The sequence below is a fragment of the Aristolochia californica genome, unplaced genomic scaffold (genome assembly GCF_029961685.1).
Source record: "Aristolochia californica isolate CCGP_79_NKW_82.1479 unplaced genomic scaffold, dmAriCali1.0.hap1 SCAF_2, whole genome shotgun sequence".
Classification (NCBI taxonomy): domain Eukaryota; kingdom Viridiplantae; phylum Streptophyta; class Magnoliopsida; order Piperales; family Aristolochiaceae; genus Aristolochia; species Aristolochia californica.
The window spans coordinates 9,104,543-9,176,631 of NW_027181881.1; the positions used below are offsets into that span (position 1 = coordinate 9,104,543).

The 72,089-nt window shown below is 37.2% G+C and overlaps 2 protein-coding genes across 6 annotated transcripts; both read left to right on the plus strand.

The window, feature by feature from the left end:
- The first annotated feature begins 16,546 nt into the window (after window positions 1-16,546).
- LOC137956434 (probable NAD kinase 1) lies at window positions 16,547-43,761 on the plus strand. Of its 5 annotated transcripts, XM_068803932.1 has the most exons (13): window positions 16,547-16,632; window positions 16,708-17,059; window positions 19,557-19,728; window positions 20,095-20,214; window positions 21,153-21,337; window positions 21,562-21,675; window positions 21,872-21,966; window positions 40,504-40,610; window positions 41,334-41,407; window positions 41,561-41,639; window positions 42,129-42,436; window positions 42,792-43,366; window positions 43,468-43,757. In XM_068803932.1, exons 3-12 carry the CDS (start codon window positions 19,617-19,619, stop codon window positions 43,098-43,100), a joined length of 1,503 nt encoding a protein of 500 aa, XP_068660033.1. In that variant the 5' UTR covers window positions 16,547-16,632; window positions 16,708-17,059; window positions 19,557-19,616; the 3' UTR covers window positions 43,101-43,366; window positions 43,468-43,757. The 5 variants fall into 5 exon arrangements, with proteins under 5 accessions (XP_068660033.1, XP_068660034.1, XP_068660030.1 ...); XM_068803933.1 differs by lacking the exons at window positions 16,547-16,632; window positions 16,708-17,059 and adding an exon at window positions 17,107-17,156 and having other exon boundaries at window positions 19,659-19,728; window positions 43,468-43,758; XM_068803929.1 differs by lacking the exons at window positions 16,547-16,632; window positions 16,708-17,059 and adding an exon at window positions 17,120-17,156 and having other exon boundaries at window positions 43,468-43,761.
- Window positions 43,718-45,455, plus strand: LOC137956436 (uncharacterized). Its single transcript, XM_068803934.1, has 3 exons — window positions 43,718-43,819; window positions 44,443-45,035; window positions 45,227-45,455. Exons 2-3 carry the CDS (start codon window positions 44,498-44,500, stop codon window positions 45,301-45,303), a joined length of 615 nt encoding a protein of 204 aa, XP_068660035.1. The 5' UTR covers window positions 43,718-43,819; window positions 44,443-44,497; the 3' UTR covers window positions 45,304-45,455.
- Window positions 45,456-72,089: the final 26,634 nt, after the last annotated feature.

A 72,089-nucleotide genomic window follows, 5' to 3' on the forward strand; every position in this document is an offset into this window, starting at 1 on the left:
TATCCGTATTTTAAGGTAACATCACTTGCTATTTGATGAAATTTTTTGATTAATATATAAAGTAACTTTGTATTAATTGAAATGGCATAATTAGGATTGTATTGGGGCTATTGATGGAACTCATATCAAAGGGAACATCCCACTGGAAGAACAACAAAGGTTCTGGAATAGAACGAGTTGTCTCTCACAAAATGTGATGGCAGCATGTACATTTGACATACAATTCACTTATGTACTTGATGGATGGGTAGGATCGGTAGTTGATTCCCGTGTACTGAAGAACGCATTGAGTCGCGAAGATAGACTCTTTGTACATGAAGGTAAATAACTTTTTTATTTATTATTCGATTATTTTGGGTGAAATATATTTTTTATTATAGGTAAATTTTATCTAGTCGATGCTGGTTATACAAATCTGCCAGGATTATTAGCTCCATATTGAGGAACTTGTTATCATTTGCAAGAATTTGGAGACAACATTCCTAGAAATGATAAAGAGTTATTCAATCGAAGACACTTATCCTTGAGGAATACTATTGAACGAACATTTGGTGCTTTAAAAGCTCGATTTTAAATGTTGAAAGGCGCTCCTTTGTTTTCTTATAAGATCTAGATAAAAATTGTAATAGCTTGTTGCATATTACATAATTATATACGTAGAAAGGATTACAATGATAAGTTTGAATTGGAAGATGATGATTCTGGTGATGAGCTTGGTGGAGGAGGTAATGAGGTCCGATTAGTTGGTGTAAATGAGGATGAAGACAGAGATGATAGCGATGATCTTGTGGATGAAGACAAAGATGATAGCGATGATCTTGTGGATGAAGACAACCTATCAATAAACATGAGAACGCCGCGTGCATTAGAATCCACAAGAGCCGCACAATTTTGAGATGCCATAGCAACTAGCATGTGGAATAATCATTGATGGTTGTATATTTTGCTTTTGAACATGTATTTTGTCGTTCATATATACTAAACTAGTAAGTTGATGATTTTAATATTAAATGCACAAACTCGTTGTTATCTTCCAAGGCATAAACGTTTGCTTTTATGTTGTAAATTGTGGACTATTACGAGTAACTCGGTTCATTTTCAAGCATGTTTTTAATTTTTAATTATATATGTGTTATTAATAATCTATCCTAATAAAATAATATATTTATTTATTTATAATATGTTATTTATAATCAATCATGGTAAATAAAATATTGTTAAAGAGTTTATTTGATCAATTATTTTGGTTTAATTATCCCATTTTAGAATTAATTAACCTAATCATTTTTAATTTTATAAAATTATATTATTAATTAATAGTACGTAAAAAAATCCATCTTCTGTTATTATTAAAATAATTTTTTTAATTTATTCAGTATATTCATTTTGTAATTATTGTATTAAATTAGTGATTTAATAATTTTAATTAAAATATTATTAAAGTAAACATTTGATCAATTATTTTGGTTTAATTATCCAATTTTTATAATTATCAAAACCTTTGGTTTAATTTTTTTGGCAACATATTATTAATTAATAATACTTAAAAATATATATTGTGTTATTGATAAAATAATGTATTTATTTATTTATTTTATTACTGTATTAAATTGGCGATTTTTAATTTTAAAATATATCATATGTTAATAATAAATAATTTAATTTATTATATTTGCTTCACTAATTTTTTAATTTTTTAATTTATTTTTATAATTTATTACAGTCAAAAGTAATTATTATATTATTTTATAATAAATTCTATCATTAATTAATAGAATATGGTATTTCATTAATTAGTATATTAATATATTTTACTACACAATTAAATCAATTATTAGTGTAGTATCCTTGTTTATTTAAGTATATTATAAAAAGTTACTCATTCTCTTGTTTACATGAAATTTTTCCTTTTGGGGCAGTAACACTAATTTGTTTCCAGTGCACTCGAACACGTCTACACTAACACCCAAGGAAGAGTTGAAGTTGAATCAAATCATTGCCTTGAATTTGAAGTTCAACTTCAACTTTAATGTTGACTAATCCCCCCTAAAGCAGTTCATACAAAAGAATTCAATGTTTAAGCTACTTTTTATATGAAAAGTTAGTTTTAGAATTTTCTCCATTAGCAGCCATGGTGGCCATTGTAGATACAATGATATGGTGGTGAGATATGTGCAACAGTCTAGAATCAAGACTAAAATAAGCCAAGAAATAGTGAAAACTGAAGAGAAATCAATATCTTGCTGAGAGATGGGAAGAGCAGCTTGCGGTGAGAAGTAGGGTTTGAAGGATGGGACAAGATTTTTACGTTTAAGGTAATGGTGTAGGGTCTTAGAGGTCCTTGCCCAAGAATGCAGGTATATCTACACAATTTCTATTTTTTTTATCTTTCGCATGTTAGAAAAAACCTTAATCTTAAATCCTAATCCAAAATTTACATCATGCTAGAATATTAGGATTGGGATAAATACCTGGTTCCATTCCGAAATTTCATCTTTCTGTTGCGGAATCACTATGAAGAAATATACGAACAGATGATTGGTTTTGTGATCTTCCTCAACTAAATCTCCTTAGTTCCTCAATGGACCTTCGTTTATCTTCCAGATGGGCAGAAAAAAAACGGTGTTTTATTTAGTATCTTGGGGACCATAACCACAATGTGTCTCCTTATATAGGGTTCCCATAATTCCCTACGGTATCTGCTCAATTGGCCCATATTTCTTAATGGTCTTAACAAAATTAGATTACTTAATTTTGGCTCATTCCTTATATAATAAATATAATTGAATAATAAATATGTTGCCCAAATTATAATTCTCCCACTTGGGTTACTTATCATTCCTGAAACAATTATATCACATATTCTTTAAGTGCACATCTATATACAATTAGTAATGGAACCATCTTATATATTAATAAGGGAACCACTGCGACTTTCATCACATTACAGTCGGGACTAAATCATGATGATCACCATACTAATACGATCAATGACATAGATCATATATGGATGAGTAACATGGAAATTACATGCAATGTGATCCCGGACATGCCTATTTCCAATTAGTCCTTCTTTAGTCTTTAGTGAAATCTTTCCAACCTTAATGCAATACGAACATTGCACATAGAAAAAACACAAACAAGTTCAGAAATAGAGTAATAAACAATCAATTTTATTATGTAAAAAAATTGAATAACTCAATGTCTAAAGCAAACATATAGTACAAAAATGTCTCCTACTAAACCAAGGTATCCTCATAAATAAAGCCCATATGAGCAGTGTGCTCATGAAAGACCTTAGGCGTTAGGCCCTTGGTTAATGGGTCTGTTAGCATAAAGTCCATCCCTATATGTTCTATAGAAATTTTTTTATCATGAACTCTCTCCTTAACAACTAGAAACTTTATGTCGATAAACTTCAACTTCGTCGAGCTCCTGTTTTTTGTTGGAATAAAGTACCGCCGAGTTATTATCATTGTAAAAAATTTTAATGACCTGTCAATGTCATCTACCACATGCATCCTAGTGATAAAATTTCACAACCATATTCCGTGGTTGGATACCTCAAAACAAGCAATGAACTCCGCAACCATGGTTGAAGAAGCTATGAGAGTCTACTTAGCAAACTTCCATGACATAGCTCCTTCACCCAACATAAATATGTAGCCTAATGTGGAGTATATGCTATCTTGGCATCCAGCAAAGTCGGAGTCAGAGAACCCGATGATCTCTAAAATATTTGATCTCTAATAAGTGAGCATGTGTCTTTTGTTTTCCTCAAATAACGCCTCACACGTTTGGTTGCCTTCCAATGTTGCATACCCGGATTACTCAAATATCTGCCCAAAATTCTTACTATAAATTCTATGTCAGGATGAGTACAAACTTGAGCGTACATTAGACTCCCTACTAATGATGCATAGGGACTTTCCTGCATCTCTTTTCTTTCAAGATCATTACTAGGGCACTATTTGAGACTAAACTTGTCTCCTTTAGCGACGGGTGTGTCTCCTGGTTTACTATCTTTCATGCCGAATCTACTCAAAACCTTATCGATATAGCACTTTTGTGACAACCTAAGGATACCTTGAAAATGACCTCTAAGTATCTGTATACCTAATACAAAAGAGACGTCATCAAGATCTTTCATCTCGAATTTCTTCGTCAGAAATTTCTTGGTTTCGTGCAGTAAGTCTATATCGCTACTAGTGAGCAGAATGTCATCGACATATAATATTAGGAAGAAGTATTTACTCTCACTGAACTTATGATATACACAGTCATCAATAACATTCGTCTCAAAACTGTACGAGGTGATGACTTGATGGAACTTGTGATACCATTGACGGGAAGCGTATTTGAGACCATAGATGGATTTCTTCAATTTACAAACCATAGACTTTGGATCACCAGATACAAAGTTTTCTGGTAGTACTATATAAATCGTCACGTCAATGTCTCCATTGAGAAACATAATTTTGACATCCATCTGATTTAGCTCTAGATCTAAATGAGCCACTAGTGTCATTATTATTCTAAAAGAATCTTCAAAGATACTAGAGAGAAAGTCTCTTTATAGTCTATGCCTTCCCTTGGAGTAAAACCTTTAGCGACTAGACGGGTCATATATATCTCGACATTGCCCTTTGAATCCCTCTTAGTTTTAAATATCCATTTACAACCAATGGGCTTTGTACCTTTAGGAAACTTGATGAGATCCCAAACGTCATTGTCATTCATAGACTTCATCTCATCTTCATGGCATCAATCCAATTTTGAGAGTTAGAACTGCGCAAGGTTTGATAGAAGTGAATCGGGTCATTTTCTGTCAATTTGACACCATCCTCATGTTCTTGGAGAAATATGATGTAATCATCTGGAATCACATTTTTCCTCTCCCTAGTGGATCTCCTTAATGACACTTCTTGAGGTTTTTGAGTTTGTTTAAAGGTGGTGCAAGAGGAAGAATCTCATTGTTGTCTTGATCTGGAACAATGTTAGAAATAGGAGCCTGAACATTGTCTTCTAGTACTTGAACTATGTCTTGAACAACAATAGGTATGGAGACCTGATCACTATCAATAAAAAATTCTTCTTCAAAGACAACATTCCTTACGTTTTCTTCTCCTCCGAACTCAATATGCTTAAGGAATCTCGCATTTCCCATTTCAAAGAAGGATCTTGATGTGGGACTGTAAAACTTATAGCCCCGAGAGCGTTTAGTGTAACCAACGAAATAACAGCTAACTGTGCTTGAGTCCAATTTTCTTTCATGTGGCCTTTAAGGCCGTGCCTAATGCTAGGCTTCTTGCCTTTCCAAATCTCATAGGGGGTTTTGGCAACTGCTATGCTCGGTACCATGTTGAGGATGTACACTGAGGTCTTTAAAGCTTCTCCCCAAAGTGACTCAGGCAAGGAGGAATGACTGATCATACTCCTTACCATATCCTTGAGAGTTCGGTTTCATCGCTCTGTAACAACGTTCATGCTAGGTTTGCCCGACATGGTGTATTGCCGAACAATTCCACACTTTTTGAGGAAAATTGTGAAGGGTCTTGGACTTTGTTCTCCTGAGCCATCATACCTTCGATAGTATTCACCACCACGGTCGGATTTGAAAACCTTTATTTTCTTTCCAAGTTGAAGTTCTACTTTAGCTTTGAAAGACTTGAAGACGTCTAGGGATTGTGACTTCTCATATTTCCCCGCTTCTTGTAGAAGTAGCAGGTAAACTCCTTAGCTTGCTTCTTCTGTTTCATATTCTGAGAAGATCTTTCCGCAACATCCTTACCTCTCTTCTTCTTCTTATTCTAAGTGGTCGAGGCCCAGTGTACACTTTCAATCTTATCCCATTGTTGCCCCTCTTCCTCTTGCACATAGTGAGATATAAGCTCATTGATGGACCATTTGTCCTTTTGAGTGTTATAACTCACTTTGAATTGCCCAAAGTGTGCAGGAAGAAATTTCAAAACCAAGTGAATGAGTAAGTTCTCATACAACTCCAACATAGGTAACTCGATTTTTTATGCGAGATGAGACATTTCAATGGTGTACTCCCTTATGTTCCCTTTGCCTTTATACTTCATTGAAACAAGTTTATCTAAAAGGCTACTCGCCTCCGACTTTTCATTTTTTGGCAAAATTTTGCTCAATTTCCTCCAAGAACTTCTTAGCTCTCTTGCTCTTAGTAATAGAGCCCCGAAACGCCTCCGGAATGGAGCATTTCATGATCATCAAGCACATTCAGTTGGAGCGCTCACACTTATCAATTTTAACCTCATTGAGGTTTTCCAAAGTAGAAGTGGGTTGTTCCACCCGAAGTGCAAGATCTAAATCCATACAACTGAGGACAATTTCCACAGTATCTTTCCATGCCTTAAAGTTCGTCCCACTCAGCATTGGAATGTTACTTATTTGAGCAGTAACATTCGTAGCAGTAGAAACATAAACTGTATTTAAAACAAAATAAAAAAGCATACTCACATTAACTAGCATGTCATATAAAGAAAAACAAGATATGTACAAATAATCCAAATTGGGGACCCATCTCAAGATACCTAGTACAACATTAATTCCTAGTATTTGGACAGAGAAATTAACTGTAAGTGGTACTCTCAGTGCAATGATCAAATACTGACAATCAGTTATGCTAAACAATAACCTTTCTTTGGGCCGACTATTGTTCACATGAAAAGTCTTTATAATTATCACACATTTATCATCATAGACACGTTGATTTGGCCAAACCGTGTCTTCTTTTGGGCCGAACACTGTTTGAATAAATAATTCCGCACAAACATATATGTACTTTTAGTCAAATTAATCTACACTATAAAGGTTACTTTGGCAACATATAGCTTCAATCAATTTGATTAAAATACTAGACCAATTGCATAAAAACAATAGGAATTTTCACAATGTACAACATTAATTCCTAGTATTTGGACAGAGAAATTAACAGTAAGTGGTACTCTCAGTGCAATGATCAAGTGTCACAAACACGTTGTTGATTTGGCCAAACCGTGTCTTCTTTTGGGCCGAACACAGTTTGAATAAATAACTCTGCGCAAACATCTATGTATTTTTAGTCAAATTAATCTACACTACAGAGGTTACTTTGGCAACAAGAAGCTTCAATCAATTTGAGTAAAATACTAGACCAATTGCATAAAAAAAATATATTCTGCAATTTCATAAATTTAATATATATCATATTTTTTCCAATGATATCACTCGAATGCATGCTGGCAGACTGGTCATATGTGCCAAACGCAAAAGTTTGTGCGTGGGTATACCCGCAGGCGCAAAAATTCGATTTTTAGAACCGAGTCAGCTCAGTCCTCTATCGAGCGAGTCAGCTTAGCACGTCTTAGTCGACCCGAACCACCCGATTCGACCCTTATCATCTGTGTCGTGCCAACCCATTCGACTCGTCCCAACCTTGTCGAATCATCCCAACTGGTTCGAGTTCACTCAGCCGAGTCAACTCATTAATTAAATCAAACGAAACCTAATTTTAATTTTTTTATTCATCGACGCTGAAGTGCCCTACGGTAGTGAACGGGCACTGCAGCGGGCGTGGCACACCGATTCCCAACGGGCGCAAAACTATGCCGACACGTTCTTTCCGATGGGCACTGTAGCGCCGGACCGGACTCTCTTTCTTCGGCGCTGCAATTTGCCCAACGGGCTTTGGCTTGCCGATCGCTGATCAGTTCCCTTCCGACGACGGAGAAGCAATGCCCAACGGACAACGCTTCGCCTAACGGGCGCTGCAGCGTTTCCCAACAGACGCTGCAGCGCGGGCTTCTTCCGTCGTCCTCCCCTCCCGCCGGACGTGACACTGCAGCCACGCAAGGGGGGGGGGGGGGGGCTTCCGTTATCGATCGTTGGACAACATCTTCGGACGGCGACGCCGGCTAACGCACAACCCCGAGACGTGGTCCATGGAAAGTCGACTTTTCAGCACAACGCCGGTTATGTATAGCGCACGTCGCTCTCCATGGAATTAATCCAGAAATTCTAAGGGGCGTATGCAAACTTGAAGATGAAGATCAGCCGCATTACTCAGTTTATCTTCAGATGTTATTAGTGGAGCGTCAAACTTCAAGTCATCTTGATTAAGATGAAGCGGAACATCATCTCCACATTATAAATTATGGAATCTGGTTTCCGACCCTTTTTATCAATCATCCAGATGAAGTAAACTCCGGGGTTCGAACCCTTTGACGTTTTTTCTTTTGTTCCCCTCTCTCTCCGGCACCCCCTCTCTCAGTCTCTTCTCATTTTTTATTTTTTTTGCCCTCTCTCCCGCACCCTCTCTCGTCTCCCTACACCCCGAGGTCTCTGCTCCCTCTCTTCTCTCGCAGAGATCCTTCAATGACTTCCACATATCAGCATAATCAGGAAAATTAGAAAACTTATAGAAGGAAACCACGATGAGCAACCCGACAGAAGAATCAACTTCCTCTTCGGGCAACATCTTTCTCGACCCACAAACAATCGAACTCAAGACATGCATCGCAGTAGAGGCGGGACAAGAAACCCCCAACATGAGATTTTGTGTAACGAGGGGCTTTTGGTGGACACCAAAAATTAGAGATTTTTGAGAGACGGTGGAGGTCATTGTGCGCAAGAAACAGGAACTGAGGTTTGGTAACGAAGAAGCTAGCAGCCTCAGCGCCGTCGCAGCTGCCACTGTTTTGAAGCTGAGAAATGGCGGGGACTGCATCGCTCATTTGCTTTTGCTTCGTTGCATTTCCTCGCTCTGGAAAATTGGAGAAGGCGATTACTAGAGGGCCTAGAAGGGATGGAGAAGGAAAAAATAAGATCGCTGTTGTTCTTCTGACGGGCTATGATAGTGGGTCTGTTCTTTTAGACCGGATTTAAATCCATGGGCTAATCAAAACTCGGCCCACGAGATTTTAAGCTAAACATATGTTGAGACAAGGGTTTAATTAACACTTTACATACTATTATTTAACAAAATTTTGAGAAGGGTGAAGAAAGGGTATAGTAATAATGTTTGTTTTACCTAATTTAATGTTTAAGTATTATATTTTAATTAAGTATACTATTACAAGTTACTAATTCTCTTATTTTTCATATTTTTCTCATTTGGAGGCACTAACACTGGAAACTGTTTTCTAGTGCACATGAACTCATCCACACTAACTCCCATTTCGAAAATGAAGTTCATATAGATGCATGAAATGAAAATAAAGATGAAGATGAAGGTGAACTTCAAATTTTATGTTTGTTGACTAACCCCCCCTTAATCTAATGTACTGTTATGATACCATTAGCGATTTTTAATGTTAAAATATATTTTATGTTATTAATAAATAAATAAATTAATTTATTACTTTCGCTTAAGTTATTTTTTAATTTTTTTAATTTATTATTGTCACAAGTAATTATTATATTATTTTATAATAAATTGTATTATTAATTAATATAATATGGTATTTCATTCATTAGTATATTAATATATTTTAATACTACATTAAATCAATTATTAATGTAATAACCTTTTTTATTTTGGTTAATTATCTGTTTAGGTATATATTTTATTTAAGTATATTATAAAAAATTACTCATTCTCTTGTTTACATCATATTTTTCCTTTTGGGACACTAACATTGTAATCTGTGTTCAGTGCACTTGAACTCATCTACACTAACACTGGGGTTTAATTTCAATCATGTGGAAGAAGGCCCATTTTGATCTTCTTCGAATTGAAGGATGGGCGACGCTCGTATTTTTCCCTCTCTCTCCTCGCACACCCCCATCGCGCGTCGTCATTTTTATTTTTTCTTCCTCTCTCCTGCACTTCCTTCCCTCTCTCGTCTCCCTGCGCCCCCGATGTTGATCTCGTCCTTCGTCTCCCTGCGCCCCCGACGTTGATCTCGGCCACCATCTCAGTTCCCTCTCGTCTCCGGCCTCAACTCTCGATCTTCTCTCGGCCTCGCCCTCTCTCTCGCACCCCCTCTCTCGTCTCCGTGACTCCCTCTCTTCTCTCGGACTCGCTCTCTCTCGCTTTTCTCTCTCTATTCCCTCCCGACCTCCCTTTCTTCTCTGTCTTCTCCCTCTCTTCTCCCTTTCGGCCTCCCACTCCCTTCTCTCTCTGGCTAGTTTCCTTTCCCCTGAAAATACCTTTCGATTTCGTTCGATTTCCCCATTTCCATTTCGATTTTCTTCGATTTTGGACATTTGGGCATTGATTGCTTAATATCTACTTCGATTAGGCATCGATTTCACCCTTTGGCTTCGGATTTTCCCAAATTTCAGAAGGTTTGCCTAAACCCTAATTTTTTTTCATTAAATTAGTGTTTTATTCGATTTAAATTTATTTTTAGTGTGTAATTGGGGGTTATTTGTGCATTATTTTGGGATTTAGGGTTACGGTTTATAGTCTAAATTCTTGATTCGTGTATGGATTATTTTTAGGGTTTGCTACTCGGTACTTAAGGGTCCAGAAATTAGGGTTTAGGGTTTATGGTTAAGGATTTAGGGTATTTTAGGGATTAGGGTTTTTAAGGTTTAAGGGGTTTAGGGTTTTTAAGCTATAAGGTTTTTTGGAATTAGGGTGTAGGGTTTAGGGTTTAAGGCTTTTAATGTATTAAGTCCTGGAATTAGTGTTTAGGGTTTAGAGTTTAGTAGGTGATAGGGTTTAGGGTTTGATGGTTTAATTTTTTTTTTTTTTATGGTTTATGTGTCGGGTTTAGGGTTTAGAGTTTAGTAGGTGATAGGGTTTAGGGTTTGATGGTTTTTTTTTTTTTTTTATGGTTTGTGTTTCGGGTTTAGGCTTAGGGTTTATGGTATTTTAGGGATTAGGATTTTTAAGGTTTAGGGGGTTTATGGTTTTTAAGGTTTTTGGGGTTTTGTGTTTTTAAGCTCTAGGGTTTTTTAGGTTTTTTTTTTTTTTTGGGGGGGGGGGTTAGAGTTTAGGGTTTAGGGTTTTGGGCTTTTAAGGTATTAAGTTCTGGAATTAGTGTTTAGGGGTTTTTAGTCCAATTCAAACAAGGTTGAGTCGCCTACACGGGCGTCCATTAGCCAACGAAACCCGACCCCCATCACTGACGAGGTACAGTTCATAGTGACTGCGAAGTTATATGGGGCTCTACCAGGGGTCTTCTGTGAATTTGGATTTGATATGTGTGTGTTTTCATTGTTTAGTGCATATACATTAGTGAAAATAATTTAATTAATTTTGAAATGTGTGAGAATGTTGTTGAGAATTTTTGAACTGCTATGAAATATTTTTGCCATGTGGTGAGGAGATTCGGGTATTATACATATCCACCGCATGGTATTTTTTTTATGGTTTGTGTTTCCATAACGAGTAAAGGTTGTCTGATAATTTTTTTCCATGAGGACCGTATCGGATTTAGATTATACATGGCTGCAAGAAGACAACCAAGTGGTCGAACATATGATATTTGGACATTCGATGATGATAGCAAAATGCTCGATCTCTTGGTCGAGCAGGTCAATCTAGGGAACAAGTTGCCTAACGGGGTGTGGAAGCATGAGGTATACATAGATTGTGTAAATAAGGTCAAAGAAGACACAATCATGAAAAAAACTGTTGAGCAGGTGAAGAATCGAACAACAACATGGAAGAAAACACTAGTTGGTTTGGATGCAACCACACAACGAGTTACTGCATGTAATTCTGTATGGCTTGATTACATAAAGGTCAGTAAATCTGTATGGCTCGTCTACATGATGTACTATAAAATATTTTTTATATTTTTCACGTTAGTATAACTCTATTCCAAGACGTCTAAATGATGTTTTATTCTTGTAGGAGCATAAAGATGCTGAGAAGTACAGACGTGAAGGCTGCCCCGTGTACGACAAATTAGCTATGGTGGTGGGAAACACAATAGTGGTAGGGTCAGGAGCTGCAACCTTTGTAGATCAGGGCGATGAGGTGATCCGTGAATCAGAACATGTCCCGATGGATGAGCCAACGGATGTTGATATAGTTAGGGATACTCCATCACCATTATTAAGCATGGATGAGTCTCTAGGTAATCAATCTGAAAGAAGTAAACGGTCATCTTCAAGTCGTCGTAGAAAGAGAACCGAAATGCCCGATAACAACACTAGTACAAAATCTTTGATGCAATAGATCAAATTGCTTAGACATTTGAGAATTTCATGATGAAAGACGATATTATAAGAGGTTGCGTCAATGCCCTCAAGGAAATCCCGGACTTGCCTACAGAATTGAAGTATCGCGCTCCTTCATGGTTGGATACACCAACTAAGAAGGTCATGTTTATGGAAATGACAGTGGAAGAGCGGGTCGAGTGGCTTAAATTTTATTTTGAAAACTAATTGTAATGCGTTATAAATACACTATTTTTTTGGAATATTATTATGCAGTAGACATGATATTTGAATTATGACGTTGCAAGACTTATTAGTATGGTTTGTATTTAAATTTGATATGTTGTTGTGTTTATATATTGCATAAATGAATATGGTGTTTTGAGTATGGATGTGGAATGTGGATGAATGTAGGATGTGATTGAATGTAGGATGTGGAATGTGGATGAATGTAGGATGTGATCGAATGTAGGATGTGGAATGTGGATGAATGTAGGATGTGATTGAATGTAGGATGTGTGAATGTGGATGAATGTAGGATGTGGAATGTGGATGAATGTAGGATGTGGGAATGTGGATGAATATGGTTGTTTATAGGTGTGATTGGAAATAGGTTATGATTGAAGATTGATGTTTACTCGTGTTTTTGAATTTTAGGCGATTGAATTTGTGGATTTCCTTGGATACTATGACAGACGATGAAAAGGTTGCAACTATGGTTGCATTCACAACTTTGTTGATTGCCATGGAAAGATACTATCTGTATCACTGCAACAGACGTGTACCACGATCTTGTAGGATGAATGGTCCATTGTATTTGCAAAAGGCACTAGACAAATCTCCAGTTAAATTTCGGAAAGTGCACAGGATGAACCAACTGGTATTTTACAAATTCGTAGATATACTTACTAGTAAAGGGTTTTTATCAGCCACAAAGACCATCTCAGTTGAAGAACAACTTGCATATTTCCTCCTAACTGTTGGTCAAGGACAAGTATATAGTGTCACAACAGAGATGTTTGATAGATCATACTGGACGATAAGTAAGTATTTCAACAAGGTGTTGGATGCAATCCTCAAACTTCACTCTGATTACGTCAAACGGCCTTCAGAACGCACACACTCGAAGATTTTAACAAATTCAATGTTTTACCCCTACTTCAAGGTAACATCACTTCCTATAACTAAATAATTTTACATTAATATACAAAGTTAGTAAATATTAATTGAAAATGTATAATTAGGATTGTATTGGAGCTATTGATGGAACTCATATAAAAGCCGACATTCCACTTGAAGATCAACCAAGGTTTTGGAATAGAAAAGGTTATCTCTCACAAAATGTGATGGCAGCATGTTCATTTGATATGCAATTCACTTATGTACTTGCTGGATGGGAGGGGTCAGCAGCCGATTCCCTTGTACTGAAGGATGCATTGACTCGTTGAGATAAAATCTTTGTACCTGAAGGTAAGTAATATATTTTTATGCAGTAATTTTTTATCTATTTTATCTTCAATTATTTTATGTGGTATATAATTTTTATTATAGGAAAATATTATCTAGTCGATGCTGGTTATGCAAATCTTCCGGGATTTTTTGGCTCAATATTGAGGAACCCAGTATCATCTACAAGAATTATTCAACCGAAGACATTCATCTTTACAGAATATTATTGAGCGAACTTTTGGTGCTTTAAAAGCTCGATTTCAAATATTAAAAGGCACTCCTCCATTTTCTTTTAAGATCCAGGTGAAAATTGTACATGCTTGTTGCATATTGCACAATTATATACGTGTAGAAGATTATGATGATATATTTGAAGATGAAGATGATGATTCGGGTGGCGAGCTCGGTGGAGGAGGTGATGCGGTCCAATTATGTGCAATGGATGATATAGACAGTGACGATTGCGATGATGTTGAGGATGTGGGTAGCCAAGTAACAAACATTCGGAGGCAGAGTACATTAGAATCCACAAGAGCCGCACAATTTCGAGATGCCATATCGACATCCATGTGGAACGATAAATGATGGTTTACTCTTATTACTTTTGAACATGTGTAATTTATATGTACTAAACTTGTAACTCGTTGATTGTAATATTAAAGGCACGAACACATTATTTGAATAGTTTTTTTAGGTTATTTTAAAAGTTGTATATGTATTTATTTATTATTTTATTTTATTTTATTACTATATTAAACTTCATATTTAAGTCTCTGGTAAATAAAATATAATTAAAGTATGCATTTGATTAATATATCATCATTAACTATGTCAAAATATATTATTAATTAATACAATACAAATCTATCTTATGTTATTACTATAATATTTTTTATTCATTAATCAGATTTTTTTTATTTACTCTATTGTATTAGTGATTTAATAGTGGTAATTAAAATATTGTTAACTCAAACACTTTGGTTTAATTACTTCATTTTTATAATTATTAAAATCAATGATTTTAAATTTCTATAAGATGAAGATGAAGATGAAGTTGTCCACACGAACACCCTATTTCAAAAATTTCGAAGATGAAGTTGTCCACACTAACACCCATTTCGAAGATGAAGATCATGTAGATACATAAGATGAAGATGAAGATGAAGATCAAATTTTCATTTTGTTGACTAACCCCCCCCTCAAGAGAAAAGTTAAAGTTGAATCAAATCATTGTCTTGAATTTAAACTTGAACTTGAACTTTAATGTTGACTAACCCCTCTTTTAAGAAGCCAAGAAATAGTGAAAAATGAAGAGAAATCAATATCTTGTTGATAGATGGGAGGAGCAACTTGTTGTGAGAAGTATGGTTTGAAGGATGTGACAAGATTTTTACGTTTAAGGTAATGATGTAGGGTCTTAGAGGTCCATGCCCAAGAATGTAGGTATAGCTACACAATTTTTATTTTTCTTATATTTCGCATGTTAAAAAAAACTTTAATCTTAAATCCTAATCCAGAATTTACAGCTTGCTAGAATATTAGGATTGGGATACATACCTGTATCCATTCCAAAATTTTGTTTTTCTGTTGCGGAATCACTATGACGAACGATACGAACGAATGATTGATTTTGTGATATTCCTCACTAAATCTCCTTAGTTCCTCAATGGTCCTTCATCTCTCTTCCGGATGGGGAAAAGAACGTGTTTGATTTAGTATTTTGGAGACCATAATCATAATATGTCTCTTTATATGGGGTTCCCATAATTCCTTAGGGTATTTGTTCAATTAGCTCATATTCCTTGATGGGCTCAACAAAATTATATCACTTAATTTCGGCCCATTCTATTAAATAATAAATATAGTTAAATAATAAATATATTACCCAATTAAAATAGGAAACACGATATTTGCAAGCAGAGGTAGATTAATTACTTTCTGACCTAATCAATGAAATGTTTTACCTTATCAAGAGGTGAAGTCATCATCAAGATGTTGGATTCTTTACGATGAGTTGGAGTTGGACGGTACTTTTCGTTGTCTTTTACCAATCAATTTCATATCTATTTTGTTCGATCGAGAGAAATTAGTGTAGGGAACAAGAGTTGCAAGATTCACTGCAACGACAACAAATTCTACGGCACCAATTAACGCGAGTATTCTCCTCTCTTTCTTCCTCTTCGACATTTCAATTGAAAGGGAAAAATATCGGTCACGACCTGCAAACGGAGAAGGGGCTTGGCCAACAGATTTGCAGAGAAAACTTCATTTTTAAGGTTATCTGAAAACAGTTTATCGAAAGATTTTAGCTTTTTAAATTTTTAAAAAGTTGGGTGTTTTCAAATAGGCTTTTCTTTTTTAACAAAGTGCCTTTTTACTTTCAAAAGCAGCTTTTAAGCCTAAAAATGTTGCGCTAAATGGTGCTTAATTATTTTATAAACATGGGTAGCTTGAGGGGAGAATAGGTTCTTCTCTGCTCTTCTCTGAGTTTGGGATTTCTCCTCTCTCGTACTCTTGTTCTCTGATTTTCCACAAACTAGAAACAAATATGTTCCCGGTGTGAGTCAAGTATAGGTGAATTAATAGGTTGCTTGGAAGGGAAGTGGGAGAGGTGTGGTTGGTGAGCCGGAAAAAGATGCTTCTCGTAACCTGGCTGTTCTATAACTCGGTCAAATATATGAACGGGAATTAACATGTCGAGTCATTTCTCTCCAAATAATCTAAATTTATTGTGCTAGCTGCCGAATTTTGACTATCCATTCTCTAGTTAATTTGCTTTGGAGGGTTTGATAAAACCACACCTTTCTCTTTCACAAATTCAAATTTTAGTCTTTTGACCCTGAACCATTTTCTGACACGATTTACAGTTTCCGTGCCAGACGTGGATCCTGTCTTCTCTCAGGGACGGTCAAATACTTGATATTGGATGAACAATCACAGACAAAAAGGAACTAAGAGTTGTCTTCTCTCAGGGACGGTCAAATACTTGATATTGGATGAACAATCACAGACAAAAAGGAACTAAGAGTTCTGAACATGGAGACCTGACATGCGAATCATACTGTAAATCTTTCACTGAAAACTGTTATTCATCGAAGTGAAGTATCTTTTATTGTGGCCATTCTCCGATTTCTGCAGGTAGAAAATCCGAATCTCCGCCCGGAACCAGTTTTATGGAAAGTTTTCGGATGTATGGAATGGTGATTAAAGAATTTTTCAAAAGGAATTCAATTTCATTTAAGATGAAATAAATGTTGCTGACTTCACCAAACAAATGGGACGCCTGTACTGAGAGGATTTCTCCCTCTAAAAAATTTGGGTTGCGGTTCTCCTAGAAGGCGGCAGTGGAAGACTTTACAACGCGTTGACCGCACCCCATGTGACGTAATTCGGTAAAGAAACAAATCTCCGCGACGACTCCACCCACCGCCACGCGCCGCTGACTGGGCCACGCCAATCTCCTCTCTTCCTTTCTCCATTTAAAGAAAAGGTATAAAACGGCTCAACCAAATTCTTGCTTCCTTCTATTTCGTCCTCATTCTTTCTTCTCTCGATTCGCCATGTCTCCGCGGGAGCTGATTTCCAACGTACGCTCTGAGGCTTTTTTCCCCTTTCTTCTGTTTGTATTTCCCTCACGATTCTTGATTTCAACTCTTAATATGAATTTCCTTTTGACCCGCTTTTTTTCCTTTTTTTTTTTTTTTTTTTTTGTTTGTTATGTTTGTGTTGCTTGGTGCCTATTGTGCTGCAAACTAGGGATTGTAAATTATGTGATTGCAATTTGTCTCGCTTATTGGCACATGAGACAGAATTGGAGTGTGATCTTGACGCTGTTCAGTACTTGGATGGTCTCATCTTTTTGGAGTAGTGGCACTTTTGAGGAACGCATTTTCAGTCAGTCTGCAAAATTGACTTTAGTAGTATGCTCGCACCACAATCTGCGATGAGGTTAGAAAACAGTCTTTGTTTCTACAGAATAGTAAATATAACCAAGTATCATTGGCTATGTACCTGGAATAGTTTCGAATACTGGTGGAACTTAGTATTGCTTTATTGTTTAATCTTGGCTCTTGATTGTGGGAAATTCAAAAGGCCTTGCATGGATAAATCAAGTTACAGAGACTGGTAGTAATTTTGCTACTCTGTAAAGTCAAACTGCAGTTATTGACGTTTGAATGTTTTAACTGCTTGCTTGTCTGAGTGTGGAAGAGAGTTGATCAACAATCTTCCAAAGCTTATTGGATCCCCATTTTCTTGGAATCACCTTTTCTTTTCTACATCATCTTTATTGGTTACCCTTCCTAATTGAAGTTCTTAATTTGTGTCTTCCCCGCTGACTTCTAATATGTAGCTCTCCAAGGTCAAAATTTTCTTTGTGCAAATGGTTGATTTCATTCCTTATGGATAACTTAACCTGGATAAAAGCTGTGGAGAAACACGACTAATTGAAAACATGAAGTATTTGAGCTCAAAATTCTTTTAGACAAATCTTTTATTTGTTATAATTCATACTAGGACATCTTATATTTCTTTCATTAACTGTCCACAAGTTCAAATTTGGCAACAGATATAACGAACTTTCCCTCTATAATCCTCAACAATTATCTGTAACCTATTTAAGACAAACTACAGGATGTCAGCAAGAATGAGGAACCTCTGCAGCATTTAATTGGGCCATTTTCTTTTGATAAATTGGCATAAAATTCATTAGATCAATCAGCCACACTAAACAGCAAAACTATTTCTAGGGTTGCCTAAATAGGGCCTTTAGTGCTTATGCAATATAACAACCTTATGAATGCCAGTTGCCATAAAGGGATAAGGTGAAAATACTAGTCCTGTGGAGCTATTAGTATTCTGCTTGACAAACTTGAAACTCAACATTACAAGCTTATGAATGCCAGTCACTATGAAGGGTAAAAAAGGTGAAAAATGCTAGTTCTGTGGAACTATAGTCATTCTGCTTGGGTGGATTGGGCCTTTGACTCAATGACCAAGTTTCACTGGGTGAAAAGGGTGTGTAAATCAATATTTCCATTTTTTTTTAAAATCTGCTCAAAAAGTTGAAATTTCAAGTGATGAAACAGACTAAAAAGCAACAGTAATCTAATCTGTTAGCATGTTTATTTCACTCAGTTCTTCCCAACTCTACATCTGGAAATTCGAAAACTATGGCTCCTGTGTTATGCTATTAGTTCCTAATACATGTTTCTTACCAATCCGGGTTCTGTTTGGGGCACATAAAAGTTGACTTTCAAATGTAACAGGCTCGTTGTGGCAGTACTCTGGCACTAATTAGTGGTATTCGATGTCTCTAAAAACTTTTCATCATAATTTAAACTTAAATTTCTACAAGAGCAGTAAATTATAAAACCAGGCTGACTATAGTTGTAGGATTTTCTGAATAAATAGGAAGCGCATAATAACTGTTTTGTATACCTTGTCATATGGTAGTATTGATTGTCCTATTATCTATGAGGCTATGGAGTTATGAAGCGTGCAGCTGATTTCTAATAGAAAGGGAAATTTTAAGACTAGGATAACTGTATTTGATAGGCTAACCTGGTTAAATAGGTAAACCTTCTTGTAATGCTAGTATATCACGGGATGCCAAGCCCATATTGTACCACACTTTTGGCTGATATAATATGCTATGAGCCTATCAGATATGCAGCTATTTGAAGGATGAATGTAACCATGGTATTCTTTCAGATAAGACTTTTTCCTTTCCATTCCTCTTGGCCTTTTCTTGGTTTTCTGGGAATGTTGATATATTTTGAAATTTTAATGTACTGAAAAATATTAATTAGTTTCTCCCTCTCCAAGATCTGAGTTGAGGTTTGTTAACTTTATTGTAATCTATTGTATCATTTATTTGTAAATGAAGTTCACCATAAGTTTATAAAAAAAAAAATGAAATTGAAGTTTGTTTCAAATTTACTCCTGGTTGAGACTTTGCTTGTCTTGCTGATGTTCTCTGAAAACAGGATTTTTCTGGAAAAGGGAATTCAAATTTAAATTCCTCACAGTTGGTTGGGAATGTGTTTATGGATGCACTCTCTCCCCTAGACTCTGATATAGTGATGCAGGATATATTTCAACAGCGACCTGTCAAAGCTATCGATGATCATCTTGTGGAGTTCTCCGAGGCTTTGAGAAGTAAACTAGATTCTAACTCATTGTTGACATTACTTTCTTTCTTTTTATTCTGAGAGGTACCTGAAAGGCGTGTTCTCCAAGCCTTTCACTATTTCTCTTACCTTAAATGCCATTTTTTTATTTCTCATTTGTTTTATATATTTTTTTATTTCTCATTTGTTTTATATTTTTATTTTTATTTCTCATTTTTATATTTTGCATAATTGGGTTTCGGGTTGAGACTCTCTGGAGGTTATTTCAGGGTGTGGATCTTGTATCACGTATTTTCCTAAGTTTCCAGCCAAATATTCCCACTTTACCTTTGAAATTCTGTTGTCCAAACTCTTGCTTCACTCTGACACATTGCTTACTGTTGTTTGCTGTTAGCGGTTGCAAAGGCATTAAGACGAGTAGCTGAAGGAAAAGCTGCTGCTCAAGTTGAGGCAGCTGAGTGGAAGCGCAAATATGAACTTGAGAGGGCATACAATCTGAAGAATAGGCAGAAGGGTCAGTTGATCCTCAATTGCATGTTTACCAAATTGCCCTTCTTTCTATTAGTACATTGTATGATCACTGTGGTGCTTTGAAAAATTAGTTGACATTTTTCTGTTAAACTCTGTTAGTAATTCTTTTGAAAATGTGAAGTACATAACAAAATGGTATAAGAAGAAGATCTTGTTATTGCCAACTAAGAAACTTGTGTGAAGGAATCTGCTTGGTGTATGAAGTTATAAAGAAAAGACAAATGGTCCTGCTAAAATCTGGCCTAACTAGGATTATTGGAGATATACAAAAACTACCTCATAGTAGAATGACAAGAAGTGGCAAGAGAAAAGGTGTATTGGCATTCTACTAGGGTTTTGGATTACAACTAGAGATTGACAATGGGAACCATCCTGAGCCAAGGAGTCAGCACTGGAATTGGCTGAAAAGAGAGCATAGGAAGTGCTATGATCTCAAGACTTCTTCAAAGAATCTCAGAAGCTACCTAGGAGGGGGGAAGACCTGATTGTGACTCCAGGCCTCCCAGTTCCCTGAATTGATTTATAATCATCACATCACTCAGGATATTAACCTTCTTGTGTTGGGGAAGCGATTTCATGCTGTATCTGCCATAGAATGTCCAAATAGGTTTTGCACATGAAATGGGACTGCTGTTTTTCTTTGATTGAACTTTTGAAGTTTCAATTTAGTCGAGTTTGGAGTGAAACATGTAAAATCATGAACCGCTTGATATTGTAACTTACTGAAAACGATTCATCCAGATCCACGAGTAGTTCTTGTCATTTGGATAACCAAATGCCCATATTAACAGGTTACTTGACTTCTGTAATGGAAAACTTTGGAATCTTCTTGTTGTTGATGTAAAGGAATCTTTTTTTTTTGAAGAGAGTTGTTGTAAAGGAATCTTATTTACAAAGAAACTGAATGATATGGATCTGCAGAACTGTTGGCCGAAGACGGTCAAGATGATTGTTTGAAGTCCTCGTCCTATCAATCGGCTTACAATCAAAGTGGTGAGCAGAATGAAAGGTGTTGTGGGAAGGAAGGAATCTGCTCACACGAGATTCTTCGGAATGGGGATACAGAGTCTGATTCCAGAGTAGCTCAGAGCACGGTGACAGGAAAGGTATCAAGGCTACTTAAATTCAGAGTGCATACACAGACAGACGTACAAATTATCAACTGATCGTATACACACTTATGCACATGGACAGATCTATCCGCACATTAGCTCCTGACCATTTGACGGCATAAATGGGGCTGATGCACATCTTGGACTGAACTAGCTTCTTCTTGTCTTCTTTTATTTTCTCCTAGTTTTCAATTTTTATCTACTTATCTTGTTGGCAGGCATCTTTTAGGCTTTCGTGGGGATGCAATGGTGAAAAAAGTGGACAGCATAAGCATGATATTGTTTCTTTTGAAAGAGGAAATATTACTACAGCAGAGCGCAGCAGTAAACAGGTAATATTACTAAAAGATGTCATGATAGCAATTGATGATTGTTACAATCAACATGTCATACTATTGCCTCCAAAACTGTTTTTCGGCCCGTGAAAGATTCTCATGCTTTAGGACCTTTTTTTTTTAACTGCAATGATATTTATTTACTAAATTGTTTCCTAACATGTTCAAGAAAATATTTTTCTCTAATCTTCAGATATCTTTGAAATGGGAATCAACTCCACAGACTGTGCTCATTTTGACTAAACCAAATTCAGTTTCTGTCCGTATCTTATGTGCAGACATGGTCAGGTGTGTCCTTCAAGTGGCCATACTGATTTTCTACAGTTTTTTGATAACATATCTTTTGTATTAGTTGCTTTGATAGATTCGTACTACAAGCAATAGCTGTTATTTGTTCCTGCAAAAGAGAAGCTTAAGGCAATGCCTCTTAATGTATTGCTAGCGAGGCAGATCTGGATTTGTTTGGTATTAACTGCATATGTTTACTGGTGGTAATGGTCAGGCTTAATAGGTACCTACGGTGGCAAATTAGTCATCTTTCGACTTCCTAGTCTTCTTTGATTTTACAGAACTACTTTGCCTACATAACTCTCTCTCTCTTTCTAATACATATATATCCAAATTAATCGTCCTTCGACTTCCTAGTCCTCTGTGATTCTACAGAACTATTTTGCCTACATAACTCTCTCTCTCTCTCTCCCTCTCTCTTTCTACATACATCCTGTTAAGGAATAGTCCCACATGGATTAGTGAGTACAAATATCTTAAGTTTATTAGTTGAGAAAGAGGCTTCCTAAGGTGGCTAGTTATTTTGGGATGGGCCTTGGACCCAACTTAACATGGTATCAGAGCCAGGTTCCGATTCTGGGACCTGTGGGTTATGGGCTAATTTCTTTGGATTTTGTGGATCTTCTATGTATTTTTAGCAATCTCCTTGAAGGTTTTCCCCACATTTCTGGATTGGTAGGGTAAAATTTTCATTTTTTCTCTTTTTCTGCCTATCTTAGCCTATTGGCTAATGATTACTGCTTCTATTTGACTGAATGTTGGATTTAGAAGTGTTTAATGATCCCAATTTGAGGAAATTTCTCAAATCTACCTGCGTCGTCGACCTAGTGCTTGCGTCATCATCCATATAGCTTACAGCATCTTGATTTCTTGCAATTAGGTCATTCTTTCATTGATTTATGGTCTCAATTGCTGGAATTAATCACTATTGGTTCTAAATTGAATGAATTGGGTGCTGCATTGCACTAATTGAATTCTGTGTGGGGTCCACTTGACTACACATATTAAAATTTGGGGAAAGTGCTTCCCTTTGGTTAATTGATGCTCTAGTGTACTGAATTGTGGTGTTTGATGATATTTAATGGCTGATTCCAACACATGGGTTGCTGTCCAAAGGATTGTTGAGAGCTCAGATGTGAAATTCTCTCAGTCTATTCAGATAACTACAATTCGGTTGAATGAATCGAATTATGTAAACTGGTCTAGATCAGTTTTGATGTATTTGAGGGCTAGAAGAATGGCAAAATATATAAATTATGATCCCCCGGTACCTGTTACTGAAGATTGGGTGGCAGAAGATAATTTAGTAATGACCTGGTTGGTCAATAGTATGGAATCCAGATTTAGTGATCAGATTTTGAGTTGCAATATTGCTAAGGCAATGTGGACTACATTGACTTCCATTTTGTCTCAAGAAAGTAAGTTATCAAGTATCTATGAGTTATATGTGAAGTTCTTTAATATGAAGCGTGGAGGTAGATCAGTGACAGATTATTTCACTGAGATGAGGGGAGTACTACAGGAGATTTGTACATTCTATCCTTTTACTACGAATGTTGAAGACATCCGTAAGAAAGAAAATCAGATTCAAGTAGCCCGGTTTTTTGATGGTTTGGGGCATGAGTATGATGCTATTAAAGCCCAATTGTTGGTTAATGAGAATGTGACCACTCTTGAGCAAACTTTTAACAAAGTTCTTCGAACTGAAGGTGCAGTTGTAAATAAGAATGAGTCAGGTAGAGCCCTCTCAGAAGCAGCTGCTCTTAACCTTTAATCTTCTACTGGTAAGCCCGGCGGTCAGTTTCATGGTGGTAATAATAGAGGTAGAAGTCGCTCTTACATAACCCGCGGTCGTGGCCGAAATGATCGGGGGGATCGAAAATGCATTTATTATGGTAGGACTAATCATATTTCTGAGAATTTCTGGGACAAATTTGGTAAACATACCTGGGCCAATTCTATAGTCATAGATAAGGACACCTCCTCACATACTGGATCGTATGAGGAAATTCAGCAGTGATTACAACGACTAGGTCAACTGACTACTTCATCTACTGCTTCTCAGACTACCGAGACTCCTTCTTCCTCAGCAAGTGCCACGATGGCTAGTACAGGTATGAATGCACTAAATGTGTCTCATTCCCCCTCTTGGATCATTGATTCAGGAGCCTCTACACATATATGTCAGGTATACCCTCTTTATTTCAATCCATTAGTCCATCTCATTCATATCGTCGAGTTAATTTAGCTGATGGATCCACCTCTCCCATTCAGGGGGAGGGTATAGTTCTTACTACTCCACAAATATCCTTAGATTCTGTTTTATTTGTACCAAAGTTTCCAATTAATCTCTTGTCTGTGAGTGATATAACTAAATCCTTAAACTGTTTTGTAACCTTTATCCTACTTCTTGTGTTTTCCAGGACTTGCAGACGAAGAGGACGGTTGGTTCAGGACATGAGAAGGGAGGGCTCTACATGTTGGATGATGTATCCGTTTCTCGAGCTGTAGCTCTCACTACTACAAATTCTTCTTACTTGTGGCATCTACGCTTGGGACATCCCTCACCAGTTGTGTCAGTCTTTTCCTTCTCTGCCAGCCAATATTTTATTTGATTGCGAATCATGTCAGCTAGGAAAGCACATTGCACTAGTTTCCCAGTTAGTTCTAGTCAAAGCACCAAGTTGTTTGAATTAGTCCACTTTGATGTATGGGGTCCATGTTGGGTTCCTAGCCCATTTGGTTTTAAGTATTTTGTGTCGTTCATTGATGATTTCAGTAGAGTCACTTGGGTGTATCTCCTACGGGAGAAGTCCGAAGTATTTGATGTATTCCTTAATTTTTTCAATGAAATAAAAACTCAATTTGGTGCATGTATTCATGTACTTCGTACTGACAATGGTTTGGAATATCTTAACCATAAATTTTCAGTATTTTGTGATTCCCATGGTATATTACCCATCAAACATCCTGCCCTTGTACACCACAACAAAATGGGGTAGCTGACCGTAAAAATAGACATCTCCTTGAGGTTACAAGGATACTATTATTACATATGAATGTTCCTAAATCTTTTTGGGGAGATGCAGTTTTAACCTCGTGCTACTTGGTTAATCATATGCCCTCAACTATTTTGAGTGGTCAAGTTCCACTTCAGGTTATAAAACCCAATTGTAAATTGTTTGGTGTGGTTCCTCGTATTTTTGGATGTACCTGTTTTGTTCATATGTTTGGAACTTCGGTCGATAAATTGTCACCTCGGTCTGTCAAATGTGTTTTTTTGGGATATTCTTGTCAACAAAAAGGGTACAAATGTTATGATCCTATTCGACGAAAAACATATGTGTCAGCCGATGTGACCTTTTTTGAACATACTCCATATTTTTCATCATCTACTGAGCTTCCTGTATCACCTGAATCTCCTTCAGGCTGTCCTGTTCGTATTGTAGTTTTGGATGTACCAGCATCATCGAGTTCTTCATTGCCTCTTCGTATTTACAGCCGTCGCTCTCATACTCCTACAACGCCTTCAACAGTTACCTCTACAGAGCTCTCTTCTCATGATCCACTAGCTTCCTCATTGCCTGCAGATCCTCTTGTCTCTGATTTGGACCTGCCTATTAGTCTACGAAAAGGTAAACGGTCTTGTACTTCTCATCCGATATCCAAATATGTGTCACTTGATTTTTTTCCCCATCCTTCAAGTCCTTTGCTATGTCATTGTCTACTTCCCATATACCTCATTCAGTGCAGGAAGCCTTGTGCTCTCCAGAATGGAAACAAGCTATGGATGATGAGATGAGTGTTTTGGTGTCTCGGGGAACATGGAATCTATGTGATCTATCTGCAGAAGCAACTATTGTGGGGTGTCGTTGGGTTTATACTATCAAATATAATGCTGATGATTCTATTGAACGGTACAAAGCTCGGCTGGTAGCGAAAGGTTATACGCAAACTTTTGGAGTTGATGTCTTTGAGACATTCTCTCCTGTAGCCAGACTTACTTCGGTACGTATCTTAATATTTGTGGCTGTTAATAAGGGTTGGCCCCTCTTTCAACTCAATGTGAAGAATGCCTTTTTATATGGTGATCTACATGAGGAAGTGTATATGGAGCAACCTCCTAGGTATGTTGTTTAGGGGGAGACAAAAAAGGTGTGTAAACTGCAGAAGGCTATTTATGGACTTAAACAGAGTCCACGGGTCTGGTTTGAAAATTTTAGTGATGTGGTACTACAATTTGGGTTTTATAGGAGTCATTGTGATCATTCTATGTTCCTACTTAAAAGGAAGACTGGTATGGTGGTTTTAGTTGTCTATGTAGATGACATTGTGTTATTTGGTGATGATTTTGATGGTATTACAGAAGTTAAACAATATCTGGCTACACATTTTCAAACAAAGGATTTGGGCCCTCTCAAGTACTTCCTTGGCATTGAAGTCGCTCGTAGCAAGCAAGGTATTGTTCTTTCTCAGAGAAAATATATATTGGATATGTTACAGGCGTATGGTTTATTAGGTGTTAAACCTATAGACACCCCCATGGAAGTTAATCATAATCTACATGACACCCAGGGTCCCAGGGTCCTACACTCAAGGATAAAACTCAATACCGACGGTTAGTAGGTAAACTGATCTATGCTACAGTTACCAGGCCGGATATTTCATTTGTTGTGGGAGTTGTGAGCCAATTTATGGAAAATCCTCAAAAAGTCCATTTAGAAGCTGCTCAGAGGATTTTGAAGTACTTGAAGGGTGCACCTGAAAAAGGTCTTTTGTATACTCATAATGGGAAAATTGATATATTTGGGTATTCTGATGCCGATTATGCTGGGTGTAAGATGGATAGACATTCTACATCAGGCTACTGTTGTTTGTTGGAGGTAACCTGATAAGTTGGAAAAGTAAGAAACAGACAGTTGTAGCTAGGTCCAATGCAGAGGCCAAGTATCGAGCAATGGCTCATACAGTTAGTGAGCTTATGTGGATTAAGTCTGTGCTTCTTGAGTTTGGTTTTATGTTACCTGACCCTATGGTTATGAATTGTGATAACCAGACAGCCATTTTTATTGCCAGCAACCCTGTATTCCATGAGAGAACGAAACATATAGAGGTTGATTGCCACTTCGTTAGAGATGCAGTTATGTAGGGGAAGGTGGTAACTCCTTATGTAAAGTCTTCAGACCAGTTGGGAGATATATTTACTAAGCCTTTGGGGTGAACATGTATCCTTTAGTGACAAGCTGGGATTATTTGATATCTACTCTCCAGCTTGAGGGGGAGTGTTATAATACAAGTTCAGGGGTATTTTGGTCATTTCTTAGATTTTCAATATTACATTTTTCTCTTTAGTATGGCTATTAGATAGAGAATGTCTAGTTAAATTTTCATTCAATTTAGACATGTATTTTAGGAGATATGTAATTTTGAGTATTGAGGGGCATTTTTGTCCTATTGTAAAATTTCACTTAAACCCTGATTATAAAGAAGCAGGAAGGGCCTTTCTAGCTCGGATTCCAAGGCAGAAAAACCCTAAAGCTGCCTCTCTTCTAGAAATTCATTTTTTCTTCTATTTTCTCCACAAATCATCTATTTAACATGGTATCAGAGCAGGTACTCATATGTGGGCCTGCACCTAAACTATTTACTTGTAGAGCCACAAAAGAGGGCCTACACCTAAACTGCCTACTCCTAAATTGTCCACTTGTAGAGTCACAAAAAGAGGGTCTACACGTGAGGGGGAGTGTTAAGGAATAGTCCCACATGGATTAGTGAGTACAAATATCTTGAGTTTATTAGTTGAGAAAGAGGCTTCCTAAGGTGGCTAGTCATTTTGGGATGGGCCTTGGACCCAACTTAACACTTCCAAATTTGGAAAACCAATTGTATGTGAGACCCATAGCTTGATTTGTTCTGGTTCATGTGGTTGATGGGAGTCAAGCATTGATAAAAATCTGAACTAATGTTTCCTAAAACAATATGATAAATGTCTCCTAACAGGAATACAACAAATGTTTCCTAGCAGGATATGACAAATGTTTGGTAATTTCTCAAGTGGCTGACATACTGATTGCATGTCTCACCTCATCTTGCTCTGCATGTCTAGTTGGTTCGGTGCGTGCAAACTTCTATAGGCTGCCTTGCGATGTAATGTACACTTGGTCTAATTTCATGGTTGCCATGTAAACTTGGTGTGGTCTTTCGTTGAAATATAAAGCAATATGAAGTTGGGGTGATCTACGAAATTGTTAGTGGTTCAGTGGAAAAATTATATGCTTAACTGAGTGAATGGAGAGTCTGGAGGAATATTGTTTCATTGACATACATTTAAACCAGCTGCTCAATTCATGATTAAAATTGAGATTAATTTCTGGAGAATATAGAGAATGTGGAAAAACTGCACTCTTTGGACAAGGGAAAGTGGATCTATTGTACTGGTAACATTTACAAGGGAAGACATCTTGAAGCTGGTTTATTGTAACCCTTTAACATAATTGTCCAAAACTCCAATTTCTAATTTTTATGATTTTCCATAAGGCCATTGAGGATGTGATATAGTCCCTAATCTAATTAAGGAGCAAGAGATAGGGTATCAAATGTCAAAATGAAATGAAGCAGAACATCAACAATGTGAAAAATTTGAAAAAGAATCTAAGAAAGTGAGTTTTTAAATGTAAAGCCATTAGTTGGACTAATGTATTAAGATCAGCCAACTCTCTAGCTGACTTTCTTTCTTGAGAGTGGTCTTCCCTCCAATCCCTTGTTGTTAGGGACCCCCTCTCCTCTACCTTGTAATTTCTTTAGCCTTCAAGCTCTTAATGAAAAGTATCCCTATTCAAAAAAAAAAAAAAAAAAAAAAAAAATTGTTGAAGCCAAGAAGATCTATTGCTGAGAGGGTGGCTTCTCAAGCATTGAATATTTAGATCTTTCAGGCCAAGAAGAGCAAGGAGAACAGTTTCTTCACAAAAGGGTATTTTGGTTATTTGTTTTCAGTTGACAGGGTTATTTATGTCTTTATTTCTGCTTTTTACTTCTTGGTGCATCAATTCTAGGGCATCTTTACCTCTCCCATCTTATCTACTGTTACACACCTCCTGAAGAGCCAAATCTCCCCTCCCCTACCATCACCTAACTCTGACCCTAATCCTGTCAAAGGATGGGAACTAACACTTGCTGCCCCTGGCACCTCGAACCACCAAACTCCTCAGAAAATCCTCTCAATGCGTCCTTTCGGAACTCCCCTGCCCCTCTATCTCCTAACCTCATTGATTGGCACAGTTATCTCACCCCACCAAATAGAGGATTGCCAAATTATATAAAGAGCCTCTCCCCCCCACATTCTTTGTCCAACCACCTTAGCAACTATCAGACGAAAGTCTCACAATCCAATGGAATCCTCAAGTTCCAAAGGAAAAGCTCCCGTTTCCCCCTCAAGCTCCAAAGCCAAAAGTCCCCATCTCCCCCTCAAGCTCCAAAGGCAAAAATCCCACCCCCCCCCCCCCCCCCCCCCCCCCTCAACCGTCACATATTCCCACAAAGATCTGAAGAAGAAAAATCCCATCACTCCCTTCACTCACACATACTCCAGAAAGAAGAAGAAGAAGAAGAAGAAGAAAAGAAAAAATAGCCCACCAAAACCAAACATTCTAGCAAACCCTCCGTTCACTTCTCTCCCTCCAAAAACAGACTATCTGGCCAACTTCTCTCAAATCGCTCAGACTAATGCCCAAATGGACTTCATCCAATTCGTCAAAGAGCAAGAGCACAAGTTTCCTCCGCAGGAGTTCGAGGAAATTACTAAGTTAGCGTGGGAATTCTGCAAATTTTTCCACGACAGTCTCCAATACCCAGTGGAGGATATCCCATCACCCGCTTCGAAATGTTTGTTCTTTCTTGGAACGTTAGAGGAATCGGTTCGCGCTCAAAACGTGCAATCATCAAGGCGGCCCTTTTTGAATGTAAGCCAAACATATTGGTTGAAACCAACTATAATCTTTTGATAATTTTGTTGCTCGGGAACTATGGTATGATTCTAACCCTGAATGGGCAAAAGTTGATGCGATTGGGCATTCTGGAGGTATTCTTGTCCTCTGGAACCCAAACTCTGTTGAAGCCACTTTCTCCCATCCTGGTCTTTTTTCTATCGGTTTACGTTTTCGTGACCGCTCCTTGGGGATTTCTTGGGCCCTGGCATGCATCTATGGACTAACCCGTCACTACAACCGCGCCTCCTTTTGGGAAGAAATCCTCCTCGTCCAACTCTGGGACCTGCCTTGGCTCCTAGCTGGGGATTTCAATGTCATCCTTCAATGCTCCGAAAAATGCCCTCCTCCTGCTACTAGAACCATCTCCACTATGCGAGTCTTTTCAGATCTCGTTAGCAGTCTCAAACTCTCCGAAATACCTCTCTCTGGAAAAAAATTCACATGGTCAAACAGCCAGAACCCCTCTATCCTCTCCAAACTTGATTGTTTCCTTGCCAACAATGAGTGGCTCCAAAATTTTCCCAACACCACTGGCCAAGTCCTCAATAAAATTGGTTCTGACCTGGCCGATCCAAATCAACACTCATCCTCCTGCTTGGGGCCGATCTCCATTTCAATTTGAGAACTTGTGGATCCTTGCTGAATCCTTCGTATCCAATCTTGCTGGATGGTGGCAAGAACTCTCTCAGCACCCTAACCTGGGTTGGACTCTTCCTCGGAAACTCAAAGCTCTGAAGGTAAAGATCCGCCAATGGTCTCTCAATCAGCGTGCTGTTGCTGTTTCTCAAAAAAATTTGATCATCCGCCGCTTATCTGGGTTGGATCTCCTCAAAGAGCAAAGGTCCTTGTCTTCCCCTGATCTATTTCTCAGAAACAATGTAAATATTGATTTGTCAAATCTTCTTCGAAATGATACCTTGTACTGGTTGGTCGAGGGGGATGGAAATACAAAGTTTTTTCATGCTATTGCCTCAGCCAGAAGGAGGGTTAACCGTATCACCTTTCTCTGTCATGGGGTTCAGGTGATAACGGATAGCCCCTCTATAGCTAACATTCTTTTGAAGTTCTTCACAGATCTTTATTATGAGGAATGCTTCAACCATCCTATGCTCTACCAACTTGATTATAAATGTATTTCCTATTCGGATGCAGACTTCTTGGAACGACCTTTTAGTATTGAGGAAATTGAACTTGCTTCTCTTGGCCTCCCGAATGATAAAGCTCCTGGTCCTGATGGCTTCAACGGTGAGTTCTATCACAAAATTTGGGAGGTTGTCAAAAATGATGTTTTTGCTTTTGTTCAAAATTTTCACCAAGTCGGCATCACTCACAAAGTTGTGGGTGCTTCTTTCATTGTGCTTATTCCAAAAAAAGAAAACTCAGCCTTGCCTCAAGATTTCCGGCCTATCAGCCTCACCACAAGTTTTTACAATATCATTGGTCAAATTCTTGCCAACAGACTCAGATCCTTCCTTCCCAAAATCATCAGCCCTAGTCAGTGTGCTTTTATCCGTGGACGAAATATCCTTGATTCTGCCATGGCTGCACATGAACTTTTAGATTCTTTCAAAAAATCCAAAAAGCCTAGATTTGTCCTGAAACTCGATTTTGAAAAAGCTTTTGATCATGTGAACTGGAAACTAATTGATCATCAGCTTTTTGATAAAATGGGTTTTGGGACACGCTGGAAATTTTGGATGAGGAGCTGCATCTCCAATGTGTCGTACTTTGTTCTAGTCAATGGAAAACCCTGCGGGTATTTTAACGCCACAAGAGGCATTCGGAAAGGGGATCCACTGTCTCCTTTCCTCTCCACTCTCATTGCTGAACACCTGGCTTCTATGGTCCGTCTTGCAAAAAATTCCTGGTGGCTAAGCTCCATCTCAGATGATCCTAGTCAAAATATTTCCCTGCTTCAATATGCTGATGGCACCATTCTCTTTGGTGAAGGGACTTTAGAGGAAATTTCTCATATTAAAGCCTTGTTAAATTTATTTGAACTCTCCTCTGGGCAAAAAGTAAGTTGGACAAAATCTTCAATTACTGGCTTTAATATCGTTCCTAATGTGTTAAATTCCATGGCTCATTACTTGGGATGTAATATTGCTACACCTCCTTGTACATATCTGGGCCTGCCTTTGTCACCTATGTTGCCTTCCAAAAGCTCTTGGCATCCTGTTATTGAGCATTTGGAGGGCCACTTGATGACTTGAAGAGGAAAATTTTTATCTAAGGCTGGTAAACTGGTTCTTATTAAATCTTGTTTGCACGGTATTCCTTCTTATTTCCTCTCCCTATATCAATGCCCTGCTTCTGTATGCAAAAGAATCGAACTGCTCAAAAGGAGATTCCTATGGGGAGAACCCAATGGCGAAAGGAAATATTAAAAAATTCTTGGTGGACTCGGGATCTGTGATACAACTACCACAAATTCTGCTCTGTTTCTTAAATGGATTTGGAAGTTTGACTTATATCCAGAATTGATTTGGAGAAAATTGGTTGTTGCAAAAGCAAATAAATTAGTGGGTTGGTGGACTGAGGGTGGGCGATGTAATAGGTTGTCCCTTGTGTGGAAAAAAATTGTAATATTGTTACCTCCTTTCAAAAATGTCGTAAAATGTTACGCTGGCTCGGGTTTTGTAACACGATTTTGGACCGACTGGTGGACCGGATTTCACAGCATCAACATCAGCCACAACATGCTCTCTAACTCGGCAAGAAATATTGAAGCATCTATCTCGGACTAGCAAACTTATTCTGGAGGATGGAATCTAAATCTATGAAGGTCACTTTCGGATTCTGAGGCCTTGGTTGCATCTGACCTCATCACCACTCTCTCTTCGGTAAGTCTAAAAAATGTGCCTGATACTCTTGTTTGGACACTGTGCACGAAGGTAATTTCTCAACTTTTTTTGCTTACAACTTCCTGAGCTGCCCCAACATACCACAAACTAAACATTCTGCTGCTATTGCATGGACCTTGTATGCTCCCCTATGTGCTAAATTTTTATCTGGTCCACATGTAGGAACAAAATTCTTACATCAGATTCCCTAATCCGGAGAGGTACCCATGTCCTAGACCCTCTTTGCCCATTCTGCCAAATTTCTTCAGAAACAACCACCCATATCCTTTTACATTGCAATTATGCCCATTTTGTATGGATCAGCCTCCTTAAAAAAATCGCTCTCCAGTACTGTCTCTCTCAAAGCCTCTCATCTACCATTTTCTCAGTTACAAATACCAACCTCCCAAAGCTCAGAAAAATATTAATATCTTGCTATGTTGGGCATCTCATTTGGGCATTATGGAAAGACACGAATAATCACAAATTTAATCTAAAATCTATTCCTAGAGATACATTGGTTGAAAAAATTATTGGTCAAATCATTGCGTGGATCCTTCTGCTAAAGAATTCAGAAATTTAAAAGGATCTAACTTTCGGGAGAATTGGCGAACAATTGCTAGCATGTCATATCCACCCCGGCCCCTGACTATGGCAATTTGGACTCCTCCCCCAATGGGCCGTTATAAACTGAATTTTGACGGAAGCGCTTTTGGATGTCTGGGCCCAACGGGCTTTGGTGGTGTTGTTCATGACGAAAATGGTGCTCTTCTGTTTTCCTTTGTTGGGCCTATTGGAATTTCAGATTCTACTACTGCTGAATTATCTGGATTACTAAATGGATTACGGATCATCAAAAGTCGTCTTTGTGGGCCCCTTTGCATTGAAGGAGATTTGTAAATCGTCATTAATTGGTGCGCAAAGACAGAACGTCCTCCTTGGCAGTATTGGAATATGTTCTATGATATATGTAATTTAACTTCTGCTTTAAATTGTAAATGGATATATATTCCTAGATCAGTTAATCATTTAGCTAATGCACAAGCTAAATTAGGCGTCTCACTCCCTCACCTTGTTGTGGAGGTAGGCCTTGTTTAGCTTATACATTTTCATTCAAAAACAAAAATTCTAGGGCATCTTTGTAATCTTAGGGGGTACTTAAGTGATGGGCAAAAAGTGACATTTAGTAAGAGAATGATTGTTGGGTTTAATACTCACTTTAGTTACAAATTTTGATGAAAAATTGCTATCTTTTTTCTCTTCAATCTCAATTCCTTTCAACTGTTGGTTAGATTGACAAACCCTGGACAAAACTACAAAAATCCTTTCCGTGTCAGAGTCCAATTGAAGTGCAAACTTGCTCGGTTTCTGTTTCCCTGTAAATTTGAAATGCAAACTTATTCTTTAGGGTGTGTTTTGATTCCACATCGATATTAGCTTGGTATTAGAGCTTCAGGTGGTCAATTTCCATGGGATTTGGGTACTAAAGGACTCTAGAAGAATCCAACACTGCTATGAAGCAATTTAACCCTCCAAATGGAAAGTTTAGAAACCTTGAACAGCAAGGTAGATCATGTAGAAACTGAGTTTCTATTAGGCTTGGAAAAGAACCAAGAAGTTGGCTCCAATGACTGTAAACAAATCAAACCTCCATCAGGTTCACATTAAAGTTTGGAAGGAAGAGTCTCAGATTGCTTTGTATGCTGGCATATAAGATGTCAGACAAAATTCCAAGGAGAAATTAGAAGATGAGTTCCAAAGACAGCCAGGCCGGAATTTTTACAATAAGACTTGAGTTAAGGGATTGAAGTTTGAGATTCGAATTCCAGGGATGCATGCAAGTCAGGTGTTTTTAGATTGGAAAAGTTTTGTAGACAAAGTATTTGAGTTTAAAGGGGTTCTAGAAGTTAAACAAGTGCCTTTAGTACACTAAGGCTGAAAAGGCGAGCTCTAGCTTGGTGTGACAGATAGGCTATGATGCACAGACTTGATGGAAAAGAAAACATTCAAAGTTAAGAAATGATAAAGCAAAAGGTGTAAATTTTTTTTCTTCATATAGGTTACTGACAAATCTTATTTCTCCAACTTCAAGAGTTGCTACAAGCCAGCACGAGAGTAGAAGAATATACTGATGACTTCTTGATGTAGTATGTTGCTCATTTGAAGAAGATGAAAGTCATCTAGAACAATTGAAGGTATATAAAAGGAAGAAGAAGATTGAAATACAGTTGTTTCTAGATCTGAAAAGTCGTTTTTTCAGCAAATTACTCTATTTTGGGACTTGCTACATAGGGAAAGTCAGCATGTTTCCACTTTTAGTAGTTTCTTATTCGTCCACAGCCTGAATTTGGAGAGCCATTAGTTAGCAAGTCTTTTTTATTATTAGTCAATTAGGAAACTGTCATAGTTAGTAGTCCATTATCAGTGGTTTCATCTCAATCAGCTTCTGGAATTCATTTCCAACATCTAGTTTCATTATATAAAGTCACTATTTGATTGCAATTAGGATGTCTACGCTTAGAAAATTTCTATTGTGGTGATGTTACTTATTTTGGCAAGTCTTTGGATATTTTTGAGTCTAAAAATAGGTGAATCTACTATAACTTAGAACAAGTTTTGAAGATTTATAGTAGTTTTTTTTTTGGTTGCTGGAGCACCGTTGTTTCTCTTTTTTTTTTCTTTTTGCTGAGAATAAATTCTTAGTAGATTTTTCTAGTGTGTTAGCTACTATTAAATTCAAGTTCTTACCTTGGAACTTGAAAACCAGGAATTTCTTAGAGTTGAGAAGGTAGTTAGGGGAAGTCTCCTTTGATGTATCCTCCTTCTCTTTGAAATAAAATTATCAACATTTCAAAAAACAAAAAAAAAAAGAGTCGAGAAGGTAGTGGTTGGGTATCTCATATTTCAACCTTATCTATTAGTTATATTTCATTAGTTTAGTGGCGTTACTATGTCCTTAACTAGAAATGCTTTGAAGGAGGCTAGGGTTTTCGTACTTTCTTGATATATAGGAGGCCTTAAATCCATATTATGGGATACACACAAGACCGCACCAAGAACTATGAGTGTAGTGGTATCCCATAAAATTGCTAGCAAGATGGAAAGAGAATGAGCTAGAGGTGGAAGTTGAATGCATTGGAAAACCTGTTGTTGCTGACCAACACCCAAGTGAGGAGCCGCAAAGTAATAATTTTACTCCAAGAGCTAATCATTTAAAAAATATAAAATCTAGTGAGTCTCGGCTTGAGGATGAGCCATTAACTACTTTCTTTCTGCTGAATTTAGTCATACTGCATATAATTGTAAGCTAACAATGTAATGTTTGATGAATTTGGGGATTGTGGCACCGAGGAGCCGCTTGGTGAAACATTTTATGATGAACAAGGCGATGGTGATGAGGCGATATTATACAGTGATGTTGGAGAATCCCTTATTGTTTGTAGGAGTATATTCACTCCACAAGTGTCAATTGATGATTGGTTTAGGACCAATATATTCCATTCTACATCTATAGCTGGACAATTGGCCAGTTGATAATACATGGTGGCAGTTATGAAAAAAAGGCCATATTTGAGGAGGTTATCCAGGGGCTTAAATTACCCACAAAACCCCACCCAAAAGCATAAACATTACATGGTTAAAAAAGTAGCTGAAGTCAGAGTTACAAAGAAGTTTTTGGTCAATTTCTCCATCAAAACTAGATACTGTGACCATGTACTTTGTGATTTTGTAAAAATGGGTGCATATTATTGGGATGACTTTGGCAATATCATATGCAAGTTGTTCACGATGAAAGGATCGGTTATCGCACCTTTTGGAAGGATGGACTAAAATAGTGTTAAAACCCTCTTGTCCATAAAATATGAATCCTCCTTCAAGTGGGTTGGTATATAATATATTAAATGAAAGGGACTTTGAACGTGAAATGAATGATGATGGGTTTTGCTTTGTTGTCTTTACAAAAGAAATCCAAACTTTAGAGCATGAAATTTGGGTGAAGTTAGAGAGCTGCTAGAAAAGTTCAAGGATGTCTTTCTTGACGATTTACTTGCACGTTTATCACCGCTTGGAGACACACAACATCAGATTGACCTTGTCTCAGGGTTGTTTTACCAAACAGGCCACACTACTATATGAGTCCAAAGGAGCATAAGAAGTAGTAAACGCAACTAGAGGAGGTATTACTGAAAGGATTATATCTGGCCTAGCCTTAGTCCTTGTGTAGTAGTAACTTTATTGGTTCCAAAAAAATATGGTACTTGGAGATTTTGTGTTGATAGTTGAGCTATCAATAAGATCACCATTAATTATAGAGTTCTTATGTCATGCTTTGACAGCATATTGGATCAACTATGTGAGGCACCAATGTTTTCTAAATTAGATCTAAAAAGTGGATACCATCAAATATGAACAAATCAGGGGATGAATTGAGGACGACATTCAATGTAAGGGAAGGTTTATATGAGTGGTTGCTTGTACCATTTGGCCTTTGTAATACTCCATTAACCTTCATGGGAGCTATAACACAATTTTCAAAACCCTTTTTTGATGATATTTTGGTTTCTAGTGTTGCTACTCACGAACATTTTTAACACCTTCTTCAGTTGTTTATTGTTTTTGGGTAAGGAGAAATATTTTTCGAATCTCAAGAAATGCAGTTTTATGACCCCAAAGGTGACGTTTTAAGTTATGAAGTATTTAGAGAAGGATTTAGATTTGATGACAGCAATGTTCAAGCCATTGCAGAGAGGGCTACCTCAAAAATTATAATTGAAATTTGAAGATTCCATGGCCTTACTTCCTTTCACATCATCGAAGATTTTATCATGATACCACTAACTCATATGTTTTAAGGCAAAAGACAAGTTCTTATGTACTCCAGGGGTGCAACATGCATTTGAAACAATCAAAGCAATGTTGTTGATTGCAGTGTACTTGCCCTCACTCACTTTGATCTTCTTTTTGAACTTGCATGTGATGCTTCAAAGGTAGGGATATATCTTCACATAGCTAAAAAAAGCCCATTGCTTATTTTATTGAGAAGCTTTGTGGACCTCTATTGGATACAACACTTATGTTGTAGAGTTGTCAGCTGTAGCGAAAGCCTTGAAGCATTGGTGATACTATTTAGTACAAAATGAGTTTATCATTTACTCTGATAATGAGGCTCTCAAGCACATTAATTCCAAAAGAAAAACTAAGTGTTAGACATGCCAAACAGTTAATTATTTGCAAGAGTTCACTTTTATGCTTAAACACAAGGTACATGAACACAGAGAGCAGTACATGCTCTTACTAGGAAGGTTGCATTATTATCCTTGTCAAACTGAAGGTTTTCAGATTTCAACACTTCGGAAACACTATTCTTGGAGATTATTAATCTTGCAAGAATTGCATGGAGAAGGACAATTATCAATTGTCAATTGCTTACTAACAAATGCTAGTGCAAAAGTGTAAGAGGGATGTGGAAAGGTATGTTAGTAGGTGCCACATGTCCCAACAAACTTGTGGTGGATGACATAATTATAATATTTCACTATTTGATATTATTATTTTCCAGCATTTATTTTGAGATTGTAAGGGGTTTACTTTCATATTGTAAAGCAAGGTCAAGGGGCAAATTGGTTCTGTTTATTTTATGTTTGTAAGAGGGGTTGGGTAGGGGGTAGATTGGTAAATTGGGTTAAATCTGATGTAACGGCTCATTAATCATTGAACCCTCTTCCATTAGCAGAGACTAAAAGGCCCACGAGCTTCTAGAGAGAGGCTGACAATTGCAACCGAAATTGGTACTGTTTTTCAGAACTTGGGTGACCTATGTCTTCTCAAACTGCCATATCTGTCACACATTCATCATTTCTGCCTCCATATATTCTCTTTTTCCCTTTCTCTTTTCTACTAAATTGGAATTATATCAACTGGTATCAAAGCAACTACCATCCTTAGGCCCACAAGCACACTCTTTTGCATGGAGTGGAGGCAGCTACTACCTGTTCAAAAAAATGTTGAGAGCTTTTGGTGTGGGCAAATACTTTAATACGAAGTGGTCATATTAGTCACTTAGCAAGCTAGTCCAAAAGCAATGAGCTGCTGGTGTGACAAATTGGAGGGAGAGATTAAAATCATGAATACTAAGATTCCCAATTTGACCCGATCCCTCAAGCCTATGTTTATGACATTGCAATTCCTATTCAGGGAAAGGGAAGGAATCCCATTGTTCTTTGACTATCGACCCTCCAAATCTTCTATAGCCATCGGAATTAGTACACTAGTTATGAAGTTCGACTGCTCGAAATAGATCTATGATGATGAGCCAACATTGTATGTTACAATGGTGGAGCAGTTTTTTTATTATCACCACAATGGAGAGGATCGAGAAGTGAATTTAGTAAGTTTTTTCCTAAAAGGAGAAGCTTTACAGTTTGCGTTCCTCAACCCGGGAATCTGATGTAGTACCAGATTAGTTAAGGAGCAAGAGATGGGGCATGAAATGCCAAAATAAAAGAGGTGGAAAAATGAACCATTAGAGGAACTTGAAGAAGAATTTGAGAAGACAAGTTTTCAAAAATTAAAGCAAAGAAAATTCATCATATTGCTGAGAAGGTGGCTTCTCAAGTATAGAATATTTGATCTTTTAATCTTTATATCATGCCAGTAAGTGCAAGGAGTTAATTTCCTGCACAAAAGGATATTTTGGTTACCTGTCTTTAGTTGACAGGGTTACTTATGTCTTCTTTTATGTTTTAAGTTCTTAGTTGATAGGTGCATCAGTTATAAAGTTTTATTTATTTATTATTTTAATGTTGAAGACACATGAACACACACCCCTTAAACCCTGATGAGACTTGAACCTAAGGCTTCACACTAGAAACCCTCTCGTGTGACCATTGAGCCAAAAGCCCAAGTCACTGCATTGGTTATTAAGTTAAGCGGGACATCTTTATAATTTTAGGAGGATACTTAAGTGCAAAGCAAAAGTGACACTGTATAATGGAATAAAGAGTGGTTCGGTTTAATACCCTAATCTTAAACCTCTCCCTCACTTAACCTTGAATCTTGAAAGAAATTTGTTATCCCTTTTCTCTCTAATCTCAATTCCTTTCACGTTTTGGTTGGACGAACAAATACTAAGACAGAATTACAGCAATTCTTTCTAGGTTAAGTGTCCAGTTGAACGGCAAACTTATTGGATTTTGTTTCTCTATAGATATGAAGTGTAAACTCTATCTTTAGGGTGTGTTGTGATTCTACATCGACATAAGGACCTTAGGTTAAAAGGACTAATCTACTTTTTAGACAATATTTTATAGATTTGCTACTTGAAGCTAGCTCATACATTACCTTTCTTTATGAGGCCACTGAGTCTGCTTAGGCCCTTTCAAGGCAGCTTTTTGCTTCTTTTTCCCTGTCATTAAACATAGTAGGAGTAGGGTTTTGGTGATGATGATGGTGATGATGTAAATTGATTTTTCATCTCCTGGTTTACTTGTTTGTGGTTTGCAGCACTTAAGGAAACTGGTATATTATATCTAGATATTTCTAGAACCTCTTTCTATATTCATCGAACAAACTGAGAATATAGGATGAACAAACTAGGGTTTTTTAACTTAACTATCAACTTTTCCTTTGTCTTGTCTTTTATTTTATCACCAAGATGTGCTTCTAATGTTTTGTTATTTTTGTTCTTCTCTGCTCTTTCTATCATCCAGATGGTTGAAACATCATATGAAAATAAGTGTTTTTGTGGAGCCACGAGTTAGAACTGAACTTCTCAGTGAAAGTTCTGACTTTGATTTTATACAAACTTGGCAAGATGGTGAGAAGTAAAACTTTTATTTGATTTGGTTGTTGGTATCCTTACTATGCTCCCATTACTGGTTCTTTAATTGCTTCATTAAAATGTTTCTGTTGTACTCTATTATGTAGTTTCATGCTCATGTTTGTCCTCTCACCGTTGTTGTCTTTTAATGGTATTTTATCTTCCCCAAAGTAAGTGCTTACCCAAATGGCGCATTCATTTGGGCATTTTCAAATGATTCCTACTCACTTTTTTTATTTTCCTATTTGATTTTAAATAAGTTCTTTCTTTGTATTTCTTATTCCACGTGCCAGAAAGTGATTTTTTCTGTTTGACATTGCCCACTGAAATTTCATGTGGGGTGGTTTTTTTGTATTGTTTAATTATGATTGGCTGAGGTCTGGTCAATTCACCTAAACAACTCTGGTACAGAGTTGAATCTCCTCGTTGTGAATCAAGTACATTTCTGAATTAAAGTGTGACCAAAGTTGTTAGACAAGAAAAATGAAAGAGTGAAGTAGCTCAAACTGGTTCATCAGCATTTGTTAAGTGTTATTTGTGCCAATTCAAGTTGAAAGTTCTCTCTTTTGGTACAATTCTTGTGCATTTAGATCCTTATGAAGAGTGTTTTATTTAAATTGCTAAATGATTAAACTGGTTGCTATTTTGCATCTAAACTTTGGTCCTTGGGTATTGCCTCTATTCTCATAATGATACTGATTAGTGCTCATGCTTGTATAGATGACGAAATATCTCTTTTGCACACAAAAGTTGATCTTGTTGTCACCCTTGGTGGCGATGGAACAGTCCTTTGGGTATGTGGATTTTGTTCTCACTAGTTTGGTGCAGGATGTGTAGAAATTTCTAAAAGCTCACTTCTTTTTATAATTACAAAGGAGAGAAATGTTTATGTCAAAGTGCAGTTATGTTCAAAACCTGAAGCACTACTTACTAATTTCCTCATACAGGCTGCATCAATGTTCAAGGGACCTGTTCCTCCCGTTGTCCCATTTTCCTTGGGGTCACTTGGCTTCATGACACCGTTTCGTATCCTTTATGCTCGCTATCTAATGGGTTGGGTTGGATTATCATAAAATTTCTTCATTGAAATGATCCACCACCTTTGCTCTTGGTTAAGGAGAATATAGTATATGGCACTCTAATTTGAGTTGTCTTGGAGATATCCTATCTGTTTTTAGTTTTCCATACTAAGTTTGGTCTTGGATTGTCCAGAAAACCATTTTCTGGAAACTGCTCTGAGTATCAAGATTTCTTGGATTGTCCAGAAAACCATTTTCTGGAAACTGCTCTGAGTATCAAGATTGAGTTCTTTTAATGGATTCAATGGAATACCATTAGTTTAGCTGCTCGAAATTTCAGCTTTAACTTGGTATTACACATGACCTACATGTTCTTTATGCAGGCTATTTCATGAATTTTGAGTTTGCCTATGTCAATTTTATAGTATGTATGCATTGACTTTTTGATACTTTGGATCACACTTTATTGAGCAGTATCATCTTTAACAGCCTTTAGAAAGTGAACATTACAGAGACTACCTCAGTGCAGTACTTAGGGGCCCCATCAGTATTACATTGCGCCATAGGCTTCAATGCCATGTTATTCGAGACGCTGCGAAAGATGAGTTGGAGGTTGAAGAGCCCATTCTAGTTCTGAATGAGGTTACAATAGATCGCGGGATTTCATCCTACCTCACATTCCTTGAGTGCTACTGTGACAATTCTTTTGTCACTTGTGTTCAAGGGGATGGATTGATCTTATCCACAACATCTGGAAGTACTGCTTATTCTCTTGCAGCTGGAGGATCAATGGTCCATCCACAGGCACGTTCATATGCTTGTTTTGTAGTTTTGTTGAAATGGATGATACTTGCACCCCCTTTCAATGAAGAGATGCCAACTCCATCAAATCGTCAACTCCATCAATTATCTGTGGGGCTACTAGTTGCTAGTTATCAAGATAAGAATACAAATGCAAGCAAGTGTATAGGCATAACTGGAATTTTAGGCACGGAATATGAGCTACTTTTGATGAATACATGTTTGGCTATCTAGCATTGGTTTCCTGACTAAGCAGTTAAAGTGATTGGAACAAAAAAAAAAAAAAAAAACTAACTAGCTTTAAAGTCTTTAATTCCTGAACCCTAATCATTTACTCTCCATTTATTTGTATATGCAGGTTCCTGGTATTCTTTTTACGCCAATCTGCCCCCATTCATTATCATTCCGGCCTCTGATACTGCCGGAATATGTAACACTTCGGGTACAAGTACCTTTCAATAGCAGGGGACATGCATGGGCATCATTTGACGGAAAGGATAGGAAACAATTGGCAGCTGGGGATGCACTCATTTGTAGTATGGCACATTGGCCAGTGCCTACAGCTTGCCAAGTGGATTCAACCAGTGACTTCTTACGCAGCATCCATGAAGGCCTCCATTGGAACTTGAGAAAGACTCAGTCTTTTGATGGTCCCTGTGATTCATAAAGTTTTAGGTTTTGAGCTTCTAGTTATTCTTAAAGCTATATCTGCAGTAGATTACTACAATTCATTTGAACCGAGTATGTGGCACTACACCCTATAGAATAACTATATCAGGGAGCTGTGGGATATTGAAATATAATTGTTAAGAAAGTTGAATGTAATCATAGATGTGGAATATCGAAATATAATAGCTGCAGTGCTTGTGGTGCTTGAATCAGTTGTCTTATAAAACTAAAATGGATCTTTTCTAGACACAGAAGATTGTAGAGGTGAGTACAATTTGATACCCTTAGCGATTTCTTTCAGAAGTAAAGCTTCTCTCACTCTCTCTCTATCTCTTACTGGATTTTAGTTGTTTTGATGTGATCAGGAAAAATGCACTGGACTTTGTACTGAAGAATAGATAGTTCCGGGAATTCTGAAGTTACCTCGTAGTATATAGCTTACCATACCAGTAAGCACCCATTCTAAACAATCCTGGAACCTGGAAATGGGTGGACGAGGTGATCGAGCCAATCAAAAGTTCCTTGTTCTATTTATGAGACTAAAGACCAAAAATGTTAAAAATGGCAAGCTTCCGTTTTCTTATCAGAAATGTGGCTGTAAGAATCTTATATTATTTCACAATTGCATGGAGTATTTGTAAACCAGCTCACAGTTGCAAGGAGGGAATTGGGTCAACAAGGAAATGATGCAGAGAATACATGTGGTCCTCAACACAGGTAAACTTATTCTCGATGTTTTCTTCATGGCAAGGATGGTGACATTGACTAAGGATGAAAGGAGTGCGTGACATGTGCCCTACCCTGTTAACATGTGAGGCCAAGCATGTGACCACATGTTGATGCCCTTACCTTCTCTTCTCCTCCATTGTTATAACCTCACCTGGCTGGATTTAAGCTTCTTGTCTTTGACTCTAGGACTAGTATGATCATTGCTTCCATTCACTCTTCCTCTCATGAGAAGCTTCACAGAAGCTCCATTTGCTTACTAGTTTTTCAGTAATAGAGGCAGGTAAATAATCCCTTGAACGTTACCCATTTAGGACGAAGGAGATGAAATTTTTTATTCAGAGACCACTCGGCATAAGCATAAATTACAGTTCCAGCAAATGGAAAAAAAAATTTATTCAGGTGAAGCTCATAGTAATGGCTTCTCACAGATGGCATCAATGTTAAGAAAGCCGTTTAAGGGGTTTGTCTTCTCCTTAACCAGCTCCATGTGCCTCGCTTCCTTTGAATAATTCGAGGATTAGCTCGCCTGTTTCACCTTCACCCGACCACCAAACTTTTATATCATTTCTTTCCACTGTCTTCTTTGTTATAAAACCCGGCTCTCCATGCAGAGGTCCCAGCCACACTGAATCACACTTCTCTCTACGCGGTCTCCTGCAAAGTCCAATGCTCTCTCCTGGAAGATCCAACCCCACCACGATGCCGGCGGAAGCCGCCTCCGCCCCTCGTATATCTTTCTCCGGTGACTTCATCAACGGGCAGATTGTCATATCCAAGGAGTCGTCCAAACCCCCGGTCGCTTGTAGTCCTGACTTCGAGTTCCTCGCGGGCGACTCAGAGATATCGATGTTGCCGGCGGATGAACTCTTCTTCGAAGGAAGGGTTCTCCCGTTTTGGCGTGCACAGTGTGCCGAGAAGCTTAGTAATATTAATATTACTTTGAAGCAGACGGCTCAAAGGGAAGAAGAGGAGAAGCCGAAGGGTGGTGTAAATTGGTTTGTGGACGAGGATCCGTCCCCTCGGCCTCCCAAGTGCACCGTGTTGTGGAAAGAGCTTCTCAAGTTGAAGAAGCAGCACTCGGCTGCGACGGAGGGTGATAAAGATGGAGCGTGGAAGAGGAAGAAGGGTTTGGAGAGGACCAGATCGGCGAGTGTGAGAATTAGGCCAGTCTTGAAGATGCCCATCTGCACTCAAGGCCGGATCAGTAACATTCTTCCACTCTAGTTTCACTGCGAGATTGCTCGTCCTAGGATTTCATTTTATTCTTTTTCTTCCTTCTGTAACTTTCCTGGTCCAGAAATCAATCTTTCGTATATAATCAGTTATTATCGCTACTTTCATGCATTCTGGTAACATTTATCTTTTATCATCGCAACTCGCTAATGACTTGTGCAGAAGCCAAAAGGATTAATTTATTGGAATTGGAGCAGTCGAGCAGCACCACGACAGCATCCTCGACTCGGCCTTCGTGACTTAGAATGCAAGGTTGCCGGTATTAGGAATTTTTATGCCCAACTTATAGGGTGGGTAACCCAGGTTTGTAATTTCATCCTGGGGTCTGTCGGGGATGAAGTTTCATTGGAGGACTAAAATTGAAAATTACTGTTAAGGTAAGGGTATTTGTTAAAAGGATAATCTCACATACATTAATGAGTATAAAGATTTTGTATTTATTAAATAAGAAAAATATTTCCTAAGTTGCTATTCATTTTGGGATAAGGCCTTCGACCTAATTTAACATAGTATAAGAGTAAGCCACTCAGTATGTGGGCCTTCACCTAAATTATCCACTCGTAGAGTTACAAAAGAGAGCGGGCCTACACGTGAGGGGGAGTGTTAAAAAATAGTCCCACATGGATTAGTGGATAAAAAGATCTTGACTTTATTAACTGGGAAAAAAGTTTTCTAAGAGGCTAGTCATTTTGAGAATTTAATATCGATTGGGCAGATCCCTCTTATATTCATATTGCGCCTTCACTATAGCCTCGAGGTTTTAGCACAACTGGTTTCAACATGGTATCAGAGTAAGGTTCTCATATATGGGCTTCCACCCAAAATTATCCACGTGCCACTACGTGAGGGGCCTCTACCCAAATTATCCACGTGCCTACACGTGAGGGGAAGTGTTAAAAGGATAGTCCCACATACATTAATGAGTATAAAGATCTTGTATTTATTAAATGGGAAAAAAGTTTCCTAAGTCGCTAATCATTTTAGGATAAGGCCTTGGACCCAATTTAATATGGTATCAGAGTAAGCCACTCAGTATGTGAGCCTCCACTTAAGTTATCCACTCGTAGAGCCACAAAAGAGAGCGGGCCTACACGTGAGGGGGAGTGTTAAGAACTAGTCCCATATAGTTTAGTGGATACAAAGATCTTGAGTTTATTAGCTGGGAAAAAAAGTTTCCTAAGTGGTTAGTCATTTTGGGATAAGGCCTTGAACCCAATTTAACATGGTATCAGAGCAAGCTTCTCATATGTGGGCATCCACCCAAAATTATCCATGTGCCACCACGTGAGGGCCTCTACCTAAATTATCCACGTGCCTACACGTGAGGGGGAGTGTAAAAGGATAGTCTCACATCATTAATGAGTACAAAGATCTTGCATTTATTAGCTGGGAAAAAAAGTTTCCTAAGTGGCTAGTCATTTTGGGATAGACACTTCAACCCAATTTAAAAGTATTTCATCCTAAAACCATTATTGAAGTAATATACTGCACTAGGATTGGAGAAGGAAATTTATCCCTTTTGTGGTCTCAGCCCAAGAGACCTTTTCAGCCCATGCAATCTTCAACTCCAAACCACTATAACTAGGGCAAGTGTCCTTCAACAACCATTCAAGAAACTCACCCTCAAAGAAATGGTTAAATGACATAGCAAGGGCCTATGTTTTAATTGTGATGAAATTTTTTCCAAGTTATAGATGCAAAAGGATCCAAATGTATCTACTTGAAGAAGATGATGAATCCTTTTCCCAATCCAATCTTGCAGAAATTGAGGTACTCAAATTTGAAGTATCATTTCATGCTCTTTCTAGGGTACTCCAACCTCTAATTATGCAACTTGTAGGGGAGTCAAAGGATACAGAGTACACATCTTGGTTGATAGTTGCAATACACACAACATTGTGTGTGTCAAGATTGCTAAAGCCCTATAATTCCCTTTTTACCAAATATCAGTTTTTCCTATTATGATAGGAGAAAGCACTAAGATATAGTGTTTATCCACAGTGGTGAATGTCTCTATCATGATACTGGGATCTCTTATTCATGCTGACTTTTTTCTTCCCATAGAAGGTGTTGATATGGTATTAGGCATGTAATTGGGAGAAGTTATATAGGACTTTAAGAAAATGACCATGGTGTTCTCTATTGATACATGGACTAAGTGGCAGACTGTTCAAATGAGGAGTCTCACACCATGAAGCTGGAATTTTTACAAAAATGGCACCATCAAAAGACAAGGCACTCTTATTCCAAATGGTCGGGCAAACAATGACACAATGTGAACATAACTTTCCTCCTCACAGCATGTAACATTTGTTAACAACTTTCCATGATGCATTCTCAACACCAATAGGCCTACCTCCAAGGCGACTCCTTGATCACTAGATTCCAATCACCCCATGCCTCCCCTATAAGGACTTAGCCTTACCAGTACCCTAATGTGTAGAAAACTGAAATCGAATGATTGGTCAAAGAAATGCTTCAAGAAGGAATCATAACAATACCTACTCTTCCCCTATTTTGTTGGTCAAGAAAGAAGATGGATCTTGGAGATTTTGTATGCACTACAAAGCCCTCAAAGATATCACGATTAAAGATAAGTAACCCATCCCAATTATTGATGCATTACTTGATGAATTATGCCGTGCTCAAAATTTTCAAAGCTTGACCTCTACTTAGGTTACCATCAAATCCGATTGGCTGATGTTGATATTGAGAAAACTACTTTTAGAACATATGATGGTCACTATGAGTTCATAGTGATACTCTTTGGGCTGACCAATGCCCTAGATACCCTTCAATGTTTGATGAGTGATATCTTTTGCATTACTTAAGAAAGTTTGTGCTTAATTTCTTTCATTCTATACTCTTCGGCAATAAGAGTTTTGAGAAACATGTAGAACATCTTCATGATGTATTGAGGGTACACCAACACCATCTCAATCCTTCAAAGATCTAAAAAACAAAATATGCACTACTCTTCCTAGCCTTCTAACTCTGGCATCAAGACTGTCTTGATGCAAGAAGAGCAACCAATTACCAATTTTACCCGACCTTTCAAAGGGTGAAAACTCTCTTGGTCCACTTATGAAAAAAAAAATCTTTGCCTTAGTCCAAGCAATTCAAAATTGGTGAACTTATTTGAACATGGACATATTTACCATCCACACCGACCATTACTCCCTTAAATGTTTGCTTCAACAATGGATTACCACTCCCATGCAACAAAGATCATTGGTTAAATTGATGGTGTATGATTTTAATGTCATTTACAAATGGGAAAATGAGAACATTGTTGTTGATAGTTTTCCTAGCCAACATGACCATGATTTACTTGCTCTTTCTATTTCACATGTTCCTTTACTTTTTCAAGACATCAAGGCAAGAACTGCCACTAATCCACAACTAACTGTACTTCTACTCCAAGTTCAGCAAGACATTACCTCCATTCTCAATTACAAAACGTCAACTCTTTGTTGCTCTTCAATAATAGAGTGGTGGTGCCAGCCCTAAACCAAGACATGATACAAGCAATTTTGAAGGAGATGCACAATTTCCCAACAGCCACTCATGAAAATCTTCTCAAAACCTACCGTAGGATGAGAAATTCGTTTTTGTTGGACATGGCTCAAGATTGATGTCAAACATTATGTGGCAAATTGTGATACTTGTCAAACATATCAAATACAACACCACTACTTCTACAAGACTCATACAACCTTTGCCCGTTCTAGAAAGAATATGGGAAGATGTGTCCATGGATTTTATCGAAGGACTAAAATCTTCCAAAAGTAAGATGGTAATTCTGGTGGTAGTAGATAGATAAAGCAAAAATGCCCACATTTGTCTCTTGCAACAACCAAAACTATCACTGGAGTATATATGATTCATGTAGCAAAACTACATGGCATATCATGCAGTAGTCTTGAATAGAGACTCAATTTTTCTACTATTCTTTTGGAGAGAGTTTTTTCTTATGTAAGGTATCACTTTGAAAATGAGCACAAAATACCACCCTCAAATCAATGGACAAACATAGGTGGTAGATCGATTTTTGGAAACTTATTTAAGAGGTTATGATGGTGAAAAAACCAACACGGTTTTTTACCTTTTGTGGTTTGAATATTCTTACAATACTTTATATCATACTTCATTTAAGATGTCACCCTTTGAGGTTACATATGCCTTGCCCCTTTCCATCATTTTTTTTTATATTAAAGGTACTAAAATGGTAGTGGCTCTAGAGGAAGCTTTGTTAGACTATGATCAAGCATTGAAGATAATCAAAGACTATCACATCTGGCTCAACAATGAATGAAACTCCAACATGATAAAAAACATAAAGAAGTGGAGTTCACAATGTTGACTTAGTCTACCTCAAGCTTCAACCTTATCGACAACAGTCTTTTGCGGCATGGAGGAATAAAAAACTAGCTCCATGTTTTTTGGATCATACAAAATAATTTAATGAATCAACAAGGTGGCATACAAATTGGACTTATTAGATGATTATTCTATTCATCCCATCTTTCATATTTCTCAACTTAAAAAGCGGATCAAAACTGTTCATACCATCTCTTCCACACTCCCCAACATTGAAGCTGATATAGCTGCTATTCTCCTAGTAGTTTTCAAAAGCTTAGCATTCATCATGGTTCTCGATGAGCTATTGGTATAGTGGGATCAAGCTACAGTTGATGAAGCAGCTTGGGAATGTGAAGATGATTTTTTACTATGATTTCCCAACTTTCAACCTTAAGGGTAGGTTGGAAATTCCAAAAAACTAAAACAAAGTATGGGAGGTGTGGTTCCCAAAATTTAGAAAGCATGGGAGGTGCCTAGCAAGGAGGAGCGCATGAGGGCAAAAAGGAAATTTTGAATGGGGTGCCCACTTAAGGGTAGATTTGGCATTCCAAAACAAGATAGTCAAAGAAATCTTAGGTTTCTATTCTTGTAGTACTCTCTAAAGATAGGATATTTGTCAATTTAGCACCCTCTCTTAATTACCTACAATCATGTAATTTTGATTTCCTTGATTGATATAATTTATTGAATTTATTGAAAAGAGAAATACTTTATTGATTTGTTGTAATTTTAATACAATTAACTTCTATTTATAATAGAGGAAAAAAGTAGAATTCGATTAAAAATTAACTACCCTTGTCACAGTTACACCTAAAGTCAAACACTAAAGATAAGACTTAAAATAATTGAACAACTGGATATAAAAATACTAACATAACTAAAACACTTATAACTAGGACTCTTTTATGAGACCTCCTGCCATGAGATTCAAGTTAGACTTCACTATATTAATTCTGGTTCTGTGAGACTTTTTGTTGTGAGAGTCATATAAGACTCGTCCATACCAGCTTTTAAAAACTCCCTCTCAAGCTGGAGTTTATAACTTCAACTTGCAAGGAACAAGATTCTTGCTCTTCAATTTATTTTGCTAAAAAATGTCTTCATAGATGCAAAATCATTATCTTTTGTTCTCCCCCTTTCTTAAACATTTTTGTGACATGAAAATTACCAAACTTGTGGAATAAAATACCTCTTTCTTGTACTTCATCTTTTACTTCTCCCCTTTAAGCTGTTGATACAAAGGACATAGAGACTCATCTTAGACATAACACAATATGGGAGAATAAAATCACTTCTAGCCATTCAACAAAACTCTATACACCAATCAAAATGGTCGTAGTCTGAAACACACCGCTCAATTCCAAGGTGAAAAAATGGCCCAACTTTAGGGCACAACTAAGAGACTAGCTTTTTAAGGGCAACTCAAATACAAATCTCCTCTTGGGTAAAGAATAAAAAACTTGACTCAAGCTGGATGTTAGACACACTCCTATATTTTTGAAGTAGTGGGTCTAAGAATTTGCTCAGAAGTGATTGAAACAAAATATATAAATTGAAGAAATACTAGAGGAAAAAAAATTTAATTGAAAGGAGGAGACTATGCAACACTAATGCTTCCAAAAGAATCTAGAATGTGAGCTTCTTCTTCTTCTTCTTTAAAAAAAAAATAGGGGAGACTGTAACAGTAGAACTGAAATAAATTACACACCAATTGGACCAAGCATGGCTTCAAATAAGTTTCTAGGGGTGAGCATAAATTTTTAGGAGTTGATAATGAAAAAGATATGCAACCAATGCAGACAAGCAAGCTAACACAAGAGAAGAGACCTTGAGCCAAATCCCCTAATCCGGTCTCCCCTCGAAAAGTAATAATTTTTTTGAACTTACATAAAAATCATGGCCAAGCCAGTTCTGTGGTTGATTGAACTATATAATTTTAAGTAGGATCCAGAATGGTACGTCCATCATCTTCGACATCAGCAAAAATTGATTGGGAATTCAACCAACTTGCACCTGAGACTTTACCATCAATCACATTTCTGACCACCATTGATAGCGATACACAACAAGGCTTGTGAAAGATTCAAGTCCAACTCCAAACTCTTGTAGAAGTTCAGAAAGAAATCACCAATTGAATCTTTAGCTTCTAACTTATCCGCAGGCAATAATAGATGTAGCGATTCCATCGAGTAGCTGGTTGTTGTTTTGAAAATCATAGCACCCTTTCAATCTTAATCCGAGACAACACTCACAATTTTCTGAATCAAGGAAATCTCCTTCTTTTACAGGATTTTTTTATGAAAAGAAAAATTGCAACAAACAACGACAGCCTCATATGACGGAGTGTAGTTCCTTTAACTACTACCAATCAAGCAACTTGAGGATGACCAAACTCTTGTTGACTACAACATCCAGAAGGAGTCAATGCTCCATCTCATGCTTTGTCTTCGTGGTTTATAAGTGTCACCGAGTGGTCACATGCATAAGTCAAAAAAAAATAGAAATGCAACTCATGATCTGAATATCGCTGGACCCTCCTGCAATTTGAATAGGAGAAGGAGATGAAAAGTAGTGTCGCCTTTATTGGCCCAGAACACCGAAGGACTTGAGAGTTCCTAAGAGTGGAAGACTTTAGAAGCTCCTATCAACAATACAAAGAAGGTTCAACCTTTAGATCAATAAGAAGTATGTTTGTTGTGTCCTTGTTTGTGTTTGTTGGAAGATGGGCCCAAGCCCACACGACCATGGAAGACCCACACATCCAAGAGATGCCAAAGATGGGCTCACGACTCATAGACCAAGGAGAAGCTCATGGTCCCACATAGTGATGGCAAGATGGTAGTCATCTCATAGATATGGCACTAATGTAATTAGTTTAAGTTTCAGGGGTATATTTGTAATATTATAAGATTATTAAACTATAAATTGAGCTTCAGGGGGAGGGTGAGGATATAAGTCCATAACCTTTTTCTTCCTCTAGTTTTCTCCCTCTCTCTTTTTCTCCATGAGCTAAATCCATGGAGTCCTGAAAATCAACATGGTATAAGAGCATTGATTTTTAAGACTCACAGGTATGGTATTCATGATTATAGAAACCATATTTTTTATTCTTTTGCTCATAATGCTACTTCGTTAATTGCCACTCTTTAAAAACTTTGGCTACTTCAACTCTTTCTTCTTTCAACCCACTCAAGAATCTGGAGTCCAGTGAGGAAGCAATTGTAGGTGCTGCCATTGATAGATTAGCAGCTTGTTGAACTATCCACTTACCTGTACCTTTCATTTCGGTTTCTTCCAAATTGACCAAAGAGAGCTCAAACAATCCTCACATCGAGTTATAATGTGGCTCTTGAGCAAGGTAACAGCCTGGCGGGCCAGTGGAAAACATCTACAACAAGATGCACAACAACACCTATAGCTTCTCCTGCTCCCTCTTCTATCAAGAACCACCCTCAACAACAAAGTAGTAGGACTCGACAATGTGGTGTTCCAACAATGTAGATATCTTTTGGGGTGAATTTGAATCCATCGTCCTTTGGTCCAAGAGCCGATCGTCTTCCTATGGAATCGGCAACTCTATTCCATCCTAGAATTTCTGGCGAGAGGTGCTTAGTTGTTGCAATTCGTGATCTGGTATCTACGTGAAGTTTTCATATTCTCTGGTTGGCATAATATCTCATTCCAAAGGTAACGGAGATCACAACAGTATATTTCATTTTGGTTGGTATATACAACTACTGATATCAGAACAATATATCTTCTTTGATCTTAGCATTATATCTCTTTTTGGTTTTGTTGAATTTAGGACCACTTTTCTAATATCCCAAGAAAGGGAAGAGAGAAAGAAAAGGGAAGAAGGCTCTCGGGTAGAGAGAAGAGGAGAAGAGAAACCAAGATGTGCATCAAGCAAAGAGAGAGATTTACTCAAGAAAGAATTGTAGAACTTAGTTAATTTCGAGTTACAACACCTCTATTTATAGTAGAGGAAGTGATAGAGTCCTTATACTATTAAACTTTAAGTCTTCTAATTACATTCCAACTCTAACTCTCTAAGATAAGCCTATCATGAAAAGATAACACAATCTACTAGAGGTCTAATATAATTTGAACTCTTAACTCTTCTTTAATCATGTGGACATAATAGAGGAGGTTGGCTCGTGGTCTTATCTTTGTGGGTCCCACATGATCTTCCAGCTCATGTTGAGAAGGTTACCAGTTTGTGGTATCTTTGTGGGTCCCACTTGATCTTTAAATCTTCTAACTCATTCTAGTTTGTGATACTTATCTCCTAACTCGTGCCAGCTTGGGTGAGGACTCTTCTTGGCATCCCACGTCCTCATGGTGGGTCTCACCAGCTCGTGCAACCATTGTGAGTCCCACATTGTAACACTCCCACTCAAGTTGGGGGTGAGAAAACATCGTAGATTCCCATCTTGCTGGAGATGGTAGACATAATCTTGTGAGTGACTGGCTTGGTGAGAATATCTGCATCTTGATTTTGTGATGATATATGTTTTAGAGATAAAAGGCCTGTTTGAAACTTTTCTCGTATAAAGTGGCAATCCACTTCAATATGTTTTGTTCTTTCATGGAAGACTGAATTCGATGTAATGTGTATTGCTGCTTGATTATCACAATATAGATCCATTAGAGTTTCTTTGTAGAATCCAAATTTAGTTAGAAGAGATCTAATCCATAGGAGTTCACTTACAGTGTGTGTCATGGCTCTGTATTCTACTTCTGCACTAGACTGTGCTACTACATTTTGCTTCTTGTTTTTTCATGTAACCATATTCCCTCCAACCATTGTACAAAATCCCAAAGTAGATTTCCTGTCATCCGGGGATCCGACCCAGTTTGCATATGAGAATCCTTCGATGTTGAAATGACTATGATTTTTATAGAGAAGCCCTCTTATTGGAGCTACTTTTAGATATCGTAATATCCTTTCTAGTGTTTTCCAATGTCTAAGTTGTGGTTTGTGCATATATTGACTCACCACACTTACTACATCTGGCTTGTTACGCACGGGTAAATAAGTCTACCCACTAGTCTTATATACTTCCCAATATCTACATCTTCTCCAATACCTGCACATAATTTTGTATTTGAGTCCATAGAATTTTCTACTGGTTTGCATCCCATCATTCCCTTCTCCTCCAGTAGTCAAGGGCATATTTCCTTTGGGATAGCACAATCCCATGTCTGGATTGTAATACTTCAATACCAAGATAATATTTGAGTAGTCCAAGATCCTTTGTCTTGAATTCAGCACATATTTTTTCTTTTGTTTCCTAAATGCCCTCGGAATCACTTCCAGTTAAAATGATATCATTAACATATACTGCCAAAATTACCTTGCCACTAGGTGTGTTTTAATAAATACTGAGTGATCTCTAGAGCATCTGTAAAATCCAGCCCGTATGCGGGCTTGACTAAAATTTTAAAACCAAGCACAAGGGGACTGTTTTAGACCATACAGAGATTTATTTAGTAGACATACGGGCTCCCCCTCCACCACATACCCAGGTAGTTGCTGCATATAAATTTCTTCTTTAATATCCCCATTCAAAAAGACATTTTTCACACCAAGTTGATATATCTGCCATGAAGAATTGTCTGCCAGAGATAATAATACACGTACTGAGTTCATTTTGCCAATGGAGAGAAGGTTTCTTCATAATCAATACCATAACACTGAGTATAACCTTTAGCAACAAATCAAACTTTCAATCATGCAATTGACCCATCCGGATTATGTTTAATAGTAAAAACTCATTTGCAACCGACAAGTTTCTTATCTGACGGAAGAGGAACCTGTGACCATGTATGATTTTTATGAAGTGCCTTATTTCTTCATCCATTGTTGCCTTCCACCTTGGATGTTCTAGAGCCTCCTGATAGGACTATGAAACAGATATAGAGGAAATAGAAGAAATAAATTGACAACATAAAGGTGATAGGCGATGATGAGACACAAAGTTTGAAATGGGATGAGAAGTAGAAGCTCTAGTGCATGATCTAGGTTCTTTTCTTACAACAATAGGACGAGTATCATATTGAGGGCCAAAAATAATTGGAGAGGATGGATTTACCTTGCTGGGATCTATCAACTCAGCAGGCGTGGTGTCAGTTAATTGCATTGGGGGTTGAATAATTTCAGTATCACGGGGCACAATCGATCTAGGAGAACCTGATACTGAAGACAGACCAGGAGGAGCACTGTTAGAATAGAATGGCACGTCTTCAAAAAATGTTATATCCCTTAACACAAGTAAACGTTGAAGAGTGGGACTATAACAAACATAACCCTTTTGTGTGTGAGAGTATCCTAAGAAGATATATTTGATAGATTTAGGATCAAGTTTTCTTGATCTGGGGAATGAATTATGAATAAAACATTGACATCTGAAGACTCTCAAAGGTAGTGAAAATGGATCATCATTTAGTAATAATACAGAGTAAGGAGATTTATTACCAAGAATGGAAGATGGTAGACGATTTATAAGAAAGCATACAGTAAGGACTGCATGAGGCCAATAAAAGTATGAAACTTTCATGACATATAATAAACCTCAAGCTACCTCAAAGAATATGACGATTTTTTTGTTCGGCTACACCATTTTTTTAGGAGTGTAAGCACAAATGTTTGATGGATAATGTCATTTTCTAGATAAAAAGAGTTAAGGTCTTTGGAAATATATTCTTTTGGCATTATCAGATCGGAGTATTTTTATTTTCTAGCCAAACTGAGTACCATAACATGAAACGACTTAAAAATCAATGGCATTTCAGAATGCTCATTAAATAGAAACAACTAAGTGGTGCGAGTGAAATCATCAATAATATAATAAAATATTTGGCTTGAGAAATATTTGAGACACTCAAGGGTCCCCAGACATCGGTATGAATTAATGAAAATGGAGTAACACTTTTGATTTCTGTATGAGTAGAATATGTAGTCATTTGATGTTTACACATTCGACATACTTCACAATTAAATTTTGACCTTACTTTAAGAGTAGGAAACATATAATGAAGAGATTGCGCAAATGGATGTCCCAACCGGTTGGGCCATAGCCTGGTCTCATTTTCACTGGTGGAAACTGCATTTATTTGTGGCAAATCCAGGTAGTAAAGCCCCCCTTGTTCATGGTCTCCACCAATCACTTGTTTCGTTATAAGATCCTGAAATACACATGAAGTGGGTGAGAAGGTAATAGAGCAATTAAAATGTTTTGTCAGCTGACTAACAGATAACAAATTCAAAGGAAAGGTAGGAACAAATAAAATATGAGTGAGTGAAAGTCTTGTTGTAACGGAAGTGGATCATTTCCCTTTGACTTTGGTTTGAGAACCGTCAACTATAGTAACAAACTTGTGTGAAAGAAACGGAGATAAGAATGTAATAAATTTTTGTTACCAGTATGATGCTCTGAGGCTCCTGAGTCAATTATCCAGGATGAAGATGAGGCAGATAGTATACTTGAAGCAGTGGTGGCAGCGGTAGTTGCTGAGGAAATAGGAGAAGAACCCATCATTGTCTTCATTTTCTAAAACGGCTCATACTCTTCATCAGTAAAAATTTTCTTTTATGTTGATTTTGTGGGTTGATCCTCTTTTGTATCACTCACAAAGGCTTGATTTGCCTTGGTCAAGTTTGATTTTCCATTGGCTTTATAAAATATTTCTCTATGGTGACAATATTATCCACAGTAACTGCATTCCTTGAAATAACATGTATCTACAGTGTGGCCATATTTCTTACAATGAGTACATTCTTTCCCATCGACTCTGGCGAAGCCATTCCTTCCACCTCTTCCTCGTCCTCCTTTATAACCTCTACCTCGGCATCAGTCGCGGTCAAATGATGTTCCCCTATGTTTTGAATACATAGAGGTTGAGACTTCAATAGTAGAGGAAGAAGTGTCTGGAATATGGATTAGTGTTACACATACATCATCAAATACGGGGACAACAAAAACACTCAGAAGTTGACTCTTGGCAATTTTAAGATGTGGTTTAATATTTGCAAGGCAAATAGTAGTAATTAATGTTTCTTTCTGCTTGTCTTGGAGAAAAATATTTGTGGTTGAAGGCTGAGCTAATTTTTATTCTTGAAGAAATCCTCTAAAGCAGGCCAAGTACTCATGGATGTTGTCTCCTTGTTTAGTGTTCAACATCCTCTAGAGATTATCATATGGTCTATGTAGATTGTTTGGACTACAATACAACTTAGCACATGTCTCCCAAATTTGTTTGGCAGTATCAAGATGAATGACATTGTTGGAGACATATTCTTCCATGTTGTTGATTACCCAACTAATCACCAAGGTATCATTTTTCGACCATTTTCTATAAAAAAATGTCTTCTTCATCAATAGGTGGTCCACGGTTGGTGAGGTTACCAAGTAGGTCCTTTGTTATAAGAAACCTCCGAACTGATGTGAACCAACTCATAAAATTTGATACCCCTCGTAAGGGTATAGTGGTGATTCTGAGTATATCACCTATGCTACTCATATTTTCTTCAGCCATAATAGGCACTTCAACGAAAATAAATCTCTAATAAGTTCTAGTAAAAAACGAAGTAGTAATCTTCAAACAACTCGGTGCATGGATAACTTTAGCATTAACGTTAAATAATAATTATTCTATTTTTTTATGATTAACCACTCATAAGAAACTCAATATCAATCTTCTATATCAATGGACTCCTGTTCCCACGGAATTTTTTTTTTCAACAATCTTATCATGAACTGGTCTTGGTTAGACAAAATTTCAAACCAACAAAACTGTTTTGATAGCTTCTTCAAGATCGAGAGGCATTCATATCCATAATCTCATAAGATGAAAAACATTCATATAATCATATTTAACTCATCTTCTAAATTCGGAAACCAGTAACATGAAGTAATAAAAAAAATAATGAAGGAACTTATCTCACTCTTTTTTATCTTTCTTCACAAGGAGCCTTCTATGAGTGGTGTTGATCATATCTTCTTCATTCCTTTTGATGTGGGGATCCTAAATTTAATGCTCTGATACCATGTTCAATTTAGGACCCCTTTTCTAATATCCCGAGCAAGGGAAGAGAGAAAGAAAAAGAAGAAAAAGGGAAGAAGGCTCTCGGGTAGAGAGAAGAAGAGAAGAGAAACCAAGATGTGCATCAACCAAAGAGAGAGAGAGAGAAAGAGAGAGAGAGAGAGAGAGAGAGAGAGATTTACTCAAGAAATAATTGTAGAAATTGATTAATTTTAAGTTACAACACCTCTATTTATAGTAGAGGAAGTGATAGGGTCCTTATACAATTAAACTTTAAGTCTCCTAATTACATTCCAACTCTAACTCTCTAAGATAAGCCTATCATGAAAAAATAACACAATCTACTAGAGGTCTAATATAACTTGAACTCTAACTCTTCTTTAATCACGTGGACATAAGAGAGGAGGCTGGCTCGTGGTCTTATCTTTGTGGGTCCCACATGATCTTCCAGTTCATGTTGATAAGGTTACCAGCTCGTGGTATCTTTGTGGGTCACACTTGATTTTCAAATCTTCTAACTCATTCCAGCTTGTGCTTCTTATCTCCTAACTCCTGCCAACTTGGGTGAGGACTCTTCTTGACATCCCACGTACTCATGGTGGGTCCCACCAACTTGTGCAACCATGGTGGATCCCACATTGTGCCAGGTTTCACCAATATCCCATAATAATTTCATCCTCCCTGCACCATACAACAAAGATCTTTCTATTATAGAAGATTCCACCAACTGTTTATACCATGGAAAAGTTGCTTTGTTGGCGTCTAATCTTGGGAAAATCTCTTCTATGTATTGACTTCCTTCAATCAAGGACTTTGCTGTTTTTTTTTCTTCGTTGCTTCAATATACCAAGAAAGAACTCATTGTTTGACATCTTCATTCGGAAGTTTTCCTGGTGGTGGTATAAGAAGTTTTCAGAAGTTGATTTGCAATTTCTGTATTACTCTATGAAATTCTAGACATCCTGAACTTATGCTGGTAGAATTAATCTTGCTAGAGCGGTGATCTTTGCATATGTTGCACTGTTTTAAATCTCTTCTGAGGTGTCATAGGGTATTGTCGTTGGTTGATCTCGATGGTCTCAGTATTTTTTTTTGGAAGATCATTACTGCTATTTCGGAATTTATGGAACATCACCTACTACGGTTAATCCAAAGAAAATATTGTTGAGTCGCTGATTATAACTGTTGGCTTTGCTAGTTCTTCCGCATTCATTGTTGGTTCTTCTGCATTCATTGTTGTTGCTTCTTCGGAAGATCTTACTACTATTTTAGGAAACTTTTGATTCTCTACAAAGCTGCTTCTCTGGGATTGCTGATTCATCACTGGGACCGCAGCGATCCCTCTCTGCTCTCACTATTGTCTTGCATTGTTTGAGAGCTAACGTCATGGAGAGGAAGACAAAGGCTTATTTCTGGATTTAATTCCCCAAGTTAGGTAGTGTTTTTAATCAAGCATTGATTTATCCCAACTCGGAAAACTGAGTCAATCTAAAGAACTAGCGACCCGAGAGTCACTTACTGCCTTTGTTATGCTCGGGTTAACCCAACTGGCCGAGTCGATTAAGCCCAACTTAAATCGAGTCAACTCGGTCTGGGTCAACTCAGATCCGGGTCAACTTGACTCAGTTCACTTGCTTATTGCCTCTGTTATATGGGTCCAGGTGTCGAGTTCAATATCTATTTCTTCCGCAACTCGGCTATATTGGTCTACTATTTGACTCAGTTCCTTTTCTCTGACTGGATTATTATTTTGAAGTATTGGCAGTTTATTCCTTGATCAACTTATTATTTGGTGCACATCCTTCTAATGGACTCGTAGCAGATTATTTTATGGGTCCTTGGATTTTCATTATTTGGTACGTATTATTGGGCCTAGGCGTATTTTAACTGCTGCTATTATGTCTCTTTGGCTGAGACATTATGTTCTGCACGTAATAAAATTATTATTTTAATTATTTTTCTTTAATTTAATTTATTTTATTTCAATTTTAGGCCACAAGGGCATTTTTGGAATATTTTATTTATAGGGGTATTTTTGTAATATTTTATCTTAAACCTTGTAAGGGTGAACCCTGTTTAAGGGGTAAGAGTAATGAGAGAGTGAAACATTGATTTTAGGTTAAACAGGGTTTTGAGTTCTCCTCAACGAGCTCAAGGCTTTGGCTTGATCTTCCTCTTCCTCTTCTTCCTCCCTACAAATCCATGTGTCAAATCCGGGACCATAACAACTGGTATCAGAGCTAGTGTTTCGACACGAGTTCGAATCCCGACGTGGACGATCGTGAATCCCTGAGGTAGGCACCCCTCCTCGTCACTATGTGTTGAGCCGCCATGGATATCGTTTCGTGAAGGTGGGTGTAATGTTATGGGCTCATCACCCACTGGTCCTAGGGTTAAGTACATATGCCTTCTGCTCTTAACAAACCGGTCTTTTGGGTAGTATTGGCAATGTTATGCACGCAATAACATTATTATTTTAATTTTTTCTTTAATTTATTTTATTTTATTTTAGCTTGGGGCCACATGGGTATTTTTGGAATATTTTATTTATAGGGGTATTTTTGTAACATTTATCTTAAACCTTGCAAGGGTGAACCCTATTTAAGGGGTAAGAGTAATGAGAGAGTGAAGCATTTATTTTAGGTTAAACAGGGTTTTGAGTTCTCCTCAACGAGCTTAGGGGTGTGCGTTCTCCTTAACGAACCTAAGGTTTTCAAGCTTCCCTTTGGCTTGATCTTCGTCTTTCTCTTCCTCCTCACTATGAATCCATGTGTCAGATCCGGGACCATAACAATGAGGCCCAGCTGGCCAATTCAAGGGGGGGGGGGGGGGGGAGCGGAGGAGGTGTAACGTAGATGTAATAATAAGCTCCTCCATCATGGTTTCCCAACCGTTGATATTTTTTTACGGGGTATTAAGTTCCTCTGTCATGGTTTCCCAACCATTGATATTTTTTTATGGTTTCCCAATCATCGATATTTTTTTTTGGTTTCCCAATCATCGATATTTTTTTTACGGGGTATTAAGTTCCTCCGTCATGGTTTCCCAACCGTTGATATTTTTTTTGACGGGGTACTAAGTTCTTCTATCATGGTTTCCAAACCATTGATATTTTTTTTATGGGATCAAATAAATGATGGTATGAGAAAGGATATTGAGGTCACCTCTTCTTTAATAATAATGTCTCATCCAAAGAGACACAATACTTGCAACTTAAATATAACACGATCATTTTCCAACATATAACACTAACCAAAATAATAAACCATGTAAGAGAACCCATGAAATAATCCAATATTAAATTTTCTTCTTAGATGCACAAGCTTCATTTGTGCTCCCTCTTTCTTGAATATTTTGTTCACATAAACATTATCCACAACATATGGAATAAAATACCTCTTTCTTGTACTTCTTCTACTTCTCCCCCTCAAGCTGGGAGGTAATAGCAGTGATCCTAGCTTAAACCAAATATCATAGATGCAGCAATAAGCCAAAATAATAGAGATGTAGTAATAAGCCCTCAAACCAGAGAGAAATGAGATATTTTTCTGATATATCAACTCAAAAAGTCACACAAAACAATGGGCTTACATTCGGATTTTTCAATGCAACAGAATACCAGGATGACCTTTGATGCGAATATATCTTTAAATATAGATCAGATTGACATGAAAATTTCTTATTATGAAACTAGACTTAAAATAAATTTCATGCAATTATATTGTCTCTTCATAAAATATAATTATAAAATGACAAATAATCTGATAGATTTCAGTCTCTGTCATCTGTTGAACTACGTATTGTTTCTCCATTTTTTTTCAGCATGACCATTGACTGTTCCAAGATCAATATCTTCTTATAAAAAACTCAGATAAAAATTTGGTTGAATAAGTAAGAAAATAGACTTAAAATATTTCTTTTCATATATAATTATCCATATAAAGTCTCATTCTTGATAGCATAAAATACCTCGGAACTTGAAGTTTTCTGCTGCTAGTCGAACTTTTTTTTCAATTTGACCTTCGTTGCTTCAAATATCGATATCTCTTTGTAGTTAACTCCGATTGAAAATTGGTTGAAGAGGTAAGAGAATAGAATTACTTATATTTCTTTTGATATATATTTCTCCATATAAAGTTTCGTTCTTGATAGAATAAAATACCTTGGAATTTGAACCTTTCTGTTGTTGCTCGAACCTCTTTTGCAATCTAACCTTCGATCTTTCAAATATCGATTTCTCTTTGTAGATAATTCCAATTAATTTTCCTTGGAAACTAGACTCAAATATATTTCCATAAATATTTATTTTGAAATATTGAAAGCTCAATATAGAGGTGAAAAATACGAAGCAAACTACTGGTGTAGGGACTGCAAAAAAATACAAACATTGACTTAGGATTTAGGGTTAAGAGAAAAGGATCTCATTATCTCTGTTGGTTGACCAAGTCAACACACAAAATTTACTCTGATACCATGTTGAATTTATGAAAAAGAAAAATACTTCATTAACTTCTTATAATCAGAGTACACGAACCTCTATTTATAATAGAGGAAGGTAGTAGAGTTCAATTACAATAAAACTACATTTGTTCCAATTACACCCAAACTCTAACACTTAAAGATAAGTCCTAGTTTAATTAAATAACTCAATATAAATAAAAGACAATCATAATTCAAACTAGAACTCTTCTAGGACGTGACCATAAGATAAAGATGCCTGCTCGTGGTTATCTTTGTGAGTCCTTACTGATTTTCCAACCAGCTTGTAGTTATCTTTGTGAGTCCTTCTTGATCTTCCAACTTATATGATAAGGATGCCAGCTCATGGTAATCATGGTGGGTCATACTTCTTATGTGCTTGGGCTCATCTTACAATACTCTTCAATATGTGGGTCTTCCTTGGTCGTGTGACCCATCTTATAATACTCTTAGATATGTGGGTCTTCCTTGGTCGTGTAGGCTTGGGCCCATATTCCAATAATTTATAGCTTCTTTAAGGTTTTTCTCTTAATCTTAGGTATATTCACAATACTAGTAGCAATTCAATGTTCAAGTTTTGTTCCACAATAAAAGGTGCATACACAAGCATTCAAGTTGCAAAAGAATACACAAATTTTATATAGAAGCTTGCATTCATATTCAAAACGCTAATCCACTCCAAGTACTTATCACTTTGGAGTTAAGACATTCACTAAGTTTGGATTGTCAATATCACTTTCAACGAAATTTCTCTAAAGTCAATCACAATGTTGTCCATACAAGGACTTACATGAATCAATTGACCACAACAACTGACTTAAAAAAACTCACCCTCACTTAGAAATACAACAATAAATTAGGCATACAATCTAAACCTACAAAGGAATTTTCCAACAACAAGCTAGGCTACACAAGCCTAAACCCATACAAGGATTTCCAACAACAACTCACAAGGCATACTAGGCCTTATCCCCCAAATGGGATTTTCAGTAGCATCTCTCTAGGCACACTAGGCCGAGACCCACAAATGTGATTTCTAGAACCGCTTGCCTACAATAGAAGAAACAACAAGGCTTGTCAACTTCTTCCCTTGGGAATATTGCAGCCAACTAAGCAATAACTTAGATCCGCAAAGGATTTTATAACAGCTTTTCCATGGCCACGTAGGCCTCTCAATCAAATTGAGATGATAGAGGTCGCGCCTTGCAAGGCTTGACCATTAGAAAAAGGTTACTTGCTTATAATTTAGCACATGCAAATGCCTCTTTAACACAAATTTCATAATTTAAGCACAATAAGATAGGCACACCAGTCCTAAATACCTATGCAATGTAATAGCAACTCAATATATCCTTGATTGACCAAATTTTAAAATAAAAGCTCAATGTAAATCTTATTGGTTTTTTAAAAATGGGGGGAATCATAAAATAGCTCGACTTAAAAACTGATTTGATAAGACGAGCACACTAGTCAAAGATCTGAATCTTTGAGTTTAGATATACTAGATTATTAGATTCCCTTGGTAGGTCATATCTTCTTCAAGTTCTTATAAAAGAAAGATGAAAGATTATGTTAAGATGCCTTGAATTTGAAGTGTAAGAGGAAGAAAAGGAATGGAGGGGGAAGTGGTGACAATTTTGTGGGGTATTAGTGGAGGTGGAGAATTAGTAGTGACTTGTGTGAGAAAGAGAGGAGTTTGAGAAGGTAAAGAGGGAAGGAGGAGAGCTGGTGAGAGAGGAGAGAGAGAGAGAGATGGGGGATAAGCTTAGAGAGGGAGAGGGAAAGAAAGAGAGCAAAAAAGTTGAGAATAATGCTTGACTGGATTGCTCAGTCCAACCTCTTCTATTTATAGCTTTTTCTTTACATCTATTAGAAATTTTCTACTTCAGTTAGGATTTTCAATTTTTTTGAAGAGCATGTATGGAAAAGTCTTACATGACTCTCACAGCAAGAAGTTTCACAAAGCCATAATTAATATAGTGGATTCTAAGAGGAGTCTCATGGAAGGAGCTCTCATACAAGAGTCTCAATTAAAGGTCTTCAAGTTATGTTAGTCTTCTATTTCTGTTAAGTAGTTCAACTGTTATAGGAGTTATATTTTAGTGTTTGACTTTGGGTATAACTGGGACAAGGGTAGTTTAATTGTATTTAGATTTTACTTGTTTCCTCTATTATAAATAGAGGTTGTACTCAAATTATAATTTGTGAAGTATTTCTCTTTTCTAGAAATTCAATATGGTATCGGAGCAAGTTATGTAAATTGACATTACGTCAATTTATAGAGACAATATTTTTTTCCTTTCTTTAATCTCATGCCTCTTCTTTTAGTATCTTTCTTTAATGTCTTTTTGAAACTGATTCTTTTCATTATTAATCTCCCCTTTTCTTTTGAACCCGACTTCATTCAGGACTTTAAGTACTTCATGTGTTGTATTTGTCTTCCATGAAACACTAGCAACTTTTGTTCCAACCATCAGTTGACTTTCTAGCATTAGGCATCCCAATAATCTTGACCAACAATGCTAGCTAATCCTCCTCCTTCATTGGTATAGACATCTTCTTCCTCATCAGTCTTGCCCAAGGAACCTTCAAGCAAAGCTTTAATAAGCATACTTTCCCAGGTTGAGACAGAAAAAGGGCATTGTTAACAAATTCTGGAGTTGTGGCGTTGTTACCGGTTCAATTGTCTTCCTCGTCAGTCATGTAGAAGCATTCAACCAATTGATCAGTCGATGGACTATTACTAGATCTTTCATTTTTATTTCATTATCAAAGTGGAAGTCTATCACTACCACAAATCCACTACAATGGCAAAACATTTGGTGGTACCAAAAGTGAAGCTGCTATCTTCCCAACAGGTTCACCCTGCTCCTATCTTCCCCAACAGTCCATGGAAGTGAAGGACTCCAAATAACAGCAACAACATTCATTTTTGTTTTCATTGCTGATTGAATCAGGACCCAACAGAAACATGTGTTTGGATCCAACTGAAGTTGCATGTTTCAAATACATTAGCTAAGTGCATTCGAGTCCTTGCCAAATTGTTGGAAGCAAAGGTGGGCAAACAACTCAAAGAAAGAGAAAGGAAGAAGAAAAACAAAGGAGAGACAAAAGATAAAAGGAATTCTTTGTTACAATTGTTTGCATAATCAAAGCTTGAGTACATGGGTATTTATACTACTGAATAAACACTTTTAAATTTAATGACTTGTAACCAAATACATTCTCTAGATATTGTTAGAAGATGGGCTCAAGCCCACAAGTCCAAGGCAAGGAAGCCCACACGTCAAAGTGATGGCATATGGGTAATATAGGATGTTTCTCATAAAGATGACATGAAGGTGTAAATACTTGTCCTTTTTATGTCTCTTCTTTTATAAAGTTGTACCCTAAGGGCATTGTAAAAACTATAAATAAAGGCATTGGCAAAGAGGTAGAGTATTGAAGCTCTCTCCTCCTTTCTCCAAAGTTCATCCAACCTCCCTCCTTCCCTTGGTCGGCGCTCCTCTCCTTCCTCCTAGTCCAAGCTCTCTCCCTTTTGTAGTTGATCCCTTCTTCCTCTCTTCTCCTTCCGCTTCTTTTTCTTGGTTTATCTAAGTCCTCTACATGGGATCCTAAATTCTACTAGAGCAAAGATTTTAGGATCCCCCTTGATGAAGTATAGAAGCAAATATTTATGAAGATCTGTCCAAGAATTTATCCATGAAATGAGTCAAACCATGAAGAGATAAGTAAATTCTGGTCATTATTTACATATTCTCCTTCTATAAGTTTAGGTTTTGATTTCTGATTTACATCAAGACAAGATGATCTTCATATGAGAAGTTGTGAAGATTAATCTCTTATGAAGTGATAATCTTGATCTTCTTGTAGCTAAATTGCAAGGTTAATCAAGATTCGTTGTTGCTAGTGTTTCATCAAGATTGATGTATTGATGAATATGATTTGCGATTTGGTTACCTACATGTAACTTGGATCAATTTTCTATGAGTTGAAATTTCAACACATTAAGTTCTCTCACATTTGGCGTTGTTCATGGGGTCTTGTTATTTTACTGGATGTTCGTCATATGGTTCAAATTCCAACATCTACTTGTCTCTATTATTCTGTTGCCCCTTCTACTTCCTTGAACTCCAACACTTGTTTCTTTGAAGTTGGATTGTTCCCATGAGTTGAGGGGTTATAAGAGACTTGACTTGCTACTAAGGATTTCAACAGAAGATTGTTATTTTTAATTGTTTGGCCACAATTTTTTTTTGAGTTTGGATTAAGGCATAAAGGTTTAAATTTATCCTTTTTTTTAAAGGATATAAGAGGAATTGATTGATTTTTGGATGATGTATCCACTTGACATAAGCACAAATTCTTTGATGATTTAGTGCCTACTCTTGAGGAAAAAATTCTATACTTCTCTTTGTAAGTGCCTGATTTTTTTTTTTTTTTTTTAGACGGCCTTCCAATTGATCTTGGTGTGTTTTAAGCATTTGATTTGCTTCATCATGGAGATTGGACATACAAGTAGTAAGAGTGACATACTCAAAATTACTACTATCCCCTTGAAGGGCCTCTCCAATTATCTTAGCTGGTCACAATCAGTACAATGGGTTCTCATTACTCGTGATCTTCTCAGTCACTTAAACGAACCCTCTCCTCCGATTGATGAAGAAGATGTAGCCTACCTCAAGCAGGGTTAAAGGGGGGGTGAGTGCACATGACTCAAGACATGATCTTCATGCGCATTACACAGTTCATGTCCTGATGTCGTTAGGGAGCTCTGAAATTCATGTCATGTACATGAACATACATGACTCAAGAGTTCATGTCTCAAGAGTAAAGGGCGGAAAGTGCTTTCCGCCCGATTTTGAGAATCATCTATATGACTCTCGCGCGGGCTCTCTCTGGCTCAGACGGTCTCGCTCATTTATCTTCATTTCGTTCCCGCACCTCACTCTCGTTCCCGCAGCCCCTCTGTCGTCTCCCTGAAGCCCGAGCTCTATGTTCCCTCTCTCGTCTCCGCCGTCCCTCTCCGGTCTCCCTCTCTACTGCCTCCATCTCTCGCTGCGAACGTCCTTCCGGCATCCTTCTCCATCTCGAACTCATTCTCCCTCTGAACCTCCCGTTCGCTTCTCCCTCTCTTCTCTCTGTTTCTTCTCCCTCTTTTCTCCCTTGCAGCATCTCACTCCCTTCTCCCTCTCGTTCTTATCTTTTCCCCCAAAATTCCCTCCGATTTCCTGCGATTTCCCCTATTTCAGTTTTGGTTTTCTTCAATTTTGACATTGGGCTTCGATTTCTTAATTTCTACTTCGATTCAGCATCGATTTCCCCATTTCGGCTTTGATTTCAGCCGTCGGCTTCGGTTTTCCCCAAATTTCAGAAGGTATGACTAAACCCTAATTTTTTTTCTGATTAAATGAGTGTTGTATTTGATTTAATTTTAGTTCCAGTGCCTAATTTGGGGTTATTTGTGCATAATTGTGGGATTTAGTGTTACGAATTAGGGTCTAAAATTTTTATTAGGGTTAGGGTTTAGTGTTTTTAGGGTTTGGTGCTTTGTATTTAAGGGTTAAGTTTTTAGGGTTAAGGATTTATGGTATTGTTAGGGTTTAGGTTCTGGAATTAGGGTTTAGGTTTTTTTTTCAATTTTTTTCAACTAAGGTTTAATGGGTGATAGGGTTTAGGGTTTGGGGCTTGGGGCTTTTAGGGTTGTTAAGATCTAGGGTATTTTGTTTAACTTCTTGAATTAGGGTTTAGGGTATAGGGTTTAGGAGGTTTTGGCGGTATGGGGTCTAGGGTTAGGGTTTAGGGTCTAGGGTTTTTAAGGTTCTCAATTACGGTTTACAGTGTTTAGTCCAATTCAAACAAGGTTAAGTCGCCTACACGGGCATCCATTAGCCAACGAAACCCAACCCCCACCACTGACGAGGTACAGTTCGTAGTGACTGTGAAGTCATATGGGGCTCTACCAGGGGTGTTCGATGAATTTGGACTTGATGTGTGTGTGTGTGTTTGCATTGTTTTGCATCTCCAATGGAAATAGTTGATTAATTTTGGAATGTTTTAGAATGTTGTTTAAAAATTTTGAAGTGCTATGGAATATTTTTGCCATGTGGTGAGGAGATTTGGGTGTTATAAATATCCACCACATGGTATTTTCTTATTTGTGGTTTTTGTTTCGTGACGGGTAATGGTTGTCTGATAAAGTTTTTTCCATGAGGACAATCTCGGATTTAGATTGAAAATGGCTGCAAGAAAATAACCAAGTAGTCGACCATATGACTTTTGGAGCTTTGAAGAAAACAACAAAATGCTCGATCTTTTAGTCGAGCAGGTATATATGGGGAACAAGTTGCCCAATGGTGTTTGGAAGCACGAGGTATATACAAAATGTGTCAGTAAGTTCAATGAAGATGCAATCAATAAAAAAACTGTTGAGCAGCTTAAGAATCGAACAAGATCATGGAAGAAAACATACCAAACAGTAACGAGCTGTCTCAACACTAGTGGGTTCGGTTGGGATGCAACCACACAACGAGTTACTGCATGTCATTCTGTATGGCAAGACTACATTAAGGTCAGTAAATCATGATATATTGTAAAACAGTTTGCATTGTTTCGCATTACTAAGAATGATGTTTTATTCTTGTAGGAGCATAAAGAGGTTGAGAAGTATAGACAACAAGGTTGCCCCCTTTACGACAAATTGGCTATGGTAGTCGGAAACACAATAGCTGTAGGGAATGGTAGTACAAGTCCTATAAATTTGTGTGATGTAATTATCCATGATGAGTCGGCTCCTATCCCGATGGATGAGCCTGACAATGTTTCATAGTTATGGGAACTCCACTGCAATTCAATAGTAGAAATGATTCAACAGTGGATCAATCTCGTGGAAGTAAAGGGTCATCTTCACGTCGTCGTAGAAAGAGAAGCGAATTGCCCACTGAAGACAATAGACAATTAATTGATGTAGTTGGCCAAATCGCTGAAGCTATGAAATGTGTTATGAAGTATAAGGAACGCGATGTCGAAGAACCTTGGGTCAATGCCCTCATGGAAATTCCGGACCTGTCAAAAGCACTGAAGTATGGCGCTCCTAAATGGATAGATACGCCAAGTATGAAGGCCTTGTTTGTAAAAATGACAGTGGCGGAGCTGGTCGAGTGGCTTAATTATTTTGCAAACAACTAATTGTAATGTGTTTTAAGTACAATATCTTTTTTGAGAAGATTGTTATGTATTAAAGAAGGTGTTTGAATTATAACGTTGCTAGACTTATCAGTATGGTTAAGGTTTCTATTTTATATGTTTGTTGTCTTAATATATTATGTGGACAATATGGTGGATGAGTATGGATGTGAATATGATTGTTGAGTTTGGATGAATAGGTTATGATTGAAGATTAGCCATTATTTTTGTTTATGACTATTTAGAAGTTTAAATTTGCAGATTCTCATGGATATTATGACAGGAGAAGATATGGATGTAATTATGATTGGATTGGCATGTATTATTGTCGTCATAGTAAGATACTATCTATGCCCTGGCAACAGAGGTATACCACGTTCTTATGGGATGAATGGTTTGTTGTATTTGCAAAAGGCCTTAGACAAATCTCCTGTTAAATTTTGAAAAGTTTACAGGATGAATCAAATTGTATTTTACAAATTGGCAACAATACTTAATACCAGAGGGTTTTTATCAGCAACAAAGACCATCTCAGTGGAAGAACAACTTGCCTATTTCCTCCTAACTGTTGGTCAACAACAAGCCTATAGTGTCACAACAGAGATGTTTGATAGATCGAACTGGTCCATAAGTAAATATTTCAACAAGGTGTTGGATGTTATCCTTAAACTTCACTCTAATTACATCAAACAACCTTCAAAACGCACACACTCGAGGATTTTAAACAATTCAATGTTTTATCCATACTTCAAGGTAACATCATTTGCCCTCTATTTAGATTACTATACAAATTTAGTCAATACTAATTGAAATTATATAATTAGAATTGTATTGGGGCTATTGATGGAACGCATATCAAAGCGAACATCCCGCTTGAAGAACAACCAAAGTTTTGGAACAGAAAGGGTTATCTCTCACAAAATGTGATGGCAGCATGTACATTCGACATGCAATTCACTTATGTACTAGCTGGATGGGAGGGATCAACTGATGATTCTCGTGTACTGAAGGACGCATTGACTCGCCGAAATAGACTATTTTTACCTGAAGGTAAATAATATATTTTATGCAGTAATATTTTATCTATTTTATTTTTAATTATTTAATGTAGAAAATATTTGGTATTGTAGGTAAATATTATCTAGTCGATGCTGGTTATGCAAATCTACCAGGATTTTTGGCTCTATGTCGAGGAACTCGATATCATTTGCAAGAATTTGGAGATAATATTCCTAAGAATGAAAAAAAATTATTCAATCGAAGACACTCGTCTTTGCGGAATACTATTGAGAGAACTTTTGGTGCTTTAAAAGCTTGATTTCAAATGTTGAAAGGCACTCCTCCATTTTCTTTTAAGGTGCAGACAAAAATTGTCATTGCTTGTTGCATATTGCACAATTATATACGTAGAGAGGATTACAATGATATATTTGATTTGGAAGATGATGATTCGGATGACGAGTTCGGTGGAGGAGGTGATGGGGTTCAATTACGTGCAACGAACGATACAGACAGCGATGATAGCGATGGTCTTGTGGAAGAGGATACCCAAATAACAAGCTTTCGGAGGCAGCGTGCATTAGAATCCACAAGAGCCGCACAATTTCGAGATGACATAGCAACTTGCATATGGAATGATAACTGATGATTGTATCTTTTATTGTATTTGAACATGTGTTGTTCTTATGTACTAAACTTCTAATTTGATGATTTTAATACTAATCACGAACTAGTTATTACAATAAAACTCTATTACATTAGTAATAAAGTTGTATATTTATTTATATATTATATTTATTAAATTTTATTACTATATTAAACTAGATATTTAAGTCTGATAAATAAAATATAGTTACAATATGTATTTGATCAATTGATTAATTTTAATTTTTTGGAAATATATTATCAATTAATACTACGTATATTACATTTTTAATAAAATAATTCTTTATTT

What these genes read in the sequence shown, in the direction of transcription:
- LOC137956436 (XM_068803934.1), top strand. Translation starts at nt 44,498, where the DNA reads ATGCTCTCTCCTGGAAGATCCAACCCCACCACGATGCCGGCGGAAGCC. An exon ending in CTGCACTCAAGGCCGGATCA is followed by an intron (nt 45,036 to 45,226) that starts GTAACATTCTTC and finishes TGACTTGTGCAG; the next exon opens with AAGCCAAAAGGATTAATTTA.
- LOC137956434 (XM_068803929.1), top strand. Translation starts at nt 17,130, where the DNA reads ATGTCTCCGCGGGAGCTGATTTCCAAC. An exon ending in CGCGGGAGCTGATTTCCAAC is followed by an intron (nt 17,157 to 19,556) that starts GTACGCTCTGAG and finishes CTCTGAAAACAG; the next exon opens with GATTTTTCTGGAAAAGGGAA. An exon ending in CAGAGCGCAGCAGTAAACAG is followed by an intron (nt 21,676 to 21,871) that starts GTAATATTACTA and finishes TCTAATCTTCAG; the next exon opens with ATATCTTTGAAATGGGAATC.